We start from the raw sequence: 60948 nt of genomic DNA, 5'->3' as shown, positions 1-60948 counted from the left end.
GCAAGGCTGTGCCTTATCTAAGCGGTCTGGCGGCAGTGCACAAGGACTTTAGTCCCTTCCGTGTGTGGCCAGACACATTGACCTTCGGTGACACTGGTCTGATCCGATGCCATGTTTTTTATCCTGTTAGGATAAGGTGTCTCTCCTCTCAGCCTCATCATTGGAGTACTTTAAAACTGGCCTGGCGCAAGCACTGGAGCGGAGTACAATCCTGCACTCCCATCAGTTCCCTTGGACTCGGCCACAGGCCCAGAACCCCTGGGATCTAAGCCCTGACACAGACTTTGGCTAGCTCCGTTAGCCACGCTGTGCCTGAGTTTCTCCTTTGGTAAACTGGGGCGCGTGATTCTGCCCGTTCTCACCAGAGGATTTGGTCGTTGCAGTTTGTGAAGGGCTGTGGAGACATAAAGGCTCAGGGGGCCTTATCAGGATGAGCAGAGATTGTTACGAGGAGCTGCCTAAGGGCCCAACATGGCACAGCCATGAATGCAAAGCCCCTACCCACCCCTCCATGACGGAAGGTCAATATTTCCTGCCTACTTTACAAATGGGGAAGGCAGGGCACAGAGCCACCAAAGGTCAAACTTGGCTGCTTAAAGTTAGGCAGCGGCCGGCTTTCCACTTGGATGCCTCCCGTGAGGACCCTAAGTTGGAACATTTTGGCCTGTGGGAGGCACCCAGCAAGCCGGTGGGAGAGTCAGGAATCGTACCCTGGTCACGTGTGGGGTATGAGGGAGCAGTGCTGCCCTCTAGTGAAAGGCTATTGCATCTGCTAAAACACTGCCACAGGCTGCAAGGGCTATCGTCCAGGGAGAGAGGCGTGAGGGTTTTAGATATGTGCTTGCTCTCGGAAGCAGCCAGCCCATTCTCCCAAGCAGGACGGCCTTCAGCTCATTGGGAAATGGACCGGTTTCCAAACTAACCAGGAATCAGCCTTATGAGAGCTTTTAGCAACGTCCAGCGGTGTCGTAGGAATTGCCAGCATGGAGCAGACCCAAGGTGCCCCGTGTCCTGTCTTTGACAGAAGTCACTAACAAAAGCTTCAAAGCAAGACCCAGAAAACCGTGCATCTATGGAAGGAAGGGCCTGGCCTAACCCCTTAAATAGTTAGAATGGCTAAAGCCGGAAGCATGAAGCTTTATAAGCTCCTCTCATCCTTTACCATAGTGACGCTGCTTCCAAAACATTGTCACGAGCTCTGTTTTTAAGGTCAGGCTTGACCAAGCCCTGGCTGGGATGATTTGATTGGGGATTGGTCCTGCTTTGAGCAGGGGTTTGGACTAGATGACCTCCTGAGGTTTCTTCCAACCCTGATATTCTCTGATTCTATGATTCAGCCCCCTCCCCCCCCACATGCAGACATCCACCAGGGCGTAGACCCACGCTAACTGAATGCATAACTTTATTAAATAAATGCTTTGCCATGAGAAAAGACAAAGATCAAAGAGTAACATAAATTATAAGTTGAATAAATAGCATACAGCAATCTTCACTTTTTAATAAAACGTGAGATTTGTTTTTAAAAGTACAAAACAGAGCATTAAGCTCCTCATCCGTTGTCAGTTTTTCACAAACTGCTTTTTTTTTCTTTTTTCCCCACCAGTACGATTATGTATATTTCTTCTTTACTGGAAAAACGATAACACACACACGAAAAAAAAAAAAAACAACAAAACAAAACAGAGCTACTGTATGTATGTAAAGCTATAAAAAGCTACCGTAAAATGTGTAGTGAGTATTGCTTAAAGATTAAAAACCAGGCAGGGATCTCGGAATCTGGTGTGTTCACGGCGGTACTACAATGGTAGATAACTGCACTGTGGACAGGCCGCACCAAGGCCGGGGGGGCAGGGGTTGGGGCAAGAGGCAGTGCCGTGCACTGGACTACAAGCCAAGGGGCTCATCCGGGGAGGGCTGGACTCAAGGTGAACTGTCGCGTGTTGAAATCGACACACTCCGTTCGGGAAAAAACAACCGTGCGAGAGAGGAGAAATAGTGCAAAATGCTCTTGTACTAGTGGTTTTAAAATCAGACTGCCTGCCGCAGCACAGACACGGAATAACCCCGCCGGAGAGGAGCTATTTGCTCACCACCACGCCCTGGCCTTGCTTTCAATCTGAACCCCATTAGATCCTCCTTTGCCCCCCGCCCCAGCTTCTTTCATTGCCACAGACTCAGGCAAGAAGGACACCGAGAGGTGAAATGTGCCTCAGAGATCACCGGCGCCTCCCCGGGGATTAAGCCGTTACTGGAGGGAGTCTTCCCGTCTGGGTTTGCTCGATCCACCCTTAAAAAAAACCCAAACCATTCCCCCAAAACAAACTCCTGTCCTGGGGCAAGGTGGGAGGGTCACATAGGCCTGGTGAGCCACTTCCCGGGACATGGCTCAATCCTGCTTAGCGAATCTTAGTGCAGTTTTCACACAGTCACGGCCCTAGGGAGTATTGACAGCCCTTCTGTGCAGCCGGGCATCTGCCTCTCTCCGGGCTCAGCCCCGGGCTCCTCCGAAGGGGACCGTGCAGCTGGGTCTGGGAGCAATGACGGCAGAGACCCACAGCTCTGTGTGGGCGAGGCACCTAAGGGGCTGTGTCTCCACTGGGTTCCCTTTCCCTGGGCTGGCCCACTCAGTCTCTCGTTGTCGGGCAAGGGACCCCTATGCTGATAGACGGGGGGGAATGGGGGGGAATGCACAGCCCCGCACCCCAATCACTGCGTGCTTGCTGGGGTCCCAGGAAGCAGAAGGCCTTGGGACAGCCTGAATCTGCACCAGCCTCAATCCCCTTTCCAGGCCTTTCATGAGTGACGGCAGGCCGATGGGCGGCTTTAATGCTTCGGGGGGGGGGATCCCACTGGCAGCCGTAACACGGGGCCATGGCTGGCTGTGCCTCCCCCCTGGGCTGAGCTCACAGGCACACAGGAGATCACTTCAGCAGGGGGGGAAACTGAGGCAGAAGAGCATTAGCTTTCGGCCGGCTGTAGCACCACCAGCTAGCGCCAACCTCCAGAGCCACTCAGGCTGGGGGAAACAGGCCCACGGCGGCACAGGGTTGTTCCTCCCGGCAGAACTGCCTTGGCCACCCAGTACAAAGGGGGTGGGGGGGCGTCATTCGGGGTTGGGGCAGCAGCCAGTGAGATGGGGGCGACGCTCAGCTGTTTAACGTGGAGAGTCAGGGCTTTTCCTAGGCTGCTGACCCAGGCCCAGCATTTGTCTAGTGCCCCCCCCCCCCCCGGTGTGTACCGTGCGGGGGATCCCACTGGAGCCACAGAGACAGTCCTTTTCTCTCCCCCTCCCCCCCCGTAAACACCTCTGAGAGCAGAGAAGCGAGGACCAAGTTCTCCCCCCAGTAAAAGCAATGGGAGCCGTGCTACTGACTGCAATGGCTTGGGGCTTGACCCTGGGGTAGCCGAGAGTCAAATTTAGACTCATCTTTGCCCCATCAACTTTTCAATAAAAGGGCTCAGGGTGCGAGCTATAAGACACAGCTTGGAAGTGACCCTTCCCCCCCCCCAGCCAGTAGTTGCCATCCCTAGCTGAGTGCAGACACGGTGAGACCCCAGCCCGGCCCCGGGGCACATCACCTGCCCAGGCAGGCTTTCGCAGCTTTCAAGTTTCGGGGACTAAAGCAACAGCAAAACAAATGAACAAGCAAAGGCGAAAAAGCACGAGAAGGGAAGACGGTGGGTACTGGCCTAAAAGAATCAGGACTCGGGGTCACTTGGGGAGGGTGCGCGGCACAGGGACTGGCCAAGCCAGGCGGATGGGGACACTGCCTCCCCAGGCGAGAGCTTTGTTAGTGCAGTCCGTCCCCCTTTGGGGTGTACGTGGCCCCCGTGCTCTCTTCTCTGCTGCCTACTCCGATCTTCAAGGCTGTGGCTCCCCTATAATGCACCCAGTGACCTCCGGAGCCAGGTGGGATCACCCCGGGTCTGCCCCTGGGAGTGGGGGGCAGAGCCGGACCAGGATATAGCTGTGACTTTGGCAAACGTCCCCTCTTCTTTCCATTTCCAGTGGACTGACCCAGCCCACCAACGTCCAACGCCTTTGAACTGTGCGGGCTCCCCGGCCGCAGCAGTGTGTGCTCACCTCTCCCTTCAAGTAGCCCAGAGCTTCCAGGACAAGTTGGAGAGATGCCCAGGGCTGCAGGGTGGCCCATTTTTCATGGTTCACGGGGTTAGAGTGGGCCGGGGGGGGGGGGCAGGTCCCAATGGATGTGCTATCCGTGGACATGCATAGAATAAATGCCTCCTGTAACTCCACTGAGTACCTGGGGGTGACCCTGCGTCCCCTACACGCATTTGGCTTGCAGCCTGGAAGACGCGAGCGGGGCGAGGGAAAAGTGTTGCGAGCTTTCTGCACCTCCCTGCACCAAAGCTAGGGCTGGGTGTTTGTGTGTGGGTGGGGCGGGGTCCCTGGACCGGGGACACATCTCATATGGCGAGGCCCAGGGACCTGCACGGCCAGCCTTGCCCTGGGAAATGGCGCCACCTGGTGATGGGAGAAGGGCATTTGGGGCAGTTTCCACTCTCAAATCACTGCCCGTCTCTGAACCTAAGTCTCCGCTTCCCTCTCCAGAGCCTGTTCTGTGGGCCTGGTTCCCGGTTGCACTGCGGCCCCTCTGCACAACGCTAGGCACTGCGTCTCCGGCTGGCCGTGGGAGGAAGGGTGGCCAGAGCACACTGCGCTGGGGCCAGAGCGTAAGCCAGAGCAGCCCTGAGGCTGCCCTACTGATGCTGGGGGCTGCCCAGCCCTAGACTACAAGGCGCCCTCTGCCCTGAGCAGGGGCCTGGGGATCTGAGAATCAGGCTCCGTGAGCACGGCACGCTCTGGTGTTGGGAGGACGGCGTCATAGCACGGACAGAGGGAGCTGCCACACACAGACTCCCTACCGATCTCCCACGGGGCAAAACCCTCTGCTCCGCTCAGCAAAACCAGCGGGGCGACCACTGCCCCCCTTGCTGCCCAAAGCCCGGTGCGGGAGGGAGGCACTGCCCAGCCCCCGCAATGCCAGACCCATGCTCCTCTGAGAAGGTCGAGGAAGAAACCCCACAAGTCCCGGTCATGCAGTAGCCAGTCTAGCTTGGGGAGATTCCTTGGTTCCCTTTGATCTGCACTAGTGTGTTGTGGGTGTCGCTCTGGCTTTCCTGAGGATCAGCCCGAAGCAGGGCCCGTCCTGGCTGGTACGGGGAAGAAACCGGCACGCTCTTCGTGTCTCTAATTAGCACGCTGCCTGGGCGTGCTTGCAACGAGCTGCGCCAGTCGGAGCCTCTGCCAGGATGCGGGTGGGGGCTAGTTCTTTCGGTGGGCGCGCCCGCACACTCAGCGACAAGGCAATGGATAGCGACAGCTTGAGCGCCGTTAGCTGGCCAAAGCAGGGAGTCAGCCAAACGCCCCGTCCTCTTTGCTGCGGAGTCTCGTTGGAAGCGACCTTAACAAAGACCCTTGTCGTGGTGAAAGTAGGGGGGAAAAAAAACGGTCCCAAGAGTTAAAAAATACACAAGTCCAAAGGCTGCAGCGACCTGGCCACACCTGAAGATGCCGCTTGAGTTGGTCAGATCAGTGGCTTCCGTGTGTCAGTCACAACAGCCGACAAGCTGGCCAAACGGTCCTGGCCAAATTAGGGCACCGATCCCAAAATAAGCTCTGCCAGGCCTAAGTGTCTATGGAGCTCATTGCAGGGGGAGAGACTTGACATTTGTAATTTACCATTGCAACAGAAGAAGAGAGAGGTTTGCATTTGTGGGTGGGTGTGTGCACACACCCCGGGCAAATGATTCTTATGATGGGCAAGGACAATATCATTCGTTTTCCCATCATGGCAGAGGGTGGTAAAGATTTTGGAGCCCGATCCCACAGCCATTTAAGCAAAGCTGTCTGTGGGACTGCACCCGTGAGTAAAGTTATACACATGCTAAATTGTTTGCAGGATGGTGTGTGTGTGTGTGTGTGGGGGGGTCCTTCTGCCTGAATTTGGGCGCTGATTTTCCAAATACTTGACCTAGTGCAGGATTTTAAGCATGGGAAAAGGCCCGTTAATGTCTACAGGACACAAGAGCGGCCAGACTAGCCCAATATCCTGTCTGCCGACAGTGGCCAATGCCAGGACTGCTCATGTGCGTAAGGTTCAGCACACGTGACGGCAGGACTGGGGCCACTTTTGCAAGGCGTACAGAACGTACAGAACATAAATTGCCACACACCGATGGCCAACAACATTTAAAATAATCTCACGCGACAGGAAATCAGATTCCTGACGCTGCTCAGGGACAACGATCCCCGATGGAACTGAAAGGTGATTTGTTATCTTTTGGCCGGTTTGGGGTTTTTTTTTTAAAGGAACCATAACCATTTTTTGCTGGCAGGAGCTGGTATCCCCGGCCTCGTTTCCTAACGAAATGCAATCCCATTTACAACAATGTTCTAGACACCGATTGCCCAGAAAGCTGTGCCCCTATCTCCAGAGAGATATCAATCAAAGGACTTTTAGTGCCAGTGGAGGGCAATATTAGCTCTGGCAGTGCCAAGCAAGCCACTCAAACGCAAGGGCTGAGCGGTGGACGTGTACCCCGTCGCAGGGCTTTGTCTGCTTTCGCTGGAGACCGTTTAGAAAGTTGCTGGCTAGTCTAAAAACCAAAACAAACAAAAAAAGACACCCCCCCCCATATCAACAAACCAAACCAAACCCATAATAGAAAAGCCCCCAAGTCGATTCCTACGTTGGCGCTGGCTGCGTCCCTGCATGGGGAGTCGAGAGCAGTTTGGGGGCATCTCGGGGGGGTCTGTACTGGGAAGGCGGCGCCGGTTTGACTTCTGCTTTCCTCTTCTCCTTTAGTCGCCGTCGCCGAGCAGGCGAGGACGGGCTGCAGATTCCGAGGTCCTCAGTTTCTTCCGTTTTTCGAAATGAGATGAAAGGGTTCGGAGTCCCGGGGCGTGGGGAGGCGTGGGGGCGGGGGGCAGGGGACGGGGCAGGCCCTTCACTCGGTGACGCCGCTGTCGAAGCTGTGACACTGCAGGTCGCCGGCCACGTAATTGGTCCCCGGCAGCTTCAGTCCATACTTGTCCACGCACCAGCACAGCCCGCGCTTCCGCCCCCGGGACGGCTTGCACTGGGGAAGCGAGGAGAGACGCAAAGGCAGGTCAGCGGCGGGCGCGTCACGGGGAAGTAACGGTGCCCGGAGCAGAGCCCAGGTCGCAGTGCCGCGTGGCTCCGAGCCGGGAACGAGACGCAGCCGCAACGTCTAGTGGGGCGCAACCTGGCACCAGCCCTCGACCTCGCCAAAGGCTAGCCCCAGGGCTCAGGTGCTGTGCAGGACCCAGGAGAGAACCGGGTTCAGTTCCTGGCTCCGTGCGACCTTGGGCAAGTCAGCTCAACCCTCTGGGCCTCAGTTCCCACTCTGTGAAATGGGGTCCGTAATCCTCCCTTTCTCCCACCCTTTGCCCGGCTTCTCCAGGTGGGCTGTGAGCTCTGTCTCTTGCTCCCGGTGTGCAGGATGCCTGGCACAGTGGACCCCAGGCCCCCGATTCCCAACGCCAGGGCCTCCGGGTGCTACTGCTCGTAAACGATTCAGGGAAGAGGCAGCTTCCTGCTAGCTGCTGCATGGGGTGCCTCATGCCACTTGACTTGGTTGACCCCCCAGGAGGGTGGGTAATAAGACCGCCCACCACTAAGACGACCAGAGGAACCCTGCAGGGCGTGTCTAGGGCACAGCACTGTGGGAGAGAACCGGCGAACCGACGGCACGGTTTGCGCACACGACTGGTGAGCCCTGGAACCCACGCCCTGACTCGTGCCACTCCTGGTCGCAGTTTTACATCTCAGCTGAAAGAGGGCAGCCCCAGTGGCCTGACAGCAGTGTTGCCTAGCGGCTACCGGGGCTCTAGGTCAGGTTCTGTTCCTGGCTCTGTCGGTGAGCGTGGGCAGGTCGCGTCACTGCTCTACCCTCATTTTACAGATGGGGAAACTGAGGCGCGATGCTTGGTGAAGCGCTTTGAGAGTTAAGGACGGGAAGTGCTGTGTAAGAGCTAGGGGTCATCATTAATGTCCCCTTGCACCATATTGGTTCAACACAGAGCTACGGGGGAGAGCGGCCCTGACAGAATCAGACCCTTGTCGTGGGGAGGGGCCATGCTGGTTTCCCGTGCGGGAGCTCACCTGTTTCCTCTTGTAGAATCCCTTCCGGTCGCAGTTGGGAAGGTGAACGGCTCGGGGGGTCATTCGTTCGCTGGTTTTGATCTCCTGCAGCGAAGCCTCCATCTGCCTGCGGCAAGGGCCCTGCCAGAGGAGCGAGAGGATCAGCGAGAGGCGCCGCGAGGAGGCGGTGCCCAGCAAGCCCTGGCCCCATCACCAACCGAGAGCCGGGAATCCCGCACGCCCCACGAGTCAGTGACCCGCTGGGCTCCTGGAAGGGATGGATTTCCCCAGCGCGGGGCCAGGAGAGAGCAGGGCAAAGCCTCATCTCCTGCGTGGCAATATGGCCCCCCCCAGGGCAACCATGCCCATCTCTCTCAGCACCTGCTGCTGGGGGCACTAGGGGGCAGGCGGGAGGAAAGGGGCAGGCGAAGGGAACCCAGCACTCACCAGCTCGAACTCCTGCCTCAGCTCGGGGACGGCGACCCGGGGATGCGCCGTGTTCTCCGCCCCGCCGACGAACTTGGACAAGGTCAGCTTCTTCCTGCGATCCTTCTTCAGGGCCTCGGCCTTGAGCTCGGAGAGGCGTCCATGCTTGGGCCGGTACACCTTGGGCGAATAGGTCTCCTCTGCCATCTCCGAGGTGGTCGGCTCCTCGTGCTCGCGGGATTCCCGCTCTGGAGGGGGAAGGGACAAAGCAGAGTGACTTCTCTGTGAGCAACCCGTGTGACCTGCGGGGCCAGCCCTATGTACGCCTCTTGCTGACTGCCTGGCACCTCTCCAGCAGGCATGGAGGGAGGGAGGGCTGAATAACCTAATGAGAGCCATGCCAAGTATCGCAGTGCCTTGGGCACCATCTCCCCATAAAGGAGAGACCTTTCCTTCCAGTGCCATTCTCCACGAGGGCACCCCTCTGCGACTCTCACAAGACTAAGTCGCACTGGGCCAAGGAGTGGCCCCCATAGACACAGACCACTGTGTATCATTACATCGAGCCAAGAGAGGCGCAGGTATGTTACTGACACGCCCAGACCGACGCTGGGACGCGCAGGAGACCGGGTATCTGTAGGGCAACGCCATGCCACGAATGGTTTCTGCACAGCGCCTCAATCGGCTCAGGCTGGGTGGAAAAACCGTCGTCTCTTTGGGGCGTGGGGCTCAGAGGGCCAATCCCACTGCGGAGGAGATGGTGGTGGGGTGGCCTGCTTCTCTCCTGCTGGTTTTCATTTGCCCCCAGGGCAAAATCACCTCAGGGTTTGGCAGGCTTAGCTTGAGAGAGTCCATGTCCCTGCAGGTCATGTCTGGGGGCGGCTGGCAGGGATATACAGGGCTCAGGAGGGGAACAGCAGGAGATGCTTTGCATCAGGATTTGGGAGCTTTGGCAGAGCTGCAAGGTTCCTTTTAGGTAGCTGAACGCAGGGTCCACATTAAAACCTCGTGTGTCGCATTGCTGTGTCTCATTGCAAGAATGGGTGTCCCAGTCCCCCAGGAGGGGAATGCATGTTTGTGGTGGCTAAGTCATCCCTGTACAGTATGTATCTAGTCTCTGCAGTGCTGGGGGGATCCTTCTGGATGAGTTATTGTTGGTATGATCAGCCTCAAGCTCTGTGTGTGTGTCTGTGCCTAAGTCATCTGCTGTTTCATCCATTGTAGTTACCCCCATATATGCTGGGAGACCTTTTGAACACTTTGCTCCCAGCCAATATGATTTTAACAGCTGGGATGTCAGCAGGGCTCCCGAGTGCTTATATATAGGAGTGAGCCGGTGACAGCCTATACTTAGCTGACTTGTGACCTTTAATACAGCCACTGGCGTGAAAGAGGGTTATTTTCGGTTCTAGATGTGAATATAGCTCTCCCCTCCAGAGACAGTGGAGCCCTGGGCCATATTCCTACCAGGCCTCTTCTATTGTAGGGGCCCCTCTGGCAGAAGCAACAGAAAGAGATGGCAAATGCACAACACTGGGGAGGAGGACAACAGGGGGAAGAGTGGAACGGAATCAGGAATACAAAGACACCCACCTACTTATCCCCCCCCAAACGCCATCATGAGAGCACCTGACTCAAATTTGGTCACAATGAACCCAACATGTGCAAAGGATGATCCTCGGGCAAGGAATAAGCCTGCAGATGATCTTGGGGGAGACGGGACACCAGCCCCACAGAAGACGATTCTGTGACAAGCAGAGACATCCATCAACGTAAAGAAAATTATTTTCTGACCTAGCCCAGGTGTAGGCTAGGAAAAGGCCAACAAGGGATTTTCACCAGGACCTAATGCAGCCATCTCTGGGGTGGAACATTGTGTTTAACAGCACATGGGAACACTGCAACAGCATGTAGCATAGGAGGGGAAGTTTTACAGGAGGCAGAATGTAATGGGAGTTGTTATCTTATCTTTTAGAGTGTCATTCACAGGCCCCCAGGAATCTGTCAAGCCAGACAGCTAAATAACAGTCCTGCAATCGCTGCCCCTGGGTACTTGCACTTACAGAAAGGAAGCATTTCACCTGTTGATCAGCAGGTGGCAGCACATGCCTTTAGTTCCCACTTAACACCAGGCAAAACCCTGCGAAATCATCACAGGGGGTTTCATAAGGGCGGGAGGGTCTCAGAATTGGTGTGCTGGAGGGTGGAAGCTCAGGCCCCATGGTCCCTACAGCTGTCAGTCCAGCCCCCCTCACCCAACCCCAATTCACAATTTCAATCAACGCCAAGTTGAACTTTTCTTCTCCCAGCCCTGAGAAAACCCAAATACGCTACTTGCCAAAGTCAAGTGTCCCAGCCTAGCAGCTACTCACGTGCATTATCCAAAGCCATGCAGTGAACCTGATCACTGCTGAGCAAATCCTACTACAGCCTCTCAGGATCTTACTCAAACCCACTGGGTCCAACAGAGGCTGATGTACCTCACATCCTCACAACCTTTAAAGTATTTATTCTCACAACACCCGGGAGGCAGGACAGTGCTGTTATGCCCATTGTACAGATGGGGGAACTGAGGCACAGAAATCTACCCATGCTCAGACAGGAAGTCTCTGGCAGAACAGGAGATTGATGCAATGTCTTCCAAGTCCCAGATTTGCACCCTAACCACTGAGCCATCCTCCCTTTCTCTCATCTCATGAGGCCCCAGGCTTATCTGTGCACTCGGGTTTTCTCAGGTGCCGATGATGTGTGTTTTAGGGATTTCTTTGTTTGCTGAGGAAACAAATGTATTGATTAAATAAAACAGGAAAAGATCAGGCCTGGAAGAATGAACCAGTTGGGAATCAGGAGCCGGTCAGTTGCATGATGTGTGTCTTGTCAGTTACAATGACCAGCCAGCAGCCACCAGTCACTAGTGCAAGGTCTTGGTGTTTGGAAGTGGCGCGGTTTTACCCTGAAATCTTCTCATTCGCCAGATCATTGAAATGAATCCCCTATTCTGCCAAGCTGTATTAACCAAACCTACACCCTGGGCATAAATGAGTGACGCCCCTTTTATATAAAGTGAACCCCTCGCCAGGCCAACTGAAAAGCCGGGCAGAAAAGCAGCATGTACCCCAGCATATCTCTCCCGTCTTCAACCTCAAGCCACCGCCACTGACTGCATTAGGCGCCGGATCGGGCCCATAGACCACAGAACATCAGCCTTGGAAGGCAGGTAAGAAGCGAGGCGGTACAATGCCAGATCCACTTGGTGCAGCATCCTACCTCTGGCAGTGCCCAAGCCCTGATCCTCCAGAGGACAGAAGGAAACCCCCACCATGCCCCTGGCTGAAGAGCATTATTGCCTTCACTGTTCTCGCTCTTCCAGCATCATCAGCTTTAAAAACTTGGTTTGGACATTGGGCCCAGGCACTGGTGCTCAGCTCCTGCTGGAATAAGGAGAGAGTGCCAAGATCCCATGCCCACTGAAGCCTCAGCTCTAACAGGAAGGGTATAAGCTCTATGGGCGGAAGAGCCAGCTGAGCACTAACGTCTCTCTCCTGGTATGCGGCTGGTTTTAGAATGAATAGTTTAGATTGAATTTTTCCTTTAGAAACATATAACCCTAATAAATAACCCTACAATAGCAAACGAGAGCATGCAGCCTGGCACTCCTGTGTAACCCTACAATAACAAACAAGGGTATGCAGCCTGGCATTCCTGTGCGACCCTACAATAGCAAACGAGAGCATGCAGCCTGGCATTCCTGTGCAACCCTACAATAACAAACAAGGGTATGCGGCCTGGCATTCCTGTGCGACCCTACAATAACAAACCAGGATGTGCAGCCCAGCACTCAGGCCAGCCTCCCCTACTGTCTGTACAGTGTCGGCTACAGAGATAATCATGAACTGGAAGCCTGGGTCCTGGATCTTCGCAAACTCTGCTGTGTGTATTTTGTTTTTTGGGGGTCTGCTGGGCACTCAAGAAAATGGCCTGGTCCAGCTTGAATGCAGCAGTTCCTCTTTTCTGAAGGGGCCATGAGCGGCGCAGGTATGGCCAGGGAGAAGGCCTATAATAAGGATGCAAACAGAGCTCTTTGTTCCCGCTTGCCGTCATTTGTAATTTTGCAAACCTGGAATTTATCTGCGAGCCAGAATCATGAGTAGCGAGTGGATGGCCCAGTTCCGATCCCTTTCGGGAGGTAGGAGAGACAGAAAATGTGTGAGCAGACGCCCTATAAAGGGAATGGATTTGAGGGGTGCGCGGCTAGGGGGCTGGTATTTCCCAAACTGATTTACACCTGTCTAGCTCCCGCTACCCCTAGAGTTGTTATTCCGTATTCGCCAGAGCATTATCTTGCTCCGATCAACACCCTGGCGCGTCCTCTGATCTCCACTGCACCCGAAGCTGGGTCTGAAGTGGTCACAGTGACGACAGCCTACTCCTCCATCGGCCTCGCCTTCCTATCCCCGCATCCTCCCACCATGTGAAATGAGGGATCGGGGAAAACCGGACATGGCTTAGTTTGTGCAAAACCACAGCCCAGCTGACGAAGCTTTTACAAAAGACACCAGGGCTCACTTTAGCTGAGTCCTTGCCTGCCAGAGGGAGAGGGAGAGGGGGCTGGATGGGGGGGGGGGGGGGCTATAAATCCGGGAGAGCTGGTTGTGTTTTCAATCCACTGATCCACCTCTCGGGGCCTACGGCAGGGGGCTCCCCAGCTCCAGAAATCCAACCACGGTTCCCTTGCTCCTGCTTTGCTAGAGTTACTCATGAGGCTGGCGTCCCAGTTGGGAAGGGAGGGCCAAGCGGTGCCCAGGGTTGGGGGAGGGTGGCAAGGAGAGCTGCCAGACTCCCCTCTCCTCTCCTCCCCAAACAGGAGCTCGGTGGGATCCTGCCAGGCATCATGTATTCCTTGGCTGGAACATTAGGGAGCAACTTGTATCCGGCGGCGTGCACACTCCCGGCCCAGGCCGCGTCACCGATACAGCCTCTCGCTGTCACCCAATCCCCCTCCTCGCTCCGGCCGAGAGAACCTGAGCCGGGCTTTGCAACCGGGTAAGACGCCCACGTCAGCGACACATTAACGCCTGCCGAAAGCCTCCGCCCCCCAAACCTGCTCCGTTAACCCCCAGACGGGCCAGGTCGGGGCTGCTGGGGCTGAACAAGACCCAGGGGGTTTGCAGAATACAGATGGGGGCAGGGGGGAACCTCCCGGGTCAGCGTCTGCAGCTGGGCATGCAGGGCCCTAGTGGCTCAGGAAGGAGACTGAAGTTTGCCTCCTCCTCCATCAGGATCCGCCCCACCCGCAGTGCAGCAGCCCGGGCGAACCTCTAAGCAGTTACAGTCGGATTGCCTTTCGCAGAAGCAGGAACCGCTAACCCTTTCCACCGTTTTACCCTTCGAGAGAGCCGTCGGGACCCAGGGGAGGAAGTCGCTGCTGGGGGCAAGGACTGGCCTCTTCGCTCCTCGTTGGGGCTCCTTGAGAGGTTGCCAGTGCAGGGTGGCAGCTTAATTAAACACAAACGTTGTGGACTACTGCGGAGAGCGCCAACTCTTCTGAAATGTGGGCGGAGCTTGGGACGGTGGGTGGAGTTTGAGTAGGGCATCACCTACTATGCCCCATCTCCACTGGGAACCCAATGCACTCAGTGGGCCCCAGTCTTAGTTACTCCTTGGGGCAGGAAAGGTAGGGGGGCAAAAGCTGCTTTAAGCAACCTTTGCGCAGCTTGAATTCTGGGGCTGTGTGGTGACTGACACAAGTTAGAACAGCCTCAGGGCTGCTCTAAACTGTGCTCTGCTTCCTGTAATCTCCCATGGGCCCTGGTAAGCAGAGAATACCCATGCGCCAGCCATGCGCCAGCCTGCCCCCTATGCAGCGGGCTGAGAGCAGGATCAGTTTAACAACAGTAATAATCCCTAGCTCTCCTATAGTGCTTTGCATCAGTAGGTCTCAAAGGACTTTACAAAGGAGGTCAGCATCATTGTCCCCATTTTCCAGACGGGGAAACTGAGGCACGGGACGGGAAGTGACTTGCCCAAAATCACCGAGTAGGGCCGGAGGCAGTGCCGGGAATAGAACATGGTGTTGGGTGGGATCTCTTCATAAGGGAGTTTCTTGGGGGGCCCTTTCCACACCCCCCCCTCGCACGACCAATGTAAAGGAGCCTTGGAATAGCTAAGAATCAAACCCAGTTTCTGAAGAGAAACAAATCATGCAAGTGAAAGCTACAGCAACCCTAACAAGATCTGCTGCCCTCTAGCACCTACCACTGCACATGCATCTTCCTAAGCACAGGGCAAAGCTCTCTTTTCATTACTTCTGAGCAACTACAGCGATGCTGATTTTTGGGATGTGCATGAGGCCCCTACTGGGGTGTACTTGCTTCTGACAGTCTCCTTGCACTGGCCATCGTGAGTTTATTCCTGATCACGAGGCAGTTCTTTAACTTCTCTGACCGTCTCTTGCTTTCTGCTGGCTGGAGGCCAGGAAATAGGGGCTATAACATGCGACTGCATTGTTGTCGAGCCATAGAAACTCACTGTTTATGGTGTTTTGGAAAACTCAACAAGCCCTTTGCACCTAAAAAGTTGGATAAGACACAGTTCAACTTATGTAAACAATAACACGTGCAATCCTCTAGTAAGTACTAACTAATAAGAATAAGGAATCCTTTGAGCTTCTCAGGTGAAAGGTGCTGGAGGAGGACAGACTGGTTTACTTGATTCAGCCTCCCAACCAGCTGGTCAGGCAGGGAAAAAGGTAAGGATCACATTACCCAGCACTGAAAGGCAGCCACCTCTGGCGTGGAATGTGGCAGTTGTTTAACAGCACACAGCAATCAGACATTACATTTTAGGGCTGGCAATGAAGTAGATTCATGTATCAAGCTGAAACCGATGTAGGAATTTTAAGGCAGGAACACGCAGTTTATTGTAACTGCATTGGTCCAGGACTGACTCAAAGGGATGAGCGCCACCTACTGGTTTCCAGCACCATTCCCTGCAGCCCCTTCAAAGCGTCTAAGCGTTCCCAGCTCGTGGGACGGGACCCTTGCTCAAGACAGCGAGGCTACAGTACTGGCAGTGGCAGGAGCTGCCCAGCTGGGACTGATTCCCCAGAACTGCTGGAGGCAGTCCTCACAAAACCACAATGTTTTCCAAGCTCTGTCATGTTTTGACCCTTCTCACGGGGGACAAACTAGAGGCACTGGCTATGCCGGGCCCACAGTTCATGTCACCCTGGAATCATGGAATAAAGAGGAAGGGGAGCTGGGATTTTTCTACGGACAATAGGGGACTGGGAGGGAGGCCCCTCAAGCACGTGGGGTCTGATCCTGAGTGCTGTGACCCACCCCCCGCGCCAGTGAATTCAGTGGGGCTGGAGGGTGGGCAGCACCCAGCTGGACTGGGCTCGCGATCAAAGCGGAGGCTTTGATTCTGCAGTGCCTCCAGACCCAGGACCCTTTCCCCCAGATCCGCCTGGGGCCAGCTCCTTCTTCCACTCCACCTGCTGGGCCCACGAGGGTGGCCCGTGCAATCGGGGCGTGTGTCTGGGCTGTTTGGTGCTAACCCGGCGAGGCGCTGAGCGCACCCGGGACTCAGTCGGAGTGAAGGGAGCTCAGCAGCATGCAGGATCGTCCCCTTACTCTGCAAGCGCCTTGGGGCAGGGATCCCGTCCTGTGCCCAGCACCCAGGATCGACGCACGCCTTACAGCGGCACGTAAACGCTTTCCTGTCATTATACACGGGCCAAACCTGGCCTTGAACCCAAACCCCTTCAGATTCCTGGGCTCCTCTGTACTAGTAACTCCCAAGTGCAGGGCAGCCGCACAATCTCCCCTCAGGCAGCCCCATGGTGGCCTCCCGCTCCACCCTGCTGGCCTGCGTTTGAGGTGCACACTCTTCCACGGAGCACAGCCCAGACAGGAGTATAGACTAACTGCCGAGACCGGATTTGCTTCGATCCTGCCCTGACTTCAGCCCTACTGTCTCCCCCACTAACCATGACTATTGGCTGTGTCTCAGCCAGTGTATTGGGACCTCTGCTGACCCTTCCCTGGGGGAGGAGGGGCTCCCACCCTCCTCTGTATTTACTACTTTTGTGGGTCCTGCTTGGCCGGGTACATGGCTTAGCTGCAGTGGATGGTGGTAAACAGCCCTGCCCATTCACCCCCACCCAGAGCAATGCAGCTGTGACTTTAATAGCTACCCGTCACAGCTGACAAACTTTCTGTCGCTTCCAACCCAGGCTGGATTTGAACCCGTGCTCATGATTGGGGGAGGGGGGGAGGGGAGGAAGGCTCTGCAGCCCATCACCACATCCCTGAGCCATTTGGTCTAACCCAGCTGCAGGAACCGACCCTGTGTTTGAGGTACAGGGGCACGAGGCCCTGTCTCAGTATAACACTGACAGACTCCAGTCGGCGGCAGGCGGGATCAAACCTGGGACCTCTGGAGCTAAACACATGAACCTCTACTACATGAGCTAAAAGCCACATGGCCCTTAGCAGAGGCTGTAGCAGACTCATTAATCTCTAAGTGGTCTCGGTGCCCCCAGAGGGGACAGAACACCACACCCAGGAGGCGTGCGGGTTACATATTGATCCAGCCGCCTGGCAGGGTTTTCCCTTTTGCTGTGAAAGCGAAGGGCGTGAGGGACTGCACAGAGCCTGCTGGAATCTGGTTCGAGAGAGGGAACTTTTACACCCAGATAATAACGCCTCAACAATAACGGGCTGCTTAGGAAAACCCTGGCAGGAGGGACAGGCCCTCGAATGCCAGCAGTTGTGTGAACAAATGACCCCGTTCATCGGGGAGCTGCAGGAGAGAGGCGGGCAGGTGGCAGACAGGGAGGCTGGTCAGGATGAGGCCTCGCGCCTTAGGGTTCCCGCTCAGGTCCAACGCCCCAATGAGGTCAGCTGGTGATCTCAGTTCCCCAGCACCCCCCCACAGATCTCCAGCCAGGCACACTGAGCTCAGCTTCAGCATCCTTTGGCACAAGCAGGCGCGGAAGCGGCCAGGGCCTGCGCTCGAGCCAGCTTTCAGGGACCTCGTCCTTCTAAGCAAGAGCGACGGCTTGCGTCGGACGTAATCAGCTGCCTCGGGCTTTGGGCTTGGTAAGAGTTAGTGGCAGAGTTCTGGGCTGTAGGGGGCACTTGGGGGGACGGCCAAGGGTCGGGGCAGGATCCGCCGCACTGCGTGCAGAGCACATCGGTGAGGTTCGTTTGCAGATGAGACTAAATTGGGAGGAGTCGCAGGCAGCGATGCAGACAGAATCCCCCCCAAAGGGGGTGGGGGGGACGGATTAGAAACGGGCAGATTCAGCTGGAACGACTGACGCAAAGCCACCTAGGGAATACAGCCTGCAACGTAAGTCCCTGCTGGGAGGGAGCAAGCTGAGAAACAGTGATGCTGAATGTGGCCCAGGGTGCGAGTGGTGCACACATCCGATGCAAGTTTGCAACGTGACATGTGGCTGCAGAAAAGGCTAATTCAATTATAGGCTGCGCATCCTGGAGCAGGAAGACGACGGTCCCTTCCTCCGGCGATGTTTTGCTTTGTTTGGCGCGTCCCCTTAAGAGAAGGATATCGCTCAACAGGGGGATGCTCAGAGAAGAGCAGCAAAAGTGGTCAGGGGACTGGAAGGACTGAACTATCGGACTGATTTAGTTGGGGATTGGTCCTGCTTGAGCAGGGGGTTGGACTAGGCGACCTCCCGAGGTCCCTTCCAACCCTGATATTCTATGACTCATTGAACTATGGGCCAACGTTTTGCCTGCTTTAGCCAAGTGGTGAATCAACAGCACACACCGTAGCAGCCTACAAATATCCGCAGCGTAAACAGCTGGAGGATGATTTCAGGTGGCTCTCGGGGGTCTAACTAGGTACGATGAAGAGGTAATATTTAGGCTAGATATCACAGATACTTCTCGGACGGTGTGATGTGTGACCTCGTCTCCCGAGTCATCATTTCCGACTATTAGAACTAGACTAGAGTCACGCACTGGAGCAGGTACTGTAGGGAATGACCCTGCGATGGTTTGGAGAAAGGCTGGAGGATCTACTAGCTCTTCTCCATCTCTCAGTCCGATGAGCCCACAAGCTGAGAATCGGGCACCAACCTTCCAGCACACTGGACCCAGCTGGGGAAAACCAGGCTGAGCCATCTGTCAAGTCCAGCTGGATGAAGCGGTGACTCAAAAGGCTTCCCCTTCCCCTTCCCGAGGAGCTATTTGGGCCAGTGGAGCACTGGGGCCTTCTCACCTGATCCGCGTCTCCTCTGCACCAACACGCAGGAGAAGACTCTGCTGAGTCAGCTGCTGCTCGCCTGTAGGGAGTGACTATTTGGGACAAGGGACAGGAAGGTGTTTTACACCACCTGGGCTGTTCTAAAACAAGTGGCACTGATTTGAAATGCAGGCCTGGGAGTGCGTTAACCCAATGACCTTGTTGCACCTGGGCTGAGCTGGAGAAGAAAGAAGCTTAGTTTAGTGCCTGGGAAAGGCGCACCCAGGGGAACGACTTCATTTAGACCTGCATTTTTCAGCCTGCACGACAAGTACAGGCCCGATCGGTGTGGGCAGAGGGTCAGATCACTAGCTTAGCATGATCTGTCTGTGATGCTGATGTGTTTCCATCACCGGTAGAGATAAAACAGTCCCTGCAATATACTTTTGTAACAGGAGGCGTAGGGATGCAGTGGTAGAGAGTGCTGTAATTCCCTTTATTCAATCACACAACTACTTAAACTGCCTGTAATAACTTAGAAGTCCCACAAATGCTTATGCAGGTGAAAAATCCATGCACTTACTCAAACAGTCCCACTGACTCCATGAGTAAGTGTTTGCAGTATTGGCCACCGAACGCTCCTAAAGCTGTCACAGGTGCTAGTCCTCAGTGAGGCCAAAAAATAAAAACCCATGTGGCGTCCCTAGTGCAAGCCATTTTTGAGCTAGGGTGAGCCACAAATATCAAACAAATAAAACAATTAGGAAACTTTCCAAGGAATGAAAACTCCGAGGGCAAGAATTCCCTCTGCTGTAATGCGATGAAGGTCCATTGACTTCAGTCACACTGTGCGGATTTACACCGGCTGAGGATCTGGCCTCTAATGCAAATAATCCTCTCTCTGAATTGCCTTGGCTCATTCGCATGGGTTTCTACAAGCGATTTGACTCAGGCACCAGACCACACAAGGGAACGGCAGGTGGGTTGGATTGGATTTGGTGAGGCTACAGTGGGCTGTGGGGGAGGAGCTGTTTCAAAATCAGGCTTACAATGGGAAGCTGCAGTAGCTTCAGTCTTGATGATGGAGAGATTAGCATTTCTCCAGATGGTGGGGATTTCTCCATGACCTCTGGAACTACAGAAGATGCAGAGGGATGAACAAAGGGAGAGTAGAGAGGCAGCTCAATTCAATATTGTCAGGACCCGTATTTTTGTTGCCATGATCAGAGGTTACAATGGTTAAAACTCTCTGCACCCCCTTCCACCAGACACAGACCACAGGTGGAGAAAGTAACAAGTCCTTCCCTTACTCATCCCCCAAGGAATTCCAAGCAGCAAGGAGGGAGATGGGGAAAGAGAGAGAAACACCCTTCTAGAAAATGATTTGTAAACAGCCCCATGAATTGCTTGGTGGTAACGGGGTGCCAGAAGGCCGGAATCAGAGGTGCCAACATCTCGTCATGGCCGTGTTTACTGGTAACAAAAAAGTTGCAAAACTTTATGTGACAAATGGGAACATGAGACTCTTTTCCCTGAGGATGTCCTGGCACTCCAGGCCCTGAGCTGCCAGGGGTCTGGCCCCAGGAGACAACCCCAAAGCGGAAATGAGCTCCCCTAAGAAATCTCAGCTGCATTGCTATGAAGGAGGTACGGCAGGTTGGAACAGGACCCTAACGAATATCACACAGCAAGGGTCAGAAATCATTCCTCAGGCCCTGGTGCCAGATGACTCAACAGGAGAGGCACAGGGAGGAGCTGTCAATTTGGGACGGTTAGTAACTTTGCTCTCTCTGGCTAGCCGGAGCCTTCCCTAAAGCTCAGCTGGAGCCCGGCTCAGTTTGCTGCAGCCTGCAAGAAACGTGCATGTATGTTCTGCTGAAATGACAGCACTGTTAGAACATAAATCAGAGTTAACTAAACAAAACCTAGCCAGGCCTGACGGAGCATAACAAGGACAGGCCTGGAAGCTAAGGGGAAAATACAATGGTATTTTCTGGTAAAGGTCTGGTAAATACAATAGTATTCAGGAGTGAGGAGATTCCAGGGGTGAGATTACAGTAGTTTTGGCTATTGTTGTAGAATAGGGGAGTGTTTTTGCCCCAGGGCAATGTTCAGATAAAGGGGAGATCTTTCTTATTTTCCAAGTGGTTAGAGCAGGGGACTCTAGAGGAGGGGATCTGCCCCATTACAGATGCCAAGCTCCCTTTTAAAGACAGCAGCATGACAGGTAGCCACAAAAGTCTAGAACAGTGGTTCTCAAATGGTTTTAATGGGGTCACCAGGGCTGGCGTTAGACTTGCTGGGGGCCGGGGCCGAAGCCCCAGCCCTGGGCAGCAGGACTCAGGCTTCGGCTTCAGTCCTGGGCGGTGGGGCTCAGATAACAGGCCCCCCCAGCCTGGGGCTGAAGCCCTCGGGCTTTGACTTTGGTCCCCCGACCCGGGATGGCAGGGCTCGGACAGGTTCAGGCTTCGGTCCCCCCTCCTGAGGGCGCGTAGAAATTTTTGTTGTTGGAAGGGGGTCGCGGAGCAATGAAGTTTGAGAACCCCTGGTCTAGAAAAAGCTCTGGGGATTGGTAACAGGATAGGGAGCCTTTCACCACCAGGACACTGGTTTGACTCCAAGGCAGGCAAGTAGTGAGTGAAAGCTGTTATAATCTGACAGCTGTTTAGTGACATAGTAGAAATGAGCAGGGGAGGTAGAGGAGGGGGTGGGTGGGGAATCACCGGCCTGTTCCCAGTGGACAGGTCTCTACATCACAAAATCCACCATTTCTAATACATTGGGGCCCTTGTAGCCAGCCTAAGCAGAGAAGCCAAGCACTCAATGGGCCATGGAGACCGAACTCTTGTGTCATCCCTAAAGGGGTGAGGTGGGTTAGGAGGGGACTGCGTGGAGGAATCTTCATACAATCATAGAATATCAGGGTTGGAAGGGACCTCAGGAGGTCATCTAGTCCAACCCCCGGCTCAAAGCAGGACCAATCCCCAATTTTTGCCCCAGATCCCTAAATGGCCCCCTCAAGGATTGAACTCACAACCCTGGGTTTAGCAGGCCAAAGCTCAAACCACTGAGCTATCCCTCCCCTCTTGTGCTGGTTTGGGGACAAATACAGGGAGGATTTCAGTCTTTCGCACTGTCAATCTGTCACCTTTCGCCAGCACTATCAAGAAAAAGGGAAAACAGAAGAGAGAGCACAATCGTTATCAACCCGCAGAAGAAACGTGCGCATGCGTGCGCTGGAAGAGACAAAGTAAAACCCAACGGGAAACTTAACCTAGTGACTTGTGCCTTCAGCATCTAAACCACACATCTAAACCACTCAGCTCTAGGACAGGGAGGGATAGCTCAGTGGTTTGAGCATTAGTCTGCTAAACCCAGGGTTGTGAGTTCAATCCTTGAGGGCCATTTAGGGATCTGTGGCAAAAATTGGGGATTGGCCTTGCTTTGAGCAGGGGGTTGGACTAGATGACCTCCTGAGGTCCCTTCCAACCCTGATATTCTATGACTCCAGCCTGATTCTTAAGGATGTCCCTGGAGTCAGGTGGAAAAGATCTGTTAGTTCATCTGCTCCTGTCTCTGCACTAGCGTGAGATTGTTTCCTACAACACAGTGTGCTGCTCAGCATTAAACGTTGCAAGCAATCGGCTTTCTGCCACTTCCTTTGGGAAACGATTCTACTCTCTAATAGATCTCATCAGCAGGAAATCGATCAGCCAATTTAATCCTTTTACTACTCACTATGCTCCTGGCTGCCAACCTAGGCAATTCCTCTCCCAGCTTGATGCTTCCCCCCTTCCTGTATGGCAGACTGAAACCCCTGCTTCCCAAGCTGGATTTGAACCTGCACCCCCAATCCTTCCTAGCACTTTCCCTCTCTGTGCTACAACCCCCCAAAATGTAAGAGACATGGATTCAATCCCTTCCTCTGACACAGACTCCCTGTGTGACCTTGGCATGTCACTTACCCTCTCCATCCTTCCGTTCCCCCATGACAACAGCACGGGCCTCCCTTCCAGGGGTGTTGTGAGGATGAATACAGAGACAGAGTCTAAAGCCAGATGGGACCACTGTGACCATCTAGTCTGACCTCCTGCATAGCACAGGCCAGAGGACTTCCCCAAAATACCTCCTGTTTGAACTAGAGCAGGTCTTCTAGAAAAACAGCCAAACTTGATTAAAAAACTGCCAGGGATGGAGACTTCCCTGGGAGATCAAAGATTGTGAGTGGCTCTCATGCTGTGGCAAAATGCATTCCCCTTACTATGCCGGGTACTGGCCAATCCATAAAGTACTGCTGTGGGCTCCTGGCTAGTGAACCCACACAGAAAGGGCCATAATTTGCCCTTAAGCACACGCAGTCATCTGTTACTCCAGGTAGGAAAATGTCTCACTAGGCTACCGCTGTGTAACAAGACACATTGTTTGGCCAATTAGAACAAAGCTGAGATTTTTGGTCCATCAGGTCAGCTGCCTGCCTCCGGTAGTGACTCATGTCTGATACTTTGCAGCAATGCAACCCCTGTCCCCCCTAAACCCCAGCACCCCAACAATCCATAATGCACTTAGCTGTTTGTACCAGGCTGTATAGTAAGAAACAGAACTCTTTCTTGGTGTCCGGAGGAGAGCATCTTATACCCTGAAGCCTGAGAACGGAAATATATTATTACCAGGCCCTCATTGGTCATAAAATTATCCAACAGAATGATTGGAAAGGACATTTTTTTTCTATACTGCTCCTCCAGAAAAATCTGCATAAATTCTTGGAATTAGCAAAGTGTTTTATGTTCAAACTGTGCCTCTTTCTATGACCTTAGAGGCCATGAACCAGTTTGTATGACTGCCTCTGTGCTACACAATTGTGTACAAAGAGCTTATCCACGTGCACTGTCTCTAAATGAGATCGAAAATCATATGACAATAACAGATTTTACCGGCAACACCTAAATTTGTTAAAACCATTTTTAGAAAATTTAAAACAAAACTTTTTTCACTAAGATTCATTTTTTAAGCCCCACAAAATGCAAAAAGTAAACAAGAAAACCAACTAGTCAGTTTCACTTTTGCTTCTAGACATTTTCAGTTTCACTGTCTGGTTCTCAGGTCCTAAGGCAAGGCAAGGCGGTGGTGTTTGGGTTATTAAGAGTGAGCAGAAGGATTGTTTAAAAAAAAAAACAGATTCCACTTGAATTAAACAAACAAATGATAAAAAACAAAAGGAAACATTTGTGCTAGTTTTATAAAATCAATTTTTTGGACCAAATTTGACCAAAAAGTGCCCTTTAAGCTCAATCTATGATACTAGCTCAGTAATTACTGCATTAAATACCTATCAGACTGACCTTCTCCACCTTAAACAACACCCAGACTGGTCATCCCCATCAGCAAAGCTAAAGCAATCACACCGTGCACAGTTCTCTTGGGATAGAAGTTTCACCCCTCACCGGGTGTTGTAAGCCTTAATTAATGTTTGAACAGCCAGTTGAAATCCTTGTATGAACAAAAGTGTTAGGGAAAAGCTAAGTATCGTTATTAGAGTATTGTTTGCAAATAGGGTTGATCCTTTAAGCCCTCTGCATGTGGAATTCCCACTGACTTCCCCAGGAGTCACCTAGAGGGGGCACCAAAGGAAGGGAATTAAGTTTTGAACGTTATCTACTGGCATCCAGCCATTAAAGGGCTCTATTTTCCAAGAGGGCGCCTACCTTTAAAAATGTTATGGCTGTGCCTGTCTGCATATAGATTCATAGATTCCAAGCATAGGTGCTGGAACTAGGGGAGCTGCCGCCCCCCCCGGCTTGAAGCAGTTTCCATTATATACAGGATTTACAGTTTGGTTCAATGGCTCTCCGCACCCGCGCTATACAAATTGTTCCAGCGCCCCTGATTCCAAGACCAGAACTGACCTGCTGCATAACACAGCCCAGAGAACTTTCTCAGGCTAATTCCTAGGGCAGATCTTTCAGGAACACACCCAGGCTCAATTTAATAAATTGCCGACCTCTGTGTCTGTGTGCACAGAGCAGGGATTTGCACGAACAAACAGGTAGGCCTGCAAATTCTACCTATGCAAATTTTGGAGGCCAAGCGGTGAACTTAACCCGTCACGGGCAGCATCTGTCACCTGATGGCCAGATTCTTGCCATACGTGCAGCTGAGGTTCAAAGCTCGCTATTTGCTTCAGCTTGAGTCTGTAGAGCGGTCTCAGCAGGAAGCTGGTGACTGCGTAACCGGCGGAACTAGTCTGTAGCAGGCACTGATGAAAACATAAAGCGACAAGGAACTCAGAGACATTTTCTGAAAGATCAGTCTCTCTGCAGGTGAATTTGACCATGCAGAACTCTAGAGGGCCCTGGATTTCAGTGAGCATATTATCCTGCACCTGCGGGAACAAATTACAAGCGGCTGAACTGAAATAAACACCAGCGCCCCCTTAGATCACTAGCATCTAAGAGCCACCTAAAAAGTAACATTGGCTGAGATTTGCCCTGGCCACTGATGCCTGCTGAAGGTCTACGGCCCCGGATGGTTCCAAGCCTCGGTGCACTTCACCTCCATGTCGCTGGAGGGAAGGAAGGCCAGGATGAGAGAGACGGAAAATCCTTTCCATCTCCTGGCCAATGTTCAATGAGCTTGGCGGTCACAAAGGACCGGTATTGACATCAGCTGCCCCCCCTTGTTGGCACTCGAGCTCAGAGGCCTGGGATTAGACCCTCCCCGTCTTCTAGCTAGACGTGGTCTCCGTAGCTGAGGGGGCAGCGGATGCCTGCTTTGTTGCTGCCCGCACAGGACCTGACCTGAGGCTAAAGAGACAATTTCAGTCTCTCGGTGACATCTTTTACCTGAATTACGTTCCCTTGCAGATTATTACTGCGTATCCAGCCGCAGATTATTCTGGCTGGCAAATATATAATTGGTTCCTCCGGGCCACCTTCGCTTCTTCCTCCTCAGCATCTCTAAGCTCTCTGTTCTCACGGCTAAACGCCCCATCCCAGCCCTCAGCATTTCCTGCCCCGACGCTGACATCCTCCTCCTCAGCACCCCCATCGCTGCCCTCTGGCCCGTATACAAATGCATCTGCTGCAGTCGTGAAATCCCTCGGCTGGCTTCCCCATGCTGAGTTCAAGCTCCGTGGCTTCACTCCCTAGCCCAACAGCCTTCCCTTCCTTCCCCGCACTTGTCTCTTGCTGCAGCACCCGGCCCCCTCAGCTCCCCGGCCGAGGTCAAGATTCCCTCACCACAGCTGTCTCCATGTTTTTTGCCTGCCACCCCTTCTGGGTGGAACAACTTCCCTCGAGAGACACCTGCACTCATTTCCACGAATCCCTCTCCTCGACCTACCCCCTTCCTGTCAGACCTCCAACCTCGCAGCGGCTAGAGAGAGAGGCCAACAGGGGATCAGTGCTATTTATTTAGCTAAGGAAAAAAATCTTACATGATTTCAGCTCCATCCAGTTCTGCTAACTCAGCTTGAGGACATCACCACAAGGTCTTTGCTGCTGTTGCCGCCTTTAGCCCCTCTCCCCCTGCCCTTCTGTTGCTCGTTGCCCTCCCTCGTGTCTTGCCTTGAACTAGACTGTAAGCACTTTGGGCTGGGAGCTCTTCTTCCTATGCATTTGCACAGCACCTGGCGCCTAGCACAACAGGGCCCCAATTCAACAGGGGCTTCCGGGGGCTACCCTAAGTACACGTATTAAATGTTAATAGTAACGCACACAGTGCTTCTCTATTTACGTCTTATTGCATATATGAGTGAGTGTATATGTGCGTATGTCTATAGTATATTACATAGTCCCATACATATCTGAGTAGCTATACATACGTGGGGGCATGTCAACACACATTTTACATATGTAATAATCTAATAAGATATAGGTAGACACATACGTATGTGAGCATTCTGGGTGAATTCTGGTTTCCTTTACACCTCTGTAGCTGCCTGTTGACTTCAACGGGGCTGTAAGGTGTTTGGTAAGTGAGGGCCGAATCTGGCATTTTTATCGGCTGTGCTGTGCAGGTTGGTATCCTCAGGCAAAGAGCCGCTGCAGCTCACCAGTTGTCCTGCTCAGCAAAAGCAGAAACGACCGTCAGGCTCTTGTGACTCCTTTCTTCCTCTTTACTCCCTAACAGAACAGGGAGCCTCGGAAATCCTACTGAAGAACATAGGAACCGCCGCCCCAGAATGGGCCTCTTCACCTGCTCTCCTGCCCCTGACAGAGACTCTCGAGGAAAATGGGAAGCCCCACAAATACACCCCGTCGCTGCCGTCAGGCAAAACGTTCAGTGGACATAAGGAGAAACCAGAATGCTGAGTATTGTGAGACAGATGCCTGGCTTCCATGGAGCAGATTAAGCCATCTTGGGGCTTCTTTTCTCTTTATCAGTGCAGACGGGGGATGCAGATCTATAGCCAAACTAAAGCTACAATATACTTAGGAAAGGTTCAGAAGGGAGCCTAACCTAAGTCAGCAAAGAACCTACAACAGTGTCTATTCCCCCTTCTTCCGGTCCCCATGTATGTTTTCTTGTGCCTTGATCCTACAAACACTTAAAGCATATAACTGACTTTATTCACGTGATTGACATGACAGTAAGAATACTCATGTGGTTAAAGTCTGCGTGTGCTTCAGTCTTTGCATGACCAGGGCCCTTGACTTTCCTCTAGATTCCCTCAAACTTGCTTAGGCTCACTTATATAGGGTCAGATTCTGCTCTCATTTACAGTTGTATAAATCTGGAGTAACTCCATTGCCGTCAGTGGAGTTATACCAGATTAACGGTGGTGCAAGACAGATCAGAATTTGGCCTACATAATACACACACAGCCACGCATCTTTTCACTGGTGGGATTAGGCAGACATTTATTTTGGATCAACTACTCAATAAACTTGTTCCTGCTCTAAAAACAAGGCTGTGGCAGAATCTGCCCGTCAAGAGGCCCCCATCCCTTCCTGTTTGATCCACACCACAAAAACCAACTTTCTTGCTTGCACCTGATGGATTTCACCATTTTTTTAAACTTTAGCTCAAAAAGAAAAATGGAGTTTTTCCTGTTTCTGCTCCGAGAGCTCCAAGCCTGTTCCTACTAGCTTTAGCTTTCAGATCTCAAGGGTTTTAATGGTCTCAGCTTCACACAAAGAACTCACCACTCAGCACAGATCACTATGCCGGTTTTCCCCTGGACAGCACATGTTCGTAACTGTAGTGTGTACATAGTTCCCTGCTCCCATGACCCTTGCCCTAACCCTGACCCTTAGATCTAACCCCAGTTCACCCCAGCTCTCCAGTCTATAGCGGCACACCTGCCCGTCTTATATCCCAGTCACTCATTTACAGCTGTTGTGTGTCTGTTAAACCCAGCCGCATGGTAAAGCGCACTTAAACTGAGAGCATGGAAGAGGGAGAGGAAAATCTGTCAAGGGAATGATAAAGAATTAAACCTGGTACTAGCTGCAGGGAATTTAGGTACACCCACTCCTTCTCCTGTCTTGTTTAAGCTGACACAGCAAAAAGCATTTTCTTAAAGCTAGCTCTGGATTTCTCCCTCGCAGCTACAGTTATCATTGGCTCAGAGTTTCATAAGGAAACTTGCCAGAGATTATTTTTTCTTTCTTGAAAGAAAGAAGGAATGAGAGAGAGAAATTTTTGGCCACATTTGTTTTTCCATGAACTTTTTCAAGTCAGTAGACTTGTATTTGGCCAGTAAACTCCACTCTGGTTCTTGTCTCCGACCTCTGTGTCTCTGAGGTCAACAGGCGGTGGTGTGATGTGGCAAACCGTGAAAGAGCAGGCACATTTGAAAAACCGAGCTACACAAATGATGCTGCTTGTGTTTTTACAGTCCTGTAAATTTCACTGGGGTAAGTTACAGCTTTGAAGGTAAGGACACGATCCCGCTGATAATAGAGTATTTTTACAGGGTATTCATCACACGGGTATCTAAGCACCAGTAATATTAATAACAAACAACATAATATTCCTTTGCAATTCTGTGGCGGCTTAGAGTTCTCTATAAACATTAATGAATGTAGCCTGTACATAGGTAGATTAATTTCTCAATATCATTATTCCCAATTTACAGTTGGAGAAACTGAGGCACAGAGAGAGCCAGTGAACCTGCACCCCAGTAAAACAGCGGGTCTATAGCAGAGCTGGCACTGGAACTCCAGGTCCCTTGCCTTCCAGTCCCATGCTATAATCTGCACCGCATTAGCTGTCTATCCACCATAACAACGAGGAGGAAAAAAATATTTCTGAGAAGTGGATTTAAACAGACCTGCTGCAAGAGCATGAATAAATAAATATGCAGCTGAATCCATCCCTCTCGACTGTCACTTAGTTATACACGGTTGATTCTTTCGCAGCAGTTCTCAGCTCAGGGCCAAGTTTGGACATCCAGAGACTGTAACCCAGGCCAGCTTCCCTGACACATTGTCCCTGGGTTTCTGGCCAAACTGGCAGAGGTCAGCAAGTTCAAGTCAAACTTCATTTTCTTTCCTCCCCAGTTGCTTAGTAACATGCCTATGAAAATATACTTCGCTGTTCTCACCCTCTACCACTCAAAAGCCACGAGGAGTTTTTTGTTTTGTTTTGTTTTTCCTTGTCCTCAGAAATGCCTGATTTTTACAACCTCGCAAGTCTAAAGCTAACTCTGCTGCTCCCTTCCAATACAATCCAGACATTTCTTGGCTCAAGAAGGTTGTTTTATTCTAAATTTCAGTTCAGACATTCAGAATTGTTCACTTAATCTGAGAAACCAACAGAGCTCCCGATGGGCCCACCTGCAAGATTTGAGTGGAAGGCCAGTAGGGGACCAGTAAAACAACTCCTCAACCCAACCTCTCTCACCCCATTCATCCGCTGGATTCCTGACTGAGCCAGAAAGTGCCTTACAGGATGAAAAACCAAGCCGATTAAAGGAACCCTGGCCAAGTGGTTCATATCTATGCACCTGCTATAGGACTGGATTTCTTGGGAAGGGTGGAGAGAGAAAGAGAATAATCAGCCTCGCTGAGAAATAAGTGGAAAGCCAAAGTGTTACTGGTGCCATCTGTCTGCAAGGGGCACTGTTGTTACACTGAACTGCAGGTAGGGAGCTGAGCTCAGCGCGTTGTCTGTTGCATATTAGCCACATTACTTGTTGCCCTGACCACACCGCCGGCCTCTTGCGCTGGGCGTACACACACACAGAGTAAATAATGCTATGGGTGACATGCGTGGCACACGGGGACATTTCACGTGGTTTCAGTGTTACCGGATTATTACTCAGTTTATTGGGTTCCAAGACAGGAAATCAGCTCTTCTTTTACCATCTTCCACTTTAACAGACCCAATCCACATTTCTGCACGATCCAGGCAAGTGGCCTGTGCCTTTAAACTGCTCCAAAGACAGCCTGACTGTTTTTTTTTTTTTTGCCAATACATATATTTGGCTTTGCTATGAAGGAAGACAAATAAAAAGCAGCACACGCTTGCAGCAGCAGAAGGGATAAAATAAAAAAATAATAAAAGTGGCAAGATTTATTGGGCGTTAGAAGGGATAAGGAGCAAATCGCCGATGCACGGATGCAAGAGCGGCTTGGCAAAAAGAAAAAAAAAGGATTTTTTTTTGTTTTGCATAAGCAGTTTGGGGTTTTTATAAGGGTCTCCTCCCACCCTCCCCTTCCCTTTGGTGGTTGAAGGTGCACAAACGGGACAAATAGAACAACAGGATCCTACTGGATCTTAGACAGGGATAATGGAAATAAGGGAAAACCCTATGAACAGTAAGGGACAATGCTTTATTTAAAGGGACATTTTAGGGAAATAGTGTTTCCTTCAGCATATCATGTATTTTTTCTATCAGCTGTACATTGCGACTGCCCTCAGGTATACAGTGTAATTATCATAAGCTCCAGTGTCACGTTTAAAATGGTTCTCATGATCAGTTCTGATACATTTCAATACATCTTAAAACGAGGGATGGGTCGTCACCCTAAGGGAGAAATCAATGAACTAAGGGCCAGGTGGTCACTCTAAAGAGGATCCCAAAGTTGGAGATAATGAAAGGAAATGTAGCTCCCTTTTTGCCTTTGCAAACTGCAGTGTGCAAAGGCGAAACCACCTTGGCTTTCTTTTAATTTTTTTTTTTTTGCATTCATTTTGCATCTGGGTTTTCCTTTCCCCGATGCACCTGCTCCCGCTCCTTGCCCAGCAAAGACCTCCAGCAGCCAAGCTGGAAAAGCTGGTCTTGAAGTGGCGGGGGCGGAGGGGTATGTGTTGCGGGGGCATTGGGGGCTGAACTGAAGGGTTGGATGGGTGGGGATTTGGCATGGAAGGCTCTGGCTTGTATTGCTTCACTTCCAAAGCGCAAGTTAGCTGCCAAGCCAAGGGAGAGGGGTTGGGGAGGTAGGTAGATACGAAAAGGGGAGAAGGGCGCAGGAGGGGAGGGCTCGGGGAGGATGGACGGAGGAGCCAGAGAACCAGCAGCTTTCAGGGGATGGGTTGAGGTGGAAGATCAGGGGAGAGGGGCCGGTGGCAGGATTCCCTGGGGGAGGAGCCAAGCTGGGTAGGGGGTAAAATAGGAGGGGAGGAGGGTGCAGCAAGATGAGCAGGAGGAGAGGAACAGAGAGGGGATAAGGGAGGATCCCTCGCGGGGGGGGGGAAGGGGAGATGTTGCAGGGGCTGGGGAGCTGACGCCCTACAGCAGGGGAGCACGGAGAGGGGGGTGTGTGAGCGCGGCTGGAGCGGGGGGTGGGAGAGCAGGGGGAAAGGTGCAATGCCATGGGGGGGTGGGGGACACAGCAGAGGCTGCAGCAGGAGGGGTGTGAGCCCGGCTGGAGCTGGGGGGGAGGCCAGGGGCAAAGGTGTAATGCTACGGGGGGCGGGACACAGCAGAAACTGCGGCAGTGGAGCACAGGAGGGGGTGTGAGCGCAGCTGGAGCAGAGGGGAGTCAAGGGGGGGGGAAGGTGCAATGCCATAAAGGGGTGGGGGGACACAGCAGGGGCTGCAGCAGGAGGGCGTGTGAGTGCGGCGGGAGCAGTGGGAAAGGTGCAATGCCCTAAAGGGGGACGGGACACAGCAGGGGAGCACAGGAGGGGGTGTGAGCGCGGCTGGGGCAGGGGGAAAGATGCAATGCCCTAAAGGGGGGGAGTGAGCCCGGCTGGAGCAGAGGCGGGAAGCAAAGGGGGAAAGGTGCAATGCCATGGGGGGGGGGGGGGGCGACGACACAGCAGAGGCTGCAGCAGGAGGGGTGTGAGCCCGGCTGGAGCAGAGGTGGGAAGCAAAGGGGGAAAGGTGCAATGCCGTGGGTGGGGGGCGGGGGACGACACAGCAGAGGCTGCAGCAGGAGGGGTGTGAGCCCGGCTGGAGCTGGGGGGGAGGCCAGGGAGAAAGGTGTAATGCCATGGAGGGAGAGACACGGCAGAGGCTGCAGCAGGGGAGTACAGGAGGGGATGTGAGCGCGGCTGGAGCAGGGGGGAGTCAAGGGGGGGGGGAGGTGCAATGCCATAAGGGGGTGGGGGGATACAGCAAGGGCTGCAGCAGGAGGGCGTGTGAGTGCGGCGGGAGCAGTGGGAAAGGTGCAATGCCCTATGCCGGGGGACGGGACACAGCAGGGGAGCACAGGAAGGGGTGTGAGCGCGGCTGGAGCAGGGGAAAAGGTGCAATGCCCTAAGGGGGTGGGGGGGTGAGCCCGGCTGGGGGTGGGGGGGAAGCAAAGAGGGAAAGATGCAATGCCATGGGGCGGGGGTGAGCCGGGGGTGGGGGGGAAGGTGCAATGCCATGGGGGGGGGTGAACCGGGGGGGGGCAAGCAAAGGGGGAGAGGTGCAATGCCGTAGGGGGTGGGGGTGAGCCGGGCGGGAAGCAAAGAGGGAAAGGTGCAATGCCATGGGGCGGGGGTGAGCCGGGGGGGGGGGAAGGTGCAATGCCATGGGGGCGGTGAGCCGGGGGGGCAAGCAAAGGGGAAAAGGTGCAATGCCATGGAGGGGTGGGGGTGAGCCGGGGGGCAAGCAAAGAGGGAAAGGTGCAATGCCATGGGGGGTGGGCGTGAGCCGGGGGGCAAGCAAAGGGGGAAAGGTGCAATGCCATGGGGCGGGGGTGAGCCGGGGGGGGGGAAGGTGCAATGCCATGGGGGCGGTGAGCCGGGGGGGCAAGCAAAGGGGAAAAGGTGCAATGCCATGGAGGGGTGGGGGTGAGCCGGGGCGGGAAGCAAAGGGGGAAAGGTGCAATGCCATGGGGGGCGGGGGTGAGCCGGGGGGGGGGGAGGTGCAATGCCCTGCGGTGCAATGCCCCCCCGCAGGGGCTGCAGCAGGACGGGCGGGGGGGGGGGGTCCGTCGCAGCCACTCACCCAGCTTGGCTTGCTCCCGGTAGCTCTTCTCGTTGCGGCAGAGGCCCCGGCCGTGGAGCAGGGCGTGCAGCGGCTTCTCCTCGCCCTGGCGGGGCAGGCAGCGCAGCCCCTGGGCGCAGCGCTCGGTGTACACCCCGCAGGGCTGCCCCTCGGCCAGGGCGCAGGTCAGGCAGCACCCGCAGCCCGGCTCCTTCACCAGCTCGCAGCCCGCCGGGCTGGGCGGGCACATGGACAGGGCTTTCTCGTCGCACGGCTCGCAGTGCACGAAGGAGCCCAGGCCCTGGGAGCAGCCGAGGCACGTGCCCAGCAGCAGGCAGAGGGTCAGGAGCATCTTCCAGGCAGGAGCGAGGATGCAAAGTTGGCTTTTAAAGAGGGGGAGGGGTGGGAGGGAAAAAAAAATCCCCCTCTAAATTCCAAAAAAAGTCCCGGGAATGATGATGATGATGATGATTTTGGCCTCAAAATAACCAGCGTGCACAGCCTGGCTGCAACAGGTTGGGGGTGGGGGGGGGGTGTTAAATAAATCACAAGCCAGCAAAGAGCTGGGTTGTGAAGGCTCCCTAAACCGGCAGCAAATATCCCACCCCCGCCCTGCCCCCAGCAGGTTTCCAACGCTTGGCGAGGAGGGCAAGTGGGGAGCAAAGTTATTTGCGGAAGGGGCTCCTGGCAGGAGGGCTGCAAAGAATCAGGAAACCCAGCAGAGCAGGTAGTGCTAGGCGGCTGGAGAGGCTGGTTGAAAGCACATTGTGTTTTGATTGGGTCGCTTTGCCTCCCCCCTCCTCTTCCAGCGCTGTCAAGAAAAGTTTTCTGCAAAAGTTTGGATTTGTGTGTGTGTGTGTGTGTGTGTGCAAAGGCTGCAGGAGAAGAGTTAAAAAAGAAAAAGAAAATTGAAGGGGGGAAAAAAAAAGGAGGAAAAAAATTCCACTTTGTAGATCTCTCCACACTTTCCCCCCGGAGAAGTTTCTAAAGAGACTGAATACTGCCGAGCAGGCTTGTCTTTTAAATAGACTGCCCTGGCTGCCTGCCAGCCCTTAGCTGCAATTTGAGATCCCAGTGACACCTCAGCTTGGAGGGGTGCCAGAACCAGAGCAATGTCAGTGCACACTCAGTGTGAGTGGGGGTGGGAGCTGCAGCTTTTGACTTCTAGGTTTCAAACCCCGGGCAACGATCAAGGATAATATATGATTGGGGGTGGGGAAGAAGGGAGGGTCACGAAAACAAATTGCTCCGATTTTCCCAATAACACTGGACAGTTAGGAGGGCAGCTCTGGCTAGGCTTGAGAGAGAGACAGAGAGAGGATTTGTCTGGGAAGCTCTGTGAGCACAGTTGCCAACTTTCACGTGGTAAATAAGCACCCCGACTTTCACAATGAGCCAAAAATCTAGCTCATCCCATTTCAAAACAAGAACCCCAACGCTCTGTGTGACTAGATCCCCCCGGCGTGCAGCCTGGGACTGTGGTGGGTCCGCTGTGCACCCCGACTCTCTCCCCCCCCCTTATCCCCACTTGCCTCCCCCCTTGCCGGGAGCCGATCACAAAAAAGAAGCAACAAGCTACAAGCCAAACAAGCTACAAGCCAAAAACTAGCCAACAAGCAACTCACAAGCCAATTAAGCCAAAACCAAGCCCAATTTCTGCGTTTTTTTTTTGTGGGTTTGGCATGTCTGTCTGTGAGATATCGCAGAGTGCTCTGTCGTTTTGATTTCCCACTGAAGTTCTAATGACTTTTTAAATCACGCAGGGCCCAATCCTGCAAACATTGGCTATCAGGCATAGTACTTAGCACTCAGACATCATGAACACCCCCCTCCCCCCCACGGATTAGGCCCTAAATGAGGGAGATAATGTGCATAGGAGCCCATCAGTTGTAAGTATGGCATGTATGTACCACGTGTTAACGCAGTCACTTATTCAGGACTGTAGCTACAGAATGAGCAGAGAACATTCCTAACTCTGCATTGATGCAGTACACAGCTGTACGCCTGATAAAAATACGTTCTCCTTTGCATGCACACCTGTGCCGCTGACAGAAGTTCCTTGCACGGAAAACACACAGAGTTAATAGAACTGAAGGATGAGCATGACATAAGGCAGGGATAGGCCGACTGCAAGAACTGTGTTAGATTCCTCTCTGGAAAAGTGAGCTGTGCCTTGCAGGATGCCAGAAAGCAAGGGGAATTTTGCCACGCGAAGCACAATTTGTACATTTTATCTCAATCCTGTTCTACCCCATAAATTCCCCGGCCCACCCCCTCATTGAAAAGAGCCAGACTTCTGGTAGGGACACAGCATTCCTAAACACAAATGGTCAGGCCACATCCCTTCACACTAGCATACAACAAAGTCCTTCAGCGCTTATTAATTATTTGTAAAGATTAACTTTGGTAGCACTAAATCTCCACTAATAAATACGTCACCCGATCCCCTGACACTCCAGAACCGCTGTTAGCAGACACAGTACACCCTGAGCAACAATGGCAACAAAAAGCAGGTTTGGGGGGCTTGGTTGTGTGTTCTCTCAGTCAACTAAGTGATGCTGCCTTCAGGCAAAGGAAGAAATAGAAAGGGATCGACCATTTCTTCATGAGATTTAAATTAAATATCAGAGCCCCCCCCTTGTCCCTCCTAGTTCCATATTTCTTAGGTTGCTTCTCAGCTCACAAAGAATGTGACTGCCTGCATTGCATGGATTTTGCCACTAGAATGCACCCTTATCTATGATAAGACATTGGGTCTGCTGCTTAAAAAGGTTAACTCTTTTTCTGCCAACATTGCCTAGCCTTAAGCCTGCCTTAGTCATCTCTGGGGCTCATTGTTTTAATGCATTGCTCATGTTTTCACCATATACATGGATTTTGTATTAAATGTGAGATTCCCTTTTTTTTTTTCTGAACAATGATGCCAAAGTTTACAATGTTGACAATTGTTTTTCTACAAGGAGGGTTTTCATAGGTTTTCTTGTAAACTATCTGTTTAGATCACACTTAGTTATTTCCAAGTGGCTGTCCCTTTGGTAGCTGATAGATAGATTGATTGATAGATAGATAGATAGATAGATAGGGTTAAGACGACATATTTAAATATAAATTCTACATTGGACACTGATAATTTTTATGGAATATTAGTCATATCCTGCTTTTAGACGGACAAGGTGGGGGAGGTAATTTCTTTTATTGGACCAACTTCTGCTGGTGAAAGGAACAAGTTTTTTTAGCTACACAGAGCTCTCCTTCAGGTCAGCTCACCCACCTTGTCTCTGTAATGTCCTAGGACCAACGAGTCTACACCAACACTGCAAATATTCTGCCGTTGATTTTCGTGATACTCTCCCATTGATTTTAAGGGGTGTTTTGCATGTCATAATAGCAATGCTGTGTGATTATATAGCACTTGGCACTTGAAGATCTTCAAGTACTTTGCAGGAGTGATTAAGGTGGTTGATCATTCCTCCCCCCTCATGGTTAAAGCCAGGGAAACCGAGGCATAGAGAAGTTAAATGGCTTGCAGACAGCAAGACATGGGCAGAAACAGCCATACAATACAGGGGTGAGATTTCACCCCACTCCAGCCCCTGCACAATGTATAAAAATGGCCAGTGTGATGAATAAAGCCCCAGTTCCACTCATGGGAGGACTCCCTTGATGCGAGCATTGTGGAAGACAGGTGTAAGGCCTGCCTTCCGAGGACGCTTCCGCAAGCCTGGCCACGGGGGTCTGGAGCCGTCCTGGGAGTGGGTGGTGTGTATGAGGGTGGAGGTTCCCAACAGTACTGTGGAGAGGTTGGGGAGGCTGCCCTAATTTAGACAGTTCCCTAGAGCTAAGTTACACTGCGGGATCAGGGGCGAGAGCAAAGCTGTCTTAAAGATACCCTAAATTCCTTCCTACTGGGCTGCAAGTTCTATGCTGTGCCCCCCTCTCCGAGGCCTAGCACACTCTCCTTATTCTCAGCTGTGTCCTCTAACCACAAGACCATGGCAAGAGGCAGTCTGAAGTCTTAAGCCAGTAGGCCTTAAACCTTTAGCCATAAGCTGATCCTGTCTGTAGCCTCTCGACTGAGGACTCTTCAAAATGATAAGACCAGCCTCTGTCCTGTATGCTGCAGTGCAAGAGTGGGTATTAAACAGTCCCCTTGTCTGTAGTCTTGACAGAGTTGCCAGTGAATGGAGTCTGAACTCCTCTCCAAGGCTGTCAATCTGGCATCTTTCACCAGCCAGAAAGAAGCCATTTCACTTTAAAAGAATGGAAAAAAAGAAACCAGCCAGTTAGTAGCATAAGAGAACTTATGACTAGCAAAGATCATATCTCTCCATTCCTGAACATTGCAAGGGGGTAGCAGGAGAATATTTGAAATTTATATAAACCTGTTTCTTATTTGGGGAGTGAACAGAAAGCATCCATGTTTCTGTTAGCCTCTCCTAATATACTTTAATTCTATACACTGCACATTTTATACATGGCTCTTTGTTACAAAAGATCTCTTTGGAAAATGGTTACTGTTCTTTACTTTTCAGCTATGTTACACTTCATTATAATCCTCTCTGTAATGTGTAAAAGCCCTGGCTTTCAAGGATGTGATAAAAGAGATGGAGCGTATGCTTTAGTCTGGCCTCATCAGTGTATTTTGGTGCCACTTGGAATATCCAGCAAGTTCAGAGGTGACTCACAAATATGGATGTTTTGTTTTTTTTTTTTCCTCAGGGAACACTGTCAAATTAGTTTCAGCCCAAAATCTAGGCTTTGTGAAGGAGAATACAGTTTTATAAACATGAAAAGACGTGTTCTCATGCAATTAAAGAAAAGCCAGTGACAACAGCTATGTTGGAATCTGAGCATCTCTTCACAGGCTTCAAGAGCATGGTGCTAGGGCACAAGAACCAGAGACAGAAAACTGACCAATAACAAGTGAAGTCAGAGAGAAGTGCAAAAAATAAACAGGCAACACAAGGGGATTTTGATTTCCAAGTTATTTTCCTATTGACTGTAAGGTATTTTTTGTATCTTGTGTAAAACATTCTTTTTTTTTCTTTCCAAATACGTTATTTTTCTCTCGACAGTGTCCCTTTAAACAGCATTCTGATTTGTAATCATAACAATAATTTAAGAAACCACTGCAGTTCTGTGCACGGAGCAACTTTAAAACCAGCTCTATACCCATACACAAAACACAATGGCAGAGCATTCTTGGAGTGGTGAGTGTAATAGCGGTTGTGAGGACTAGGTGGCATAGTGGATACATTGGATGTTTACCTCCAGGGACATCCTTTCACACACGGTTTGGGCACCGATGAATGAAATGATCTCTTTGCAAGCAGTTTTCTGTCTCAGTAAAAAAACCTAAATACTTCAGTGCTTTAAGTGAAGACAGCATCAGTGTTTTGGTTCCTAACATGATTCTTGGGAGCATTAATTTTAAACCACACCAGCTCAAGGCATTGGTCGTTGGAGGCGCTACGCTGCCTGAGTTTTGTATTATGTAAGATCTTTGGCCCAGATTTTCAAGTGCCTGGCGGTTATGGGTACCTCAGTTTTAGTAAAAAGGAATGATTTTCAGAAAATGCCAAGTACCCAGCCTCTGAAAATCAGGCCCATGTAAGCAGTCTCTAATGGGGCACCCCAAAAAACAGAGGCATCCAAAATCACTAGTCACTTGAAAATCTTGCCCAAATTTAAGTCTAACAAGGGTGCTTAAATTCCATGGGCAGAAACCGCTAAGGGGCAACATTCCACAATCTAAGTTGACTGGTGACCAGAGAACTTGGCCCAAGTTTCTTGGATTGACAGACAGTTATTTCATAATTAAAGGGCTATAGAGATTTTTCTTTCCTTTGCTTAGTGCATGGGACTGAGAAGCAGGAGCCAATTCTCTCTTGGTAGAACATGAGGCAACACCCCATCAGACCCGAGTGGGAGTCACGTGGCGGAGAACAAGACCACGGGTTACCTGCTCTTCTCAGAACTCGCTGTACGACTTTGGCCATGTCATCTCACTGCTCCGGGTATCAGTTTCCTTATCGGCAAAACAGGGCTAACAAAACTGACCTACATCATAGGGAGCCGTGAGGCTTAACTAACGAACATCTTTGAAAGTGCTTGGAGTGCCTCAAACAGTGTGCTCAGGGAGTTTAAAAAAAAATTTTTTTTTTTATATTCTTTCTCTTCTCCCTCTCCCTCCCTCCCTGCAGGCCAGCTTTTCACTGCGGTTCGTTTTAGATTCAAACAATGCCTCTTTGGCCCCAGCCAGAGGCACGGACTGTCTCTCTCCTGAAGTTTAATGGTGAAAAGGTGGGGGTGCAAGCATCTGCTGAGGCAGCAAAAAGAAAAAAAAAAAGATCGGTTGCTCTCTCAGTATCACATTCAAAAGGTGACCAAGACGCTAACGCAAGGCTGGAGTTGGCCGCAAAGTGAAAGTGCTCCCAGCTGAAGTGTAGAAAACACCTGCGTCTAATAAAAACAAAGAGAAACATCATCAACATCCAGCAAAGAGTATAAATAAAAGGAGTGTAAATTCAAGCTGTCTCTGGGAAACTTGAACAGATGCCCCAGCCTGCTGCATTCTATAGGTGTTATGCAATTATTTACCTTGTGGAGCAATGAAATACAGAGGGTTTGTCGTGCCAACTGTTACAAAGCATGGTGCCTTTGCAGCTTCTAGATACCATGGCGATGGTGCACCAGAAATACGCCAGATAGTTACAGTAGATGGAATCAGAGAGCAGCTTCTGGATAAGCAAGCTTCCTTAAAGGATCTTGGCACCTTCTGGGTTTTCCTTACCATTCCTATACATTTTTACAGATTCTGAGATGTGTCGTAGTAATGTAAGCAAGAGAGGGCACATTAGGCGTCAAGAGAGAAGAAGAGTGCTGATCTCCTGAATCCAGGGAATACACCTGCACCGTACTGAGTCTCCCTTGTCTCACTAATAAGCATCCAGCTCTCTCTCTAAGTGATGGCTCCTTTTTATGTCCATTTGCTGATTTTGGCCATGAATTTCATATACCATCTCATATGCCAGACTGTTGTGCAATGTCATTTCATAACCCCTGAGAAGTCTGAAAATAACTTCTCTTCCCTTACTGATTTGGTCATTTACCATTTAACAAACATGGATCCTTCCTCTGCCATCTTGGGTTAGCATGGTGCATCAGCTGACATGGCTTTGCCTGCTTTACTTCCTTGTTGCTTGTAGCATGATTGGGGTGGACTGGCTTTGTGCGGGTGGGATGCGGAGAGCATTCCCATTGGTCATGTCAAAGACCTGGCTGGGCACAACTTTGAAGTATCAACTCCACCACCAGCCTCCACTCTCCGGAGCATATCGGAGCAGTACTTCAGGTCACTGAGAATAGAGATCTCCCTACAGAAGAAAGGTGCGTGGGTTTTTGTGTGCACTGAGGAGAGGCATGAATAAGTAGGTTGCACTGAGTAGGAGACATGTCCATTGAGGTATGTGACTGCAGAAGAGCAACCTTGCTTGAAATCCAGCCAGTCAATTTTTTAGGATGGCTGCTGAAGTTCTCAGAGATGTCAGCATGATTCTGGGGCCAGGTTTTGCTAGTTAATTTGTGCTTCCTTTGATAGCCACCTGCCTGGCTGTGTAGCACCGGTGCCTAAATACTGTGGGTCCATGGTAATCAGTGGTCAATCTGCTTTGAAATATTCTGCAACAGCGTTACAGTGGAGTTGACTTTTTAAAATAAAAATGTCCATTAGGAGAAACATTAAGTTAGGTTACAATTTTGTCCTGCAAGAAAATATGCTTATTTCCTTTCTTTCTTATCTATTGCTCTATTTAATCACTTTCTCTTAGAGTTTTCTATAGGATCTAAGTGCTGCTTCATAGCATCTCTTAATCCTTCCTTTATTAAGTGTAAAAGAGGAGGAGTGCTGTCTAGTGGTTAAAGCACATGAGTGGAAATCAGGAAAGCAGTGTTCTGTTCCAGCCTGTGTCATGGATCCACTTTGTGACCCTCGGTTTCCCTGTCTCTAAAGTGGGAATAATGTTTCCCCACCTCAAAAAGCAGCTGTGAGGCTTAATTATTGGTAGAGCACTTTGTGATTCGAAATGAATGTTGCCATGGTGAATGACATGGCTTGAAAGCCCGAAAGGGAAAAGTCCTTTGTACAAGTACAGAATGCCTTCACCGTGTTGGTCCCAAGATATTAGTGAGACAATGTGGCTGTGGTAATATCTTTTATTGGACCAACGTCTGTTGGTGAAAGAGACAAGGCTTTTGAGCTACACAGAGCTTCACGTCCTGAAGAAGAGCCTTGTGTAATTTCAAAAGCTCGTTTCTTTTACCAACAGAAGTTGGTCCAATAAAAAATATTACCTCACCCATCTTGTCTCTCAAGTACAACATTGGCAGTGGGCATGGAATGTCCACCTACGTTTACCAACAAGGAGAAAGAACGGTGTTTAGTCCTCATGGCCCATTCAAATCCTGGTCAGTCTGCTGAGACTGTCATCATGGGTCCAGTTAGCACCAACCTTAATGCTGGCTTCTGTGATGTGGACACATGCCCACTTGGAACTAGACTGAGACCTACCAACTCATTCCAAATGGGACATGGAGCAACTGTCAGATACCGACTCCTTTCAGTCCCTACTAACACAGGCTGGGTGCGGGCCCTTTAACTATTTCCCAGAAACCTCCACGCCCCACATCTCTAACATTCATCACAATTATTTTCTAACGACAATCCTGCCACTTATTTTCTTTCTTGTTTCCTTCCTCTCCCGAGTAATGAAAATATGACTATGGTATTTTTCCAAGAGCCGTTGTTAAGCAATTACCCCACGCCCCTTCTTTCCCCCTCCTCATTTGAAGCATTTCAAGCTCTGCTGGATTTCTGGCCAGCGTTTTCACTGAGTTACCTTTCTTGGTTGCCAAAAAAGCTAAACCAAAAAAAAAAAAGTTATAATTTTCCAAGATTACTATGAATTAAATTTATAATAGTCACAGTTTTCCAGCCAGCTGGGAGGTTGACAATTTGGAGGGTTCACCCATGCCTAGAAATCTGCCTTTGTAGCTCTGCTTTTCCTTTGTTTCAAAGATTAAAATCTCAGAACACACAGTTGACACTACACTTGGGAGGGGTTGCTACCATTTCTCCATCTGCTTCTGCAGCCTCGCTGGAATCAATAATGCAGATGTCCCGGGGCGGGAGAATGTTATCACCTAATATGCATCATGACTAGGAAGTACAGATAGGCCCTAGCTATATACTCTAAACTATGCATTTTCTTTTCCTCATCCGCTACACATGCTGCCACATTTCATTAACCTGTTCATGACACCCTCACCTGACTGGGTTAAAGCAAATGCTATTTAGATGTACCCATGTAGCAGCAGTCCCCCCCCAACATGACCACTTGTGTGTGTCTGCATCTTCCACACTGCTTGATGGTATTTGTCACACTGCATTCTGGGCTGCTATCCTATAGTGCTTCAGCAAGGGAATACAGTGCCTGGAGAATATTCAAAAAGAGCACCAGCAATGTATTCTGGGATGTCCAGGGAGCTGGATGGAACGAGGACGGGCCAAAAACGTTCCACAGGCATAGGCGGGAATATTTCCCACGCTACAAAAAAACAGTGGTTTGAGCATTGGCCTGCTAAACCCAGGGCTGTGAGTTCAATCCTTGAGGGGGCCATTTAGGGATCGGGGCAAAAATTGGGGATTGGTCCTGCTTTGAGCAGGGGGTTGAACTAGATGACCTCCTGAGGTCCCTTCCTACCCCGATATTCTATGATTCTATGAACAACAAAAAAACCAGAGTGCTGAATGGGTGACAGGAAAACACTCTGTCATAGTTACTGGGCTAGCTTTCCCTTTGACCCCTCTCAGATTTCTCTCAAGTGCATCGTTTCAGGTGACAGGCCCCATGCCTTCATTTCTACCTTGGTGAAATCCCACAATTCACCCTACTGTTAGACTGGGCCTGCAGCACCCCAGTGTTTCGACTGTGATTGCTCCTCACGCCTGACGGTGTTTGGCCATCTGCACGGATTCTGCGTGGAAGCAGTGACCAGCCCGTGATACGGTGACTCTGAATGGCTTCCTCCAAACAAAGTAGTGTTTATTTAACCATAGGAACATGTCATTCAGAGAAAAGGTGTCAAACAATAAATCGCCTACATGCATACATCCTACTCAACATTTAGCATTTCCCTCAAAGCCTAGGCAGGGACAGCTATTTAAGATCCAGTTTTCAGAGTCTGTCTCTGTGCGTTAGTCTTCTCTCCTCCTTGAGCAGGTCCCTGACAACCTACTCTCTCTGCCCAGGCTCAAGACCCAGGTTTTTATCTCCTTTAGGGTTCTTTGTTTCATGTTTCCCTTCTGAAGGCCTCCTCCCCTGTCCCAAGCCAGGGGCTTTGGGCCCAGCATGGTCAGAAGCAACATTTCGAAGGCGTTGACACGTGCGTTGTCAGTTTTGTACTGGTGACTGGGATATCTAAAGCCATCGTCTGCCTTCCTGTGGTTGTGAGGTGAGCTCCTGCAGGAGTTAACCCTTTGCAACCAGGTAGCAAACAGCATAACAACAAATAAACAGAGGCACACATAATATTAACGAAAATAATGCAAATAGCTCTCAGGCTCTTCACACGCCCAGGCTGGTGTTAGGCGTGACATAGCTGGCTGCCATGGTGAGCATTAACTGCATTATATATAGGCACAAGCCAACTTTAGAGCCTATCAGTGTCTTGCTAACTGGTTAAAAACTCAGTTAAAAGTTGCAACACAGCCAGGGTCTTAGTGAGGGAGGATTTGTGTGACCCTATGGCAGGTTCAACGTTTGATTTTTATGCTGTGCTTGCTCGGCTTGACCCTGCATTGCATTGTGGGTTCATATGGGCCTTGGGAAATTAAATAAGGAGTCAGACACTTGTCTTATCAACCTGTTGCAAAACCTTTTACAGTCACAGTTTTTCTTTACTGTAAGCCTACCACGAGGTCTCTGCCATCCGGCCATAACTTCTGCCACAGCTGGATCCTTTTGCAAGTTAATACATATGTCCGAGGTCTCGCGCTTCTCAAGGAGTCTGTGGATTTGACATTCAGGTGAGCAAAGGGACATGACTGAAATGACAGGAATGATGTCTGGAAGGGTGGGCAGGGTTCAGGGGAAACCATGATCTCCAGACTGGGCAAGCTCAGGGGACTCAACCATTGGGATGAGATGAGGTAGGTGTGTGTGTGGGAGGGTGCGAGTAGGGTCAGAGGAGTGACCTGCATCAAACCCCTGTTTTACACCCGGTACAATCCCACTGACTTCAATGGCAATTTCATGGGGGTGTTAAGTCAGGACAGAATTTGGCCCTTTCTCCAGGTACAGTAAGTGTGCAAAATGTGTGTGTGTGTGGGGGGGGGGGCAGGAGGCAGGACTCATTCATGGAGCTGAATAAGTCATTGTTTCATCTGTGCTATCCCATGTACACAGAATGCTCCGCTTCCTCCCCAGGGACTTGCCTGCTCTCGCTGTGAAGTCTCCCTTCTCTCCTAAGCTTGAGCCTGGTCCCTCTCTGAAGCCATGTACGGTAGTGTGTAGGAGGAGTGCTCCCGCCGCACTCTGTAGTGGGTTGCATTGTTCATCGGGACACCAGCTAATGCCTTGCAGCTTCAGCAGCCCTGAGACTATAGAGACCCTGATCCAAGCAACCCCCGGAGTGCACCAGTCTGGAAAAAAATTGAGATTGGCCCCTAAAATATCTCATTGCTTCATTTGATAAAATAAAATAAAACCAAATACGCGCCCCCTCCCCGGAGAAGTAATGAACTGAAAGGCAATCCAAGAGGCAGGGAGGGAAGAAGGAGCCTGTGCCAAGCACCGAAACAGTGGGGCATTAAACATACAATCGTCTCTAAGCTTCCAAGACTCAGAGCGCACATCAAAGGCCCGAATTGGGTCCAAGCCATGGTTTTTTGTTTGTTTTTTTCCCTAGGCCCATGAGAAAAGTTTCACAACCTGGGGGCAGGCGCTTTGCTCTCTCTCAACTTTTCTCCTTTGCTTTCAGAGCCATGATGGGCCCTGAGAGAAACTCACGGTGAGGGAGGGGGACAAGTTGATGCCTGGTGTTAACAGTACTGACTTTGCTGAAGCCGCCGGTGGGGTGAAGGGAGCACATGGTGCTTTCAGGCAAGGCCGTCAGCTTTGTGCATTTGCATCAAGAGACCACTGCAATTCTTGCGATGTTGTGTCCCTGAGCTGGGTCAGTGCAGGGCAGCTTTGCATCCTCATGGCACTCTGCATGTAGGGATGCAATATACCAACAGCTGAAATTAATTCAGGATTCTTTACCCTCCCACCAAGCTGGTCCTGCAGGATGCCAGAGAGACTGAAAGCACTTCAGTACAGGCCGTGACGGTATTTTCAGGGGACGGTTCACAAAGGGTGCATTTCCCAAGGAGGCAGTGTTGCTTAGAGGCTAGTGCACTGGACTGGAACTCTGGAGCCCTAGGTTCTTTAACAGGTTCCCCCACGCGCCTGCTAGGTGACCTTGGGCAAGTCATGTCCCCGCTCTGTGCCTCAGTTTCCCCATCTGTAAAACAGGGATAATGATATTGACTTCCTTTGTAAAGCACTTTAACAGCTACTCAAGAAAACTGCTCCGCCAGAGTTATGATTGTATTGTTATTACTAAGGGACCCCAAAAGGTCTGACAAAAATGGAGTTCTCACTTCTGTTGACACAAAACTTTTATGAAGCCTGCTACTGTGGAGATTTCTCCTGCAGCACATGACAAAAGTGATGCCACAACATAAAGACATTGCATGAGCATCCCAATATGATGCAACATTACAATGCTGGGAAGAAAGCATAGGTGTTTTCCTCCCTAGACGAACTAAATTAACCATGTATTTGTTTTTATGCCCAGCAAAATAGCCTTGCAGCATTCACAATCTACCCATGAAAAGTGAGTCTCACCCCAAGAAGATCAGGGCAGGTGGCCATCCCAGATTTGTGATTCACAGCATTTGGGGAAAAATTAACTGTGAGTTTGCTCAACTGGTAAGGGAGGTCTGTGTCTCTGGAGGTCTCTCTTTGACTGATTTGGTCAGAGAAGAGGAGGGATGACTAGGGTTTACGACATTAAACCCTTCTCCAGAAAAGGGATTTCAAGAGAGCTTCTCTAGAGCAATGGTTCTCATACACTGACCCCTGGTCACCAGGAATCCTTAGAATGAAATACACTGAGAACCAGGCAGTGCAAGATTTCAGTGCTGGGAGGGGAAGCATGTTCATGAGATGATCTTTTTCTTTCAAAATGGCTTGTGGAAGGAGAAAGCTGGAGAGCCCCTACTCTGTAGTGAAACTGCACTTTGGGAACATTGCAGACTGAGCAAGTACCCCAGGAGATCTTCAGGACTATGCTGCTTTCCTGTAATTTATATAATTGAGAACGAAGCTTTCTTGCTGATCATAAGGCCGTACGCAATTTTAAGCAAAGAGCACATTCATACACCCCAATCTGCCTTCTTTTCTATGGTTCATTTTAATTCCCCCTTCCTGATTTTTCACCAGCCCCCCTTCACTCCTCCTTCTACAGAAATCCCTCAAGCCATCCTGATCTAATTTATATTCTGTTTCAACTGGCTTCCAAGGTAACAGGTTCCTGTCTGTACTCTCTATGATATAGGTCTGCCCGCAGTTTCCATTTACTGCTAGCATCTCAGTTTTTAAATGATGCCCCTTAGTTTGTGGCCCGTTCAATGATAACAACACTTCTGTTCACTTATTCCATTTCTTGCCTTAATCTGAAAAGTCTCGACAAGTCTCATCTTTTCGAACGATAAGCAAAACCTTCTGAACATCACAGAACATAGATTCTTCAGACCTCGTGTTGTGTATTTTGCTCTCCAGGGAACCTTTTACAAATCAGAAACTTCCTTTTTGTGGGACTGCACACAGAAGTCCAGACAGGGCCCAACAAGTGCCTTGTACTGTAAAGTCACAACATCTCATCTTTTGTTCTGAATTTAGCCCCTCTTCCAACACAACCTGGTACCTTGTTTGCCTTATTTTACTGAAGGTGTGCACTGAGCGAAGGTTTCAGTGATTTCTTCCCTATCTCACCCATTTTCTTTCCTTGGGCAGTATCGCTGGATGGCGATCATTTCTTTCATCACATGCTCCTGAGCTAGGATCCTTCCTCTCAGATTAATTAAATCACATACCAATATGTCTACATGTTTCATCTGCTCATCCAGTCATCTAGATGATCCCTGAGTTCCTCCAGTGCTTCAGGGGAATGCATGCCTCTGCTGAGTAAAATGTTTTAGACTTGCTCACGGAAATATTAGTTCCCTCTAGTAGGAGACTCAGAAATAAAGCAGACAGGGGAATGCTTTTTCTGTCTTGGGAAAATTTTCAAGATTGCAAAACGTTTTCCAGTCCTGAAGAATTGGGACAAAAAGTCAAAATCTCAAAATATTTTCCAAATCAAAAATCCTAAAAATAATGCAGCTGAGGTCAGTCAAAACATTTTGTTTAGATAATTTTGAAATGTTTTGTTTGTGACCTCTTAAAATTAAAAAAATACTGTCAATTACATTCTGAAATGTAAAGGCACTTTGAACGGAGAAATGGAACTTTGTTTCAACAATTTTGACCTTTTTCCCCAAAACTTTTTCAAAATGGGAAAGTCACCCAAACGACCCTTTCCTGTAAAAAGATTCAGTTTTGGCAAATCAGCATTTTTGATGGAATAACGTTTGGTTGAAAAATCCCCGATCGGCTGTAGTAAGAAAGATTTCTTCGTTAGCCCCGGGGGTAGCTGGGCTGTGGTTTTGGTGACTCATGACTCATTAGCTATATTCCCGAGGCTGCCTGCACGTGGTTTAGAAACACAAGGTGTATGAGGTAATATGTTTTATTGGACCAACTTCTGCTGGTGACAGAGACAAAACTTTATGTGGTTTAAGATATTCACCGCACATCCGGCTGCAGAGTTAAAATTCATAGCTTCTTTCTCCTCCAGCAGGAGCAATTTCCATGAGCACACTGAGGCTAACTGAGAACCTCATTTAAGGAAATAGACGAGTTAAGAGATCAAACAGCTCACACATACCGATTCCCCACAGGCCTAACCCCCTTCTAAAGGAACTCCACATAACGGCACAAACTATTAAAAGAATAAAATTCCAATGTGAACCACAACGTGAAATACAATAGAAGTGGGACCAGATGTGAGGGGAAGGGGTTCACACTCTACTCTTAGTTCCACGGAAGTCAATGGGATTGTATCCGTGGAACTGAGAGCGGGCCTTAGTTCTGTTTAACGAAGACGTTTCCAGAATACCAGTGTAACACAGACAGATCCCAGTCGTTGGCGGGCGGGATCAAACCTGGGACCTCAGTGCATGAGCCTCTACCAGATGAGATAAAAGCCAACTGGCTGTTAGCTAAGGCTGTAGAGCAAACTCATTAATCTCTCTCTCTCTCTCTCTAAGTGGTCTTAGTGCCACTAGATGGGACAGAACACCACACCCAGAAGGTATATGGGTTACATACTTCCCCTAGCTGAGGAAGAACGTCTCAAGCTTCAGAGATATAAGAATGGCCCTACTGGGTCAGACCTAGGGTCTATCTAGCCCAGTATCCTGTCTTCTGACAGTGGCCAGTGCCAGGTGCTTCAGAGGGAATGAACAGAACAGGTAATCATAGAATATCAGGGTTGGAAGGGACCTTAGGAGGTCATCTAGTCCAACCCCCTGCTCAAAGCAGGACCAATCCCCAATTTTTGCCCCAGATCCCTAAATGGTCCCCTCAAGGATTGAACTCACAACCCTGGGTTTAGCAGGCCAATGCTCAAACCACTGAACTATCCCTTCCTCCCCTCAAGTGATCCATCCCCTGTTGCTCATTCCCAGCTTCTGGCAAACAGAGGCTAGACTTCCCAGTTGAAATCTCGGATGAGCCCCTACTTGTAACACCGACAGACCCCGGTTATCGGCCTCTCTCTCTCTCCCCACACACACACACACTCAGGAAGTGTGTGGATTACACCGGGTCATATGGCAGAGTTCTCCAAAACAACTCTCGTGAAAGGATAAGAGGTCAGGACACTGAGATTATTTCTTTAACAGGCTTCTGCTGTTTTACAGAACGTGGCTCCTTGGACTCTGGTGAGAACAGCCCTGCTGATCATTTTGCTTCCTTTGGTTTATTATTTAAAAGGTTGGTGAGAACCAAAATGGGATCTCCTTCTCGTTTGCTCTGACAGAAGCATTTGCATGGTTGGTCTCTTTCTTTTGTGTGTGATATTTTGCCCCCCAAACCAAAAGCTTCATTCTCTTTTTTTCTAAATAAACTGAATCCACCCACCCAAACACACACATAAATATTAGCAGCTCAGCAAACTCCAGCCCAACAACAAACCATTATGTATGTATCCGAGTGCCCATGAATATCCTGTACGAGTCAGCACACAAAACCCACCATTTACAAACAATGCTACAGTGTCTAACTAGAAAGAGCCACTTAGTGCTAATAAGAAACCCTACAATAATAATTCATTCTGTTCAGACCTGCATTCATGAGCAACCTTCTAATAAATAAAAAGAAAAGGAGTACTTGTGGCACCTTAGAGACTAACCAATTTATTTGAGCATAAGCTGTAGCTCACGAAAGCTTATGCTCAAATAAATTGGTTAGTCTCTAAGGTGCCACAAGTACTCCTTTTCTTTTTGCGAATACAGACTAACACGGCTACTACTCCGAAACTTCTAATAAATGACTGCAAAGACCTCACCATCCATGAACAACTTTGCAACAACCGACCAGTGCACGCAGCCCAGTGCTCAGGAGCGACCCTACCAAAATAAACCAAAATACAGACCTGGACAGAGTGGTTGTTTTTCTGAAAGATATGGTGTAGTACAAGCATAGCTATTGGACCTGAAGCAGGAATTAATATAGATAAATCCTGTGGTCTGTGTTATGCAGGAGCTCAGACTAGGTGATCACAGTGGTACCTTATGGCCTTAAAATCTATGTCTCGAGATAGTGAGAAAAATATTTTGCAAACATGTAAAGCAGTTTCTAAACAGAATCTTGCTTTGATCGTGTTCACAGCCATTTGTATTTCCTTCTCCTGAAAAACCGTGCGAGTGGGGGTGTTGTTTGTGGAAGGAATCTCATGCCCAGAAGCGAGAGTGATATAATCACTGCATGGAATTAATTTAGAGGGGAGGTGGAGATCATTCTAGAAAGGTCGGGTCACCCAGTTGGAGGCAGAAGCAGGATCCAGGAACTCAGGTGAGTGATGACAGCTCACATAGCAAATATTGAAGAGTGAATACTCGAGGATGACTCAGCGGAAACACCTGAGCGTAACGTCGGCTGAGAAGTCGGTCTATGAAACAGCGGTTGAACCATTTTGAAGGATGAACAAATCAGTAAGAATTGCAGGCTGTACCCAGACAGGTACCTGCCCAGGGAACCAATAGGGAGGCTGTACCCTTTCAAATCGGAAAAACTGCCAGGTGTGTGTGTGTGGGGGGTTTCGCTTTCTCTCTCGGGCTGGAGAGGGGAAGGCAGCAACAAGCTGAAAGCTTTAAGCCAGGTTTGGGAAATCATCAGCATCACACCTAGAAACTCCTCATTTGGAACCCCAGATTTGTAAGTAGCACAGGAAAAGTTCAGACAGATGCGATTAGGAACTCTTTTGGTTGTTTTGGTTTGTGGATTCCTCTGTGCTAACCCCAGGTGCTTTTGTTTTGCTTGTAAGCTTTAAGCTGAACCCCAATAAAGTTATTTTTGGTGTTTAATCCCTAAAGCCTGAGTTCTCAGATGTGTTTCTTTCTTTTTAAATAAAATTTACTTTTCTTTTAAAGAATCCTTTGATTCCAAAGTCCTTAGACAAGGGGTTGGTCTGTGCTCACATTGCTAAGGCAACCGGTTGGTAATTTATTCTCAAGCCTCCCCTGGAAAGGCGGTGAAGAGGTTTGGGGGGATATTTTGGGGGGATAGGGATTCCAAGTGACCCTTCCCTGAATATTTGTGAAAACCTCTTGGCGGTGGCAGGAATATCTGTCCAAGGCAGAAGACTGCGCCTTGGAAACGTTTTACCCTAAGCTGGTAGAAGATAAGCTTAGGGGGTCCTTCATGTGGGTCCCCACATCTGTACCCCAGAGTTCAGATTTGGGCGGATGTACCCTGACAGATGCTATAACCAACTGCCAAGCTCTGCTCCTTCAGACCCCTCGCTGCTGCCTTCCTGGACTTCTTCCTACCTTAGCCCGCCAGCAGACCCCTCCCATAGCCTGTCTATGTTCACCCTTCTCTCAGGGCCTGCCCTGGAACTGGAAATCCTAATCCAAATCTATAGACTTCAACAACCTTCTGCTTTCGTTGGGTTTGACCTTCCATCTCTCCCAGAGCTCTCTCCCTGTACAGCCAGATCCTGCCCCTCTATCAGGGTTCACCACCAGCACCTATTCCACCTCCAGTGGTTGCTCTGTGTTTCCCCTGGCCTCCTGCCAGACTTCTCCACCCACAAGGGCCAACTCTTTGCCTAGGCTTCTTCCTGGTGTCTCCACTCTCTGTTCCCAGCAGCCTTCTAATGTGCGCTCCCTTTCTCTAGAAGCCTTCTAATGTGCATTTCCCTTTCCCTGCTGGGCTTCATTTTTAATTAAGTCTGGCCCACCCTCCAGGTAACAGCAGCCAAGTAACATAACCGACCTCTCGGGTCTACCCTTAACACTTCCATTGCCTGCGTGGAGTAACTCCTCCCCCCAGTGCAGCCATGAGCATCCCTAAAATGACAATCAATGCACAGGACCCACTTCTCACAAGCATCCCTGTAATAACAACAAACTAGTTGTGTACACACAATGGAGATGACAACTTTGGTAATTAAATAGATTTCAGTCTCGTGAGTCCCAGGTGTCCGTTATGAACAACAGTGAGAAGAAATTAAAAAAAAAATCCAATAAGAACTATTGTAAGTTACATTTTGACCACTTCCATCTTAAAGCTCCACCAAAGTTTTAGCCTAGAAACTATTCTGTTTCACCTGGGTCTTGAGCCGTGGGTTGAAATGTATTTTAAAATGAGAGGACACTGTGCAGTTTAGCCAGGGTGAGTACAAAGAACGAGCAGACAAGAGGATCCTGGTTCTAATCTCTCCAGAGCCACCGACTCATTCTAGGATCTTGGACAAGTCACTTGACTCGCCTGAGCTCTGCAGAGCTGGAGATTTGGGGAAATAAATAGGATCCTTACCAAAACTCCAGAACCTGAGTTTTCCTGGGTAAACAAATTATCAAAAAGAGGGAACGCCCCTCCCCTCTCCCAAATCTCTCTCTCTCTTCTTTGCGTCTCATAGTTGAAGCGAGGGCTAGTTTAAATAGTGAAAATGTTCAAAGTAAAAAGCTTGATCTGGCAGTGGTCTCCGAATGACCTTGCTTTGGCTGTGAAATCTGCCTGAGCTTTGCAGGAAGAGGTTTTTAGGGCCTTTTCTGGTCAGGGAACAAAGATATATTGTGACGGTGCACTTCATATGCTTTATGAAAATATGCTTATGAATATGATGTAACTGGAATATGCTTTATGCAAAAGGTCTCTTGTAAGGTATTGTTACAAACCTTATAATCTACTGAGTGTGTTCATCCAATTTGTTTGCATGTGTTATTTCCAGGTCCGGAGTTAGGAGAATAAGATATAAACTCGTATTACTGATGTGAACATATTAAGTGGAAGCCATTAAGGGTGCTTCAGAGTCAATGACCTGTCAATGGCTCTGTTAACTTGCAAACCTTCCTGGGTACGAGTGGACCAACCGGGGAAGAATGGAGGCTGGGGTCTCACAGGACATGTGATCAGGTCACCTGATGCTGGAATCCATCTTCAATCTGGTACTTTTCCATTTAGAAGGAAGAGTGGGGACTCAGAAAGACAAAAGATTCCTGCCTTGTTCCAAAGCTATAAAAGGGGGTGGAGCAGGTCAAATGGGTCCCAGCCATGAGAAAACCCCTGCTTACCACCTAAGATGTCTGCTGGAGCTAACAAAGACTGTACCAGGGGAAAGGATTGGGCCCAGACTAGGAAGGAATCTAGTCTGTGAAAGAAGCTTATTGGAACATCTCTGAGGGTGAGATATTACCTGTAATCAGTTTCTTAATGTATTAGGCTTAGACTTGCGTGTTTTGTTTTATCTTGCTTGGTGACTTACTTTGTTCTGGCTGTTATTACTTGAAACCACTTAAATCCTACTTTTTACACTTAATAACATTACCTTTGTTTATTAGTAAACCCAGAGTAAGTGATTAATATCTGGGGGATCAAACAGCTGCACATATCTCTCTATCAGTGTTATAGAGGGCGGACAATTTATGAATTTACTCTGTATAAGCTTTATACAGAGTAAAACGGATTTATTTGGGGTTTGGATCCCATTGGGGGGCTGGATGCCAGGGTGCTGGAGGCAGGTAACCTGCTGAGCTGTTTTCACTTAAAGCTTGCAGCTTTGGGGGCATGGTCCAGACCCTGGGTCTATGTTGCAGCAGGCTAGCATGTCTGGCTCAACAAGACAGGGTTCTGGAAGTCCCAGGCTGGCAGGGAAAATGGGCTCAGAGGTAATTTGAGCACATCAGGTGACAGTCCCAAGAGGGGCTCTGTGACAGAACCCGTTACATATATATTTATTTTAAAAGGAAATTTTATACAGACTTTGCATTATATTTTCTTCTGAGACCTGACATCAAGCAAGTAGCCTTTCCTCTCCCTCCACCACTCACTTTATATCACCCAAAAAAATAACATCCCAACCTCTCTTCCTCTCTCTGAGCAGTGATGGAAAGTTGGGTGTTTGTAAGCCCTGTTTTCTGTGCAGTTTAGTGCCAAAGTTACAGCTGCACAGAGAGACAACGCAACAAATCTGTGGCTACAAATGGACACAGGCGGCAGAGTCCTACCCTCCATGGGAGGAATTAGTTAGGATTAGCAACCCAAAACATATGAGCTAAAGTAGATTCACTGCTAGCTGCTGCAAGTGCTAAGGCTTTTATCATTTTGTCTTTGGCTAGAGGGCCACACAATCACAAACGGTTGTGCTATGCTGGTAAAACACATGGCAAATACACCCATTGGCTGGTACATTACACCACACACTGTGCAGGCCTCTAGCTCTTCACTGAAAGACAGTGGGAATGGCAGAACATCAGGCCTGACAGGAGACATCCACCAAACTTTCTGCCAGTGCAGTTCTGTAGCTTTGACAGCTTTCCCCAGGGTCACCAGCAGCCCACTGTTGTATATCCTTGGGGAGGGGTCTGGTATTAGTGCACGAAGACTCATTTTTAAGGTAAAGAACCAGCAGCTTGGATTGAACACGTTGAACTCAGTGAACTGACTCCTCCCAAAGCGTGCTGTCCCGGGAGGTCTTTGTGTGGGAATTGGGATGAGTCATCTGCAATAGTTGCTTCAAAGTGCCAGAGAGGATATTCAGTTGGTCTACCTGCAGAAAAGGGCATTGGAAATCTCATTAGGAGTCTTCACTCTACATTAGGGCGACCACCTGTCAAGGAAATAAATATCAACTGTCTAAAAAAAAAAAAAAATCTATGGCAAAGCTTGCTTTTAAGGGACATCAGCCCACTGTGTTTTCTTCAGGATAGAAAATCAGTATCTGGTCATTTGCATGTTTATTGCTTGAAAGCAGCCTCTTGATCCCATCAGTAGGGAATTAGAGAACATTAGGCACCAAATAAGGGACATTTCTTACCTGCAGCACGGTTTTCTGTCCCCTGGAACAGAAGAAAGAAAGAGGTGTGGCTGGGAAATGCCAGAGCTCTAATCTCATCTCTGTTCTTGGGCAAGTCACGTGAGCCTCTTGACCTTGGTGACCCCATCTGTAAAATGGGGAGAATTAACTCTCCCCCTACTGCACTGGGGGTTGTGAGTATTAATGAGCTAATAAGTATAATACTAAGGACCAGCTTCCCAGCTGTGGCAAACAGGCATAACTCCACTGAAGTCAACAGTGCGACTTCAGTTTACACCAACTAAGGGTCTTGGCCTCAGTCTTATTTACTCTTCTCCTTTTTCACTTTTCTCCCCAAGGAAACCTTTGCAGACCTCTTAGAGATAACATTAGACACCTGTAGCTGTTAATGCATATGGCGGGAAAGAGGCAAGGAGAAGCAATTTAGAAGCTTGAGTCTGATCAGCTGTGTTGCTCTGTGTTTGAAGAAGAGGACTCACCAGACCTCAGTCTACACTGGGTTACCATCATTTTTTCCCTGTTATGTTGCTCCTTGATAATGACCAAAAAAAAAATCTATGGAGAAAATGCGCAGGATGCTCTCCCGCCGAGATATTTACAGGATCAGCGGAAGAGACTAAATGCTCTCGCTCCTGATTGGCATGAGTTTCCCCTCTGCCGAGGTCAGACATGCTAGTGCAGGCTATTGCAATTAGACAATTCATTTCCCCTGCAAGCAACCGCTGTGCTCGGAATGCTCACCACTGGGCCACATGCACCGAGTTCATGGCACCGGAGGTCATTATTCCGACACGTAGCCGTAAGGGGATGTCCCAGCGAGAACAGACAGCAGTCTTTGTACACCAGTGACTTCTGTATGGTTACGGGGTGGTGGCTGCCTCAGGCAGGGGTTCGGTTTCTCTGTGAGTGGCCCGGGAGGATAAGGAAAGCAGCACCACAGCCATCTTAGACTTCCCAGGAGCCAGACTCTTAATCCAGCCACGGAGATTACTTTCAGGGTGGTGAGCGGGGGGAGGGATAGCTCAGTGGTTTGAGCATTGGCCTGCTAAACCCAGGGTTGTGAGTTCAATCCTTGAGGGGGCCATTTAGGGATTGGGGCAAAAATTGGGGATTGGTCCTGCTTTGAGCAGGGGGTTGGACTGGATGACCTCCTGACGTCCCTTCCAACCCTGATATTCTATGATCCATACTCTGTTAAAGGATATCCCCAGCAACTTCTTTCCTGCCAGGCTGAGGAGTTTTTGAGATGTAGTTCCTTGATTAAGTGGAGGCTCTACGTGCCTGGTGAAACATGGCAAAACCTGAACTTGTCATCTTTCCTCTGAGGTCCTCCTCCCTTTCACCTTTCTCTATTGTGTTAGACAGTAGCCCACTCATCCCACTCAGCCAGACTTGTAGCCTCAGTGGCATTTGAGACTCCTCTCCCTCTTCACCCCAAATATACAGGCCCATCACTAAACCCTGCCAATTGTTCCTCCATAACATCTCAAGACTCCATCCTGTCTTTTGTTAGGTACTGCCACACCTACCTTCCATTCCCATCTCGCTCTGCTCCAGTCTATCCGGACCAGTGCCTAATTTGTAATGAAAGAGGTGCCGGGGCGCAAACCATCTTTTTACTTTCATAACTGATGCAGCAAACCCAGAGGTGCTGAGGCTACGAACTGCCAAGCCTAGAGGTGCTGGGGATGAGCCCCAGCACAAATGAAGCACTGATCTTGACTGAAATGGCTAAAATCCACCTCCTCATCTGCTACTTGGGCCATGTCACTCTCCATTTTGACTAGCTCCACTGGTTTCTTCTCATTCACTTCTTCAGGGCCCTACACAGCTCCATTCCTGTCCATATCTCTGCTCTATCATCCCTCCTAACCCATACCTCTCCAGCAACCAGATTTGCTTCACTGCTTCCTTTATATCTTTCTTTCCCCATCCTCATCTCCATTCCTTCTTCCATGCTGTCCTCTGTGGCCCGGATTGACTTCCCAATCCCAGTGTCCTCACTCTCTCCTTGTTTAAATCCCTCCTATCGACCTAACTTCCTTTGCAGAGCTCACAAACCCTAACCCCCACCCCAACAATGCATATTGTCACTAACACCATCTATGCATTGGATCCAGTTCTTCTCGGTGTAACTCCACTGAGTTCAGTGGAGTGACTCCTGATTTACACTGGTGTGTGCAGTAGGACCGAGACCGTCGTCTCTCCACATCCAGTTCCGATTCTTATCTGCCCATTGAGATGGGAGGTACCTTTGGAGAGGGACTGTTGGCTCTGCACATTCTGTGCACCAAGCACATGATCGATGCTCAACCAAGAATACACAATAAATAATATAATTTGCATTGGTGGAACGCCATAGGCTCTTTAGTACCTGCATTGCTGCAGAACTTGTTCTAGATCACACCTTACTGAGTAATTCAATACATTTTTAAGGTGTTGTGAAAAAAGCAACCTTCATCTAGGGTGTGCCCTGGCAGCAGGCTGCGGCATGACAGGGACACCTGCCTCAGTGTCCCCCTTTGTCTGCCCATGAAAGGAAGATAGTCTCTTAATGTCCCATCTCTAAGCATAATTTATTCACACCCACCATTGCAGTAACTTCCCCAAAACCTTGTAATAAAACCATTTTCCAGTTTCCACAATAAATGCAACGACAACAGCATTTCCCTTCTCTACTTTAGGGACAACACCTCCAGGACCCCCAGTAGCACTGGGTTTCCATTTCCATTCCCCCCCCATTCCAGGCCTCACTCTCCACATCTTCCACCTGTGAATGGCCAGGACCAGTGGTGAGCTGGAGCCGGTTCGCCCGGTTTGAGCAAACCGGTTGTTAAATTTTGAACCAGTTTTAGAACCGGTTGTTAACCTGCTTCCCTGCAGGGGACGCTGATGCTTTGATGGGCTCCGGCCGGGCAGTGATGTAATTCCTCCTCCGGGCGCTGCGGTGCGGGAGCCATGTGGGCTGCCCCCTGGCCCTGGGGCTTCCGCTGCTGCCTGGTGGGTCCCTGGCTGCTCTGCTCGGCCTGGGCTGCGTCCTGCTGCTCTCCCTGTGAACACCCACCACCCTGCCCGCAGCCAGCCCCTGCCTCCAGCCACCCCCCACACCCCCTGCCCTGCCTCCATCCCCCCCGCACCCCCTGCCCTGCCTCCAGCCCCCGTCTCCAGCCACCCCCTGCCCTGCCTCCAGCCCCCCCCCACACCCCCTGCCCGCAGCCCCCCCGTCTCCAGCCACCCCCTGCCCTGCCTCCAGCCCCCATCTCCAGCCACCCCCTGCCCTGCCTCCAGCCACCCCCGCACTCCTTGCCCCGTCTCCAGCCCCTGCCGCACCCCCTGCCCTGCCCGCAGCCAGCCCCCGCCTCCAGCCCCCCCCGCACCCCCTGCCCCCGTCTCCAGCCACCCCCTGCCCTGCCTCCAGCCCCCGTCTCCAGACACCCCCTGCCCTGCCTCCAGCCACTCCCGCACTCCTTGTCCCATCTCCAACCCCTGCCACATCCCCTGCCCTGCCCGCAGCCAGCCCCTGCCACACGCACCCCCTACCCTGCCCGCAGCCAGCCTCTGCCACACGCACCCCCTACCCTGCCTGCAGCCAGCCTGTCTCCAGCCACCCCCGCACACCCTGCCAGCCCTTGCCGCACGTACCCCCTGCCCTGCCGCAGCCAGCCCGTCTCCAGCCACCCCCTGCCCGCACCAGCCTGTCTCCAGCCACCCCCGCACCCCTTGCCCTGTCTCCAGCCCCTGCCGCACCCCTTGCCCTGCCCGCAGCCAGCCCGTCTCCAGCCATCCCCACACCCCCTGCCCGCAGCCAGCCCTGCGCCCTGCCCGCAGCCAGCCCTGCGCCCTACTGTGGCACATCCCTTACATCAGGGCTCTTAATAGGGAACCAGTTGTTAAGATTTTGGCAGCTCATCACTGGCCAGGACCCTCCTGACTCTTATCTCAGCCCCCAAGTAAGGGCTCCCGCAAGAATGCTCCCCAGAGTGGTCCACTCCCCCGGCCTCCCTGCCTGTGAGTCTACAGCTGCTCAGGGCAGGTCCCACCAGGATCCAACCTCTTGCTTCCAGGCTTGGCTTCCCCTGACCAAGCAGGATCTTCCACTTTTCCCAGAGGTCACTGCCCAAGCCTTCCATTCATCAGACCAGTCTCCCCAGCTGCTGTTTATTCATAGATTCCAAGGCTGGAAGGGCTCATTTTGATCATCTAGTCCGACGTCCTGTATGACACAGGTCAGAGAACTGCCCCCATAACTTTCCTCCTAGCTCCTCGCTGGCAACTCACATTTACTTCCAAACTCCTTCCAAACTCAGCTCATGCCCAAGCAACACCTGCCAGCTCCCCCCTGCCACGCTCTCTCTCTCACGCTCGCTCGCTCTCAGAGTCCTCTCAGGGTCTGACTCTCCAGGTCTCTGCCTCTCCTGGTTTCAGACAGCACCTGCCAATCTCCTCCCTCTTGGGCCCTCTTTTAAGCCAAAGTGAAGGTCAGCTCACCAGTCACGTGAGCCCTGGCCTCTGCCTTCATAAAGGGCAGTGCTGTCCTGGGACAGGCATTGATTGCCCAACACCTAAGGGCCACACAATAACAATGCAAAACACCAAAATAAAAAAATCCAGAGCAAGCAGCTGAGCCCTCACCAAATACATGGGAGCAATCCCCAATTAATGCCAGTAATGAGGACGCCTGTGTTTGTGTTACAACGCTGCTGGGTATGAAGCAAGTGAGTGAGAGGAGGGTCCACTAATGTCAATCTCTTTTGAAATATAGCACAAATACTGTGCCCAGTGCAACAGAAAGGACCAAGCCAGCCTGCACCAAAAATACAATGCAGATAGTCAATCTTGTACAGACACAACTTGGGTTTCCCACTACACCAATAGCTACAAGTGGATAAAGGCAGCATTTGATTAATCAAGTTTAACTGGCAGGCAGAGCAGAAACAGTGGGAGTATGAATGGTACCACAATCCTGGAAGAGCTTGTGGGAATGCTTGCCAGACTCAAATGGTAGCGATCAGAGCTGAAAAAGCAGCCATGCTTGTATATGAAGCAAGGAAATCATCTGTTGGTAGGTATTGCAATGGACGTGCTAAAAGGGAAGTTTTTAAACATTCAGGGAAGAGTCTCGCTTAGTAGGTTATAAATCCTTATATTTATTAATTTCTGGTACACAAGTGGGGGAAGGGATAGCTCAGTGGTGTGAGTCTTAGCCTGCTAAATCCAGGGCTGTGAGTTCAATCCTTGAGGGGGCCATTTAGGGATCTGGGGTAAAAATTGAGTGCTTTGAGCAGGGGGTTGGACTAGATGACTTCTTGAGGTCCCTTCCAACCCTGAGATTCTATGAAGTGCCAAAATATGCAAAACAGAATCAGTGCTCCATTGTTCTTGGTGCTGTACAGATAGATAGGACAATATAGTGCCTGCCCCAACAAGCTCACAATTTAATTTTAAAATAGATGCAACAAGGGATTATGCGGCCATGTCTACACCACGGGCGCTACAGCGGACCATAGCACTATGCCAGTGTAGCACTGTAGTGCAGATGCTTCCTACAGTGACAGAGGGGTTTTTCTGTCCCTCTAGGTGATCCGCCTCCCTGATCAGCAGTACGTAGATCAACAAAATCATTATTCCACTGGCTCTAGCTGCATCTACACCAGGGGTTAGGTTGGAATAGCTACAGTACTCAGGGGTGTGAATTTTTCACATCCCCGAGAGACATAACTATGACATGTCTGGGGCACCTGGCATTGGCCACTGTTGGAAGACAGGATACTGGGCTGGATGGACCTTTGGTCTGACCCAGTATGGCCATTCTTATGTTCTTATGACAATCTAAATGTTAAGTGTAGACCAGGCCACAGAAATAAGGAATAGAGAAGGGAGGAGGAAAGTAACAGTCATGAGATCATAGGTTATTATATAGCTTGATAGTTTTGAATTATGTGAAAAGAGGTTTTGTTAGACCTGGTCTGAAAGTTTTCAATGAAATATTTTTTTCACCATAAATTGCTGATCTGTCAAAACCAAAGCTATTTTTGGGAAAGAGATGGTTTTGACAAATTTCCCCACTCAAAATTAAAAAAAAAAAGTTCAAAATATTTGAAATGATCAATTCTGATATTTTCT

At 50.4% G+C, this 60948-nt stretch overlaps 1 protein-coding gene and 1 long non-coding RNA gene across 2 annotated transcripts; both read right to left on the bottom strand.

Annotated features, from left to right (window-relative positions):
* Window positions 1-1384: 1384 nt before the first annotated feature.
* Window positions 1385-34083, bottom strand: IGFBP5 (insulin like growth factor binding protein 5). The gene is made up of 4 exons (XM_037912725.2): window positions 33097-34083; window positions 8577-8803; window positions 8151-8270; window positions 1385-7104 (listed from the first exon to the last, which is right to left on the bottom strand). The coding sequence occupies exons 1-4, from the start codon at window positions 33425-33427 to the stop codon at window positions 6973-6975; spliced, it is 810 nt and encodes a 269-aa protein (XP_037768653.1). The 5' UTR covers window positions 33428-34083; the 3' UTR covers window positions 1385-6972.
* Window positions 34084-53837: 19754 nt separating this feature from the next.
* LOC122462426 lies at window positions 53838-55730 on the bottom strand. Its single transcript, XR_006284964.1, has 3 exons — window positions 55567-55730; window positions 54826-54952; window positions 53838-54558 (listed from the first exon to the last, which is right to left on the bottom strand). It is a non-coding gene; the product is annotated as an uncharacterized LOC122462426 (long non-coding RNA).
* Window positions 55731-60948: the final 5218 nt, after the last annotated feature.

The sequence above is a fragment of the Chelonia mydas genome, chromosome 11, assembly GCF_015237465.2.
Source record: "Chelonia mydas isolate rCheMyd1 chromosome 11, rCheMyd1.pri.v2, whole genome shotgun sequence".
In the NCBI taxonomy this organism is placed as follows: Eukaryota; Metazoa; Chordata; order Testudines; family Cheloniidae; genus Chelonia; species Chelonia mydas.
This window is presented reverse-complemented; position numbering and strand designations above follow the sequence as displayed.

Excerpts from the sequence above, each read along its gene's own strand:
- IGFBP5 (XM_037912725.2), bottom strand. The coding sequence starts at position 33,427 with ATGCTCCTGACCCTCTGCCTGCTGCTGGGCACGTGCCTCGGCTGCTCC. Across the intron at positions 8,271-8,576 it reads TGAGGCAGGAGTTCGAGCTG|GGCCCTTGCCGCAGGCAGAT; the intron begins GTGAGTGCTGGG and ends CTCCTCTGGCAG. Across the intron at positions 7,105-8,150 it reads GATTCTACAAGAGGAAACAG|TGCAAGCCGTCCCGGGGGCG; the intron begins GTGAGCTCCCGC and ends TCGCTTCCCCAG.